The sequence below is a fragment of the Anguilla rostrata genome, chromosome 2 (genome assembly GCF_018555375.3).
Source record: "Anguilla rostrata isolate EN2019 chromosome 2, ASM1855537v3, whole genome shotgun sequence".
Classification (NCBI taxonomy): domain Eukaryota; kingdom Metazoa; phylum Chordata; class Actinopteri; order Anguilliformes; family Anguillidae; genus Anguilla; species Anguilla rostrata.
The window spans coordinates 43,308,416-43,380,504 of record NC_057934.1 but is presented as its reverse complement, the minus strand read 5'-3'; the positions used below and the strand labels follow the sequence as shown (position 1 = coordinate 43,380,504).

The 72,089-nt window shown below is 38.0% G+C and overlaps 2 long non-coding RNA genes across 2 annotated transcripts; both read right to left on the bottom strand.

Annotated features, from left to right (window-relative positions):
* Positions 1-21,195: 21,195 nt before the first annotated feature.
* Positions 21,196-47,548, bottom strand: LOC135248133 (uncharacterized). Its single transcript, XR_010328369.1, has 4 exons — positions 43,557-47,548; positions 41,371-41,413; positions 23,191-23,275; positions 21,196-21,722 (listed from the first exon to the last, which is right to left on the bottom strand). It is a non-coding gene; the product is annotated as an uncharacterized LOC135248133 (long non-coding RNA).
* A 2,603-nt stretch (positions 47,549-50,151) lies between these two features.
* On the bottom strand, positions 50,152-52,046 carry LOC135248132 (uncharacterized). Its single transcript, XR_010328368.1, has 3 exons — positions 51,989-52,046; positions 51,547-51,623; positions 50,152-51,248 (listed from the first exon to the last, which is right to left on the bottom strand). It is a non-coding gene; the product is annotated as an uncharacterized LOC135248132 (long non-coding RNA).
* Between the last annotated feature and the right edge of the window lie 20,043 nt (positions 52,047-72,089).

Here is a 72,089-nt window from a genome sequence, read left to right as displayed (position 1 = left end):
CCTGTGCTCAATGACAGTTTGAACCCTGTATGTTCACCTGAGCTGATGTTTAAAATGAAAAGTTATCAAGCTGAACAAATCTATCCCATGTGTTGCTAATAATCCAAAAAGAAAAAAAATCGCAAATGATATAAAATTCATTTGACGTCCATTTTTTTGATTCCTTAAAGGGATAGTTTGTTGCCTGGAGCTTAAAATTATATTTCAGCTGTAGTGCATTTTTTCAATTATCCCAGACAGTTTTAGATATTCACAATGATATTGTGAATGAAAATGATAAACATAAACTTCAGAAAGTGAACTATTCAGAAATGTTTTTGTTTCCTACAGCTTGGAAATATTTACATATTAATTATGCCAAATAAAGAAAACAAACCATTCAGCGCATTCTGAGTCTACATTTTTCCCTTTAAAGACTCATTTTATGGGATCCATAATGCACACCTAATCCCATAAGTGTGTGTTAGCAGTCAATGAAGAGGCTGGGGACAAACCTGACATCAAATACAGGACACAATTTGCATAATGGCATTATTAAACCAAATAAAATTAGACAGATGCTGTCAAATTAAAAGTCCCTTGAAAAACAAACCACAGAGCATTTTGCTGATCCTATAGCCTGTACTGTCTAAAAGTGTAAAAGGTACTGTCAATGCCTAGGTGAAATGATAGATACCAGCCTAATATCTAATCAATACCACCGTTTCGTCCATGTTGATCAGTCTGCCATTCTGTGAACTAATTAGATGATAAAATGTGATGAATGTGTATTAAATTCAGTTGGCCCATACCAACTCCGTAAGGCTTTCCACCATTCTCCTGCTGACCTTTTAGATCCCAGCTTTATTGTATGTGAATGCAATTAAATCAATTTGTTAGATATTTGCAATGCAGCAGTTGGCCCAGTCTTCAATTAATCAGTGTTGTTTTCACTGTGCAGAGAAAGCCCCAGCTCAGCAAGGTTGAATATCTAAAGAAATATTACATTCATTTAAGGTATTGATTGAAGGAAGGAAGATTGAAAGCAATTAAAGAGCACATGCACACAAACACCCCTGCAAAGATATACACAACATACTGCAGAAGCCTAAACTGAAAGCAAGAGCAGATATCCTAAAAAAAAAATTTTTTTAAACCTAAAAAACACTGGAACCATGGATATTGTTTGTTTCATTTTTCTACTTAAGAGTTATATTAGTTACAAGTCATAATACTGAAAGTAGAAAAAAGTACAGAAAAAAAGAAACTTACTAAAAAAAAGTATTTTTCATATATGAATTGCATGCATCATCACACATACATACTAGAATGTAGTGTCTGAATATAGTTAGCAGAGCTGCTACACATACATTTCTTGCATCAGATTAACCATAAATTGAAAATCACAACAATGCCGCAACCTACAGGACAGTAGCATAGTACTCTTCAGCTCAAAATATAATGTAGAGTGAACAGTGAAGTACATGTTCCCTTTCAAGACAAAATGTAGGTTGTGCCATTATGAAATAAGCATTGCACATTGTGTCCTGTGTACCTGTGGTTTTTTCCACTATAATTATCACAGCAGCTAGCTTTCTTAAGGCACTTGTCACCCAGTACTGGCATGTTTTTTTTTCTCTTCACATATTATTTATTTATTTTTTTACATTTCAGGGATAATTAATTTATCACAATCACTTATATTAATGCCAATTGAATGAAATTGTCCCAAGTGAATTCTGGAACATGAGCTTGCAGTACTTACAGACTGATAGGCTGGTGCATCTATATAATAATCAAGTATCTTTAATTAAACAGCAATTGGGTAGATTGCACCAAGCACATTATGATTAGTCTCAATTTAATGTAATTAATTGAATCATGAATTTATGTGTAGTTACCCTGATATTCATTTAAAAAAGAGAAGCTAGAGTGACATTTGCTGAATTTCAACCATTTTGAGAACAGCTGAATATGACTTCAGAAAAATAAGTTCCTTCTAAATTACAATCTCTGATGAACTTCAGTATGTCATGGGGCACCCAGGGCATTGCATTGAGTGAGAAGGGAAACTAAAACTCACAGTGTGTATATATAGACCAGGTTAGGTGTTCCAATTGTCAAGTTACCTTTGGTCATATATATTATCCTACAGGAACTGAAGTCCCCTTAATCTGACCAGTGAGCTAGGATACCCCTTTTAAAGGCAAGAAAGAAAGCGTTGACTACTCTCTCTTATTTCATAAATTTAATCATACTGGCTCATAATGAAAAAAATTTACTTTGAAAATGTCAAAAAGAAATAATGTGCAATTACCTGACTGTAATATTGTGGAGTCTCCCACTGTATGTATGCATTGTATGTATATTGCAGACAACTGCAGGTATATAGATTAATTCTCATCAATCACGCCATTCATGTCATTTTGTCTCCCCTCTGGGTTACAGAAATGGAATTTGGTTATACTGTTCAGTAGCTGTTCCTCTCTGCGGATATGTACGATACGTACATTTAAAAAAAATATTATTACAAGGTAAAAAGAGGATTTTAATAAGCCATAAAGAAGTATAAATAGCATAAAAATCATCTTTATCCTGTTCATAGGAAATAGCCGCTTTTCTATATGTGTTGGATGCACATTTGATTTCACCAGTTATCTGCCAGAAAATGTAATTACTAGTTACATTAATTTGTAATGAGTAAAATCACTTTGTTTCCTATGCATTATTTATTCAATTTGAATTTGTCTCTTTTTGTTTATGAACCAAAGGATTAATTTGGCGCATCCCCGGTAAAATACTGTATTTTCTCACAGTTCCAATGTACTTGTAAACATATTCCATTGAAGAATCACTGAGTCAATTAGAAATGAAACTTTTTTTGTCGGCAAGCAGCTATGTTCGGTATAGGAACTAATAATCCACCATGGGATTTGTTATGATGTGAAAAGAATCACAATACAGTTTGGACAGGTAATTTTACTAGTTGCCTCAGTGGCCACCATATTATCATCTAAGCCAGGAGGGTTTGCAGCAAGCCAGACTCATATTACAGAGGCAATTTACAAGAGTCTGAGAACAACTGTTAATTTTCCCCTGAGGCCCAGTTCAGAGCACCTACACAGTACCGAAGGTCAGTTATGCTTATATTTTTAGCCAGTCCTACCCTCTCACACCAGCAATTCAGAATACCATGTCTGTCTACAACTAAGACTGAATGAAAAAGTCATCAAGACCTGTGTCAAGTCATCAGGAGATTCCATCAGGGATTGAATATACTCCATTATGATATGCTATCCATCCAGACACAATGTGTACGTTGAGTTGAAAGAGACCTCCTTTCTTAAATGTATAAGGTGGAATGTCTGCCATATGCCAAGGTTATGATCCTCCATTTACAACTATAATGCAAGCAAGATCTGTATAAGAAGTAGAAGAAAATCTCTGGCAAATTAAATATACTCAGTAAAGCAACTAGAAATTACCTTTAAATTTCAGTTCTGTTTTTGAGCCTTCCCAGTGACTTACAGAAGTATGCTATTCAGACACTTTGTCAGTGCATTATTGTGCAGTGCATGTTGCTCCAAATATTTTTTTTTTTCGGCAGATGAGCAGGTGTGGTCTTACTAAATGAGTGTTGATATAAAAGCATTTTCATTTTCTGGGAAATTCCTGTCCCCTGAATTATATAGTCTGGTAGCCATACTTTTTGCACCATTTACCAGTATTGTTTATTTATTTTAACTAGATGATAATCAGTTCCCATTGTAAAGCTCAATTATAAATATCTAAGTAATGAATAAAGAGAAAACAGCACTGTTTCTGATCTTACCTTTGATGGGTTCATTAATTCTGATAAATCATTTTAAAGGCAATAAAGAGGAAAAAGTGTTTAACCTGTGGGAAATAAATCAAGAAAGGAAAAAATAAGGTGTACCCTAAGGCCTTCCCAAGAATCCCAAAAGAGTTAATCGGGCTGTGTTCTAAAGTGATACCATACTTTTAATGACTACTCCATAGAACGTTCCGTAAATTTATGGTTTTTGTTTCCACAGAAACGATCCTTTGTCAAGCAAGTGTCATGTGAACCCCCTTCCCGAGGGTGCCATCTTCAGACAGAGCTCCATTCATCATCCTTGCCTGGCTAGGGAAACAGAAAGTCACCGCTCACAGGGCAAAAGCAAGTTAACTGTAGCTGCATGGTGAATCACCTGTGAGCGGTGGCTTCCTTCTGTGGAGCCTGTGAGCTCTGAAAGCCCCCCCCCCCCCCCTTTCCCTCCCACCTTTCCATTACCAACATCCACCCTTCTTCCCTTATGCCGCACGCACTCCCAGGCATGCTACCTTCAGCATAATTAGTACAAGACCCGCCAGAGCTTTTGGTCCAGGGTCGTTCATCTACTAGTTCACGGAAAAGATTAATCTGCCCTCGCCACTCTGCCGCAATGGATTGCTGCCACTTGCTGAGATCATTAGTGCTCACTGGTGCTGCAGAGGGCTTTGTTCACTGGAGAGGGAGATTTACAGCTTTGCATACTAAAGAAATAGTTGGGTATCGCCTAATTACGGGATTATTGAAGGCACTTGTAGTCAGTCCCAAGTACAGTATAGCACAGCTGAAAGAAATACCACAATATTCTACCAGCTAGGATTCGACTTAAGATAAAGACTGAGTGAGAGCTGAAAGCTTCCCCTGGTCAATATGACAAAAATAAAACTGTTTGAAAAGGTAACAGCATTTCCACCCTGCTTGAGGTAGTGCACGGAAACAGTGGCAGCCTGCAGAGCGTAAATCTTAAAGCATTCGATCAAACTCTTCAGGGAATACTCCATAAGAGGAAACCAAGGAACACTGAACAGTGGAGATGCTAGGTGGCTGAGGCTGTGTCATTATAGCTCCAAGGTGGCCTAATCTCAGCAGCATGGTTCAACCATGATCTTATTAATAGTAAACAGATCGTCGGAGTGGTGGACGAAATACTAGAAAGAAGTCAAAGAATTTTTAAAGGATAAAAGTTAAATCATGGTACATAACAATTAAGAGAATCAGGAGACACCGTACTTATTGCAGGCTTAAATGTAACTCCTTATTTGTTATATGGGACAAGCATGTTTTGTTCTTTTAATTATTAGCCTTGCACTTCCTGTGGCTTGTTCTTTGCTGTCTGTGTCAGGAATCAAGCAGGCTAATCCCTCAGAAATTTAAGATGAAAGTGAACGTTTTTCAAAAGAAGGAATGAAAGGCTTTGAGCCGGAGGGCACATCCGAGGTTGAACATACTGAGTGTGTGAGGTATCATGGGAGCGAATGGTAAGGCTGTATGTAGAAAACACGCAGCAAAGAAGAATTCTGTGCTCAAGACTGGCTTAGCTTAGTGCTGCGATGAAAGCCCTTTACGCCTACCAGGCCATCTAAAAATATACACAATATTTTTTTCTTAGACACAGACATTTTTGCAAAGACTAAAAACATATACACTGTAAAAACCAAAAAATAAGTCTCAATCTGTTTTAGCTTTTTAGTCTTGTAATAAGACATAAAATATTTCTCATGACATTTTCTCCCAAGTACAAAACATTACCTACATACATTTATGTTTTTAAGTGAGGTTTTTGCTTGACAAGTGAAATTGTCTTACCACATTGGTAAATCTTGAAATTAGTCAAACTCTCTCACCTCATTGGGAATATTTTGGCTTATTTATCAAAAAAGTCATGCAAATTAAGTCTAAATAGAACACTGAAATACTTGATAAGATTGACTCTTTTGTTTTTGACTGACACGTAAAATGAAATATGCCCCCTTTGTTTTTCCATCTTTGTGTTCTGTACTGACCAGTCTGTACACTTGATCTGTTTGTGCTTGCACACTGAACATCAAATGCATCCCCCTATCCTTAGTTTGTAGGAACAAAGCATTCCATGTTCAACCTCAGACTACAGATGAGAAGAGAGCGAGAGTAAAGCACAAGATCTCCTTTGACAATCATAGCAGATCAATCCAAAAATAAAATTACTGCATTTAAAACCTAAGGCAAAGATGGTACAGTAAGTCAAAAATCACCTTTACCTTCATATATGCAGTAGAATACATAATATAGAGCATGTTATTCAACAGATAATAAAAGAACACCAGCTATTCCATTTTAAATAGCTTACAGCAGTGGTACCCAGACCTGTTTCTGGAGATCTACCACTCAGTAATTTTTCACTCCAACCCTAACAAAGCACAGCTCATTCAACCGCTAGAGATCTCGTTGAGCTGCTAATTAGAAGAATTTTGTGTGACTAATTAGGGTTGATCTGAAACCCTACAGGATGCTTCATCTCCAAGAACAGGATTGTCGCTAGCATACAGCTTTCTACATAGCAAGTTAATCATAAAGGATGATGATGTAAGTATGAAACTATAGTGAATGGGAACTTTTTTTAATTTATGCCCCCCCGATAATCTTCTCAATGGCACCATGAAAATAATCACACAAGACTGTCTTTTGACAAAGTGTTTGAAGAGCAAATATGCAGTCTGGGTAAGAGCCTTGTGGGTTCAAACTTTTAAGTGAAACCAGTTTTTTTGGCAAATGGCAGATTTGGAGATTTTGATTTCAATTTTTATGTTTGTATGGTTTCATGGACAAAATTGAATTACTGTAGGTGACATACCTCTACTTCTCATATGGGGCAAATGTATAAGATAGACATCTATATTCTCACACGCGGCACCAGAATGTAGTAATCAGTCTCTCAAAATCTCTTGGTAATCAGTCTCATAAAATGGCTTAATTGATGATGAAGTGATCATAACAGACAACCAAATGTAAATAAAAGGGGCTTATTATTTACAGGGGAAGTGAAGGTAAGCAATAAAGCGATATATACAGAAGGGAATATGGATGTGCGTAGTGGAGATGGTCAGAGAGTGTGAGCGTATGGGTGCATGTGCGTGCACACATGGGGAAGAAAAGAACAAAGGACTGAATGAACGGAGGGAAGTACAAACAGAACTTTAACAGACCCACGTGCACTATGCCATGGACTTCCATAAATAATGCGCATAGAGAATTAATCAAATGTCAATACCGGATTACGATGTTGGATTTAGATTCGATAGTATTAAAGACAAACCACATAGATATGGATCTGTCCTGTTATAAGAAAAGAGATTAGTAAGAAGGAATTAATGAGCATGAGGTTAGATGGCCTCCTGTCGTCTACGTAGCTAGTACACACCGTCTAAACACATTTGTTTACTTTCAGCTCATTAACAAAGAAAACGCATAAAATCATACTAATTGAAAAAAATGTATTCATTGATGATTAAACAGCTATGCCCAGATGTCACAGTCTTATGTTGGTATTTGCTATCTGCCGACAGCAAAACGTCTGTGGAGAAAAAGTATGTGTGTCCACTTATGTTGGCAAGGAAGGTTCACTTCGTGTTGGTAGTGTGGAAAAACAGGGCCAAGGACGTGTTGCGTCATCCAGGTTCTCCACTGGGTCACTGGTGTCTCTGGTCTTTGTCCAGGGATGGGTACCGTTGAGGCTGCGTTTGTTTTAGCAGCCTCAAACTTTTAATGTAATGAGCGACATTGGCACGAAAGGTGATGGGTGAGAACCGAAAGTCAGCCGAAAAAGAAAGGATGGAAAATTGGTTGTCCCAAAGTTTGTAAGTTTTATCACTCATTGTGTGTTTCCGGGGTTACAGAATTGGTTTACTATAATGCTGGGCATGGTGCTGTAAACGTCACTTGCGTTTCCTGCGTAACGTATGGTAATGTAGTTCCGTTGTCCCCGCATTACTGAGACATGCACTGATCTAGAACAGAGAGTGCTTGTCTGCAATTTATTTGTATGAAAAAGACAGATTATATTCTCAAAATGTTTCAACCTAGGCCCATTTATAATAAAGTTTTTTTGTGTGAAAGCACTTTAATATCTACTATCACAGCATGGCTTCCAGCTGTCTGATGCTGATCCACCTTGACCAGTTGTCCAATGAATCAAAAATAGTTTATTTATGTATGCCCCACCTCCGGTTCCCTTAAAGCGGAGGAATGCTGTTATTGGCACTTATCTTTCCTCTCTGTGGTGTGAGGATGGCCGCTGCCATGCCATTATAGATTTCTCTCTCCGTGTCATCAGGCTGGTTATACATGCCATGCTGCAGCCTATTTTTTACCAGTAGAAAAACAAAGGAGGCAAAGCGATATGAAAAGCTAATTGAACAATGAATGCAATGCCTACTGAGCAGTGGAGAGAATTCCACACATGCAAAACTAAAATACAACACATTTCAATTCAAATAATTAATTGGGAATGTTACCTACTGCATTATGCAAGACATATAGTTACAGAATGAGACCCTATTTAAAAAAGACGTTTGCTTTCCAGAAGATGCTGCATATTCAGACAAAGTGCTATAATAACCTGTCTGTGGTTCATAACCATTAGTCAGAAAAAGCTACGTTTAAGGACTCTGTTTTGCGGAATCAATGGCACACGGCGCATGGGCACAGTAAATGGTGTAGTGGAAGGGTGTGGGGACCAAAATAAAAAGAGCACTAACTGGAGACTCTAGACTGACCCAAAATTTCAATGCACTTCACCAAAATTGCAGTGCACTGCTTTATCTTCACTAACACACCCCCAACAGTGCTTCTCTACCCACGGTGCACGGTAACAATATTTTAAAATGTTTTAAAAGAAACTCAATATCTTTTTTTATTCACTCAATGTGGAACATTGCTAGTATGCCTGTTTATCAGATCTTTTTATGATGGCCAATTATATGATTAGACACCTGATTGTGCTATTCTAGTACTTATGGGGAGCCCGCAAAAAAATAATCAAAGTTTAAATCCCTGTTGGTAATGTGCTTTACAAAAAATTGGGACACTAGACATAATAACTAGAATCACCTATGGTAACACCTCTTGTCACACTGACCAAAGAATGATAATACTCATATTTTTACGATTACCGCGAGACCTATACACATTTAAATTGAGGAACAGTTACATGTACCTTTACACTTCGATTCAGCCCAAAATATTTCATAAATTGTAGTTAATTTACTACATCATTTATCACAATGAAAATCAAATAATAAAAGCAAATAATTTTATTTTAGATTGTTTTTTAGAAATAATTGCAAAATTAATATTGAGTAAATATTTTTAATATTTAAAAACGTTTTACTGCCTTCTCATATTTTGACGTCACCGTAATGTAATCTAATTTTAACAGTATAATATAGCAAATATTAACATTAAATATCAAATATGTTTTCTGCAATGACCAGTTGAGACAAGGCCCTAGGAGAAGATGGCTGCTACACATAGGGGCTGTTGTGGTTTATGTATTGCATGTATGCATCATGATTTGTAACATTTTCTCTATGTGCCAGAGGAACATTAATCATTCAAGTATGTTTCTCCACATTTCCTCATTTCATCTGGAGACAATAAACGTCATGGGAAACATACAGACAGGCATTTCCAAGGAATATCTCCCTGGTGTAAGAATAGTGGCTGCCATAACTGTCAATGTACATGCACATTCTATCCTCACTGAATTATTTGCAACATGTTAATTAAGTGTGAATTTATAGGAATATGTATGCTGACAGGGAGTGTATAACAAATAAATACAGGCTTATCCAAAAATGGGGGAAAAAATGACCCACAGCATGCTGAATTACCACGAACCATATTGTTCCAGCATAAGTCAGCAATTACAAGGAGACTTTAGTCACTTTACAAGAGCTGCCGAATGAAATTTGACTATATATCATGCTGCGGATACAATGAAATATTCTGTCAGTACAGTTTATGCTTGCATTACTGCCTTGGGCATACCTAAAAAAATAACTGATGTATGAGTCAAACATGAGGATGCATGGTGCATCAGGAACGTGTCTCCAACTGTAATAATAAATAAGCTCCTATCATAAGAAGCGTGGCATGATTAACAACACAGCTATCAGTGTTTTACACATAAACTCAGTACAAGAGACTAATACAATATTGCCATATTGAATTTAACATCAATCTGATGTAATGCAAACACTAAGTACACAATTTTAAATGTCTATAATTTAGAAATGTTGTTTTTTAAATCAGCAGTTATGAATCATGCATTAAAACTCTCCAATAGTTGGCATAAGAGTTTAAAATGTAGTCTGAAAATACACCTAAACTATCAATCATCAATTAAACATGAATATAATTATTATAGTGATGTGTCATTGATCCAAAATATTACTATATAATGTCAACTGATAAATGCTATGTAAACAATTAGGTTAAAGGTCTGAAATAATTAATTGACTGTATAACTGAATGGTAATCGAGATTAAACAATTGATATATACTTGGTCCTGTTTTACAGAACAGTATAATGGCAGGTTCCTTTTTAGTTTTAAAAACAGATGATGGATACCAGGTGCTTTGCCCTGTGCAAGAAGGCACTTAACAAAAAATGGCAGGATGTCATTACACAGATACATCGAGAAATAAATAGATTATTTTATTGTTAAATCTTGTCATGCATCTGCTTAATTGTGCAGTCATAATGACTGTGACTATACTTTTATGTACATTATACCTGCTTTTTGAGTACTAAATTGTGGTAAATAAACATACTGGATGTTCTGGATTCAGACAATATTAATTATTTAATCCAGAATCCACAACATTAATGCATTGAGAGAAATTATTTTCATTCTCCTATTGAACTGTCAATTCTGCCTATAGAGTTACTATGCTGCTTGCACTCATGCAAGGAGAATTGCAGCTGCAGTGACATATCATTTATTGTGCCCAATGGGTCATGTTAAACATACCTACCATACCATGCTAAAATTGCACTGTTTGGGTCAAATGTATCATGTTAAATTTAGATCAATGTTTAGGTCTCCATAATGCAGTATTAGAAAGATATCCCACCATAAGGAAACCAGTTAAGACACTGCTCCAGTGTGTGGATGGACTTCAGGGTCTGGTATAGAATCAGGACTGTGACGGTGCCAACCGTGGCTGGCAGCCCTGAGTGGCTATGCGTAATTGGCCATAGTGGCACCGAGGGAGGAAGGGTGGGTTTCCGTAGGCTGAGATAGCCCTGTCTCATCACTCATGGGCAAGCCCCTCTGGCCAATCAGGAGTCTGCTGGCTAAAACTGCACATGAAGTATATTTCTCTGACTTGTGTCTCTCCAAACTCTACTTATGGACAGCAGTGTGACAAAAATCACCGGCATGACATCACTTGTTTTGAGGAGAACGTGCTTGTCCGCATTATGATAACTGGTAGCCAGTGGGAAACAGCTAGTGCAGCAATTACCAGAGGATCACTGGCCAATTCAAACCCATCCTACCCCTGGTGGGAGAAAGACAACTGCATCCCACTGCTGCATACTACTGTTTATAGTTGGTTCATAACAGCCAACACTATAACCTGTCATGTTTAAATAATAAGGCCCAGTTTTTACTCAGAGTGAATGCTTTTACCAAGGTTTAGGTAAATAAAAATAAAATAAAAAAATGTTATGCAATGTACCAGGGGGTGAATACTAAATGTAGGGTATTAATTATAGATATGAATTGTGCAGACTTTTTTCCAAGCTTCACTTAACAACCTACAGTAATACCCTGCCAACGCAGAACAGTGTCTCTATTTGATAGTCCTGTGCAGTTTGATATTGCTGTTGGTAATATAAAATTCATGTTTTGTTTTCTCAGAGAACAGTATTGTCTTTGAAACAATGAATAGTGTTTAAATATTGATAATGCTTTGACATTGTATGGTTCTACAGCAAACCTTATAACCATTTACCCTTGGTGGAATTTAAAAATCCAACTGTATATGCACATAACATCTTCAAATGCTGAGTAACATTCAGTTCGATTACAGTTGAGCACTTTCCTTACTAATGAATACCGAAGTCAGTTTCACAACCACTTTCTTTTCACCTTGCTCACAGATCTTGCCTGGTTTTGAAGCCTGTTGAATTGTAATTAGGCTGGAGAGGATGGTAATTCCATCACTGGACTCCTGTGGCCATTCCAGGACCCCACGGCAGGAAATGATGTAAGAGCAACACACGACCAAGCCATTTTTTCTCTCTTCATTGTTATATAAGAACTATACGGTTAAAAAAAGCTTTCTGGAGGGCAAGATTTATAATATTGCACCACCCAAAGCATTGGCAGCTAAGATTATCAACTTCATCAATGTCAAGGACTGATCATTTAGTGCCCCACTTTGCTTCTTTTTTTTTTCTTTTTTTTTTCAATAAACATATATGTTTGTGTGCTGTAAAGGCTCAGAAATGGATTGCCCTACTCAAAATTATGTGTCCACTTTAGTGAGGCTTCTCTATGGCACTGGAATTTAAGTGTGACTGCTGTGCCGTGCATTCACAATTTAAAATGAGACATTTGAGCGTTTCCAAACTCATTTATTGTACAAGAAAAACATGAACAAGTATGTCAGGAATAAACCACAATGGGAAATGACTGGAAAATAATGTACGACGAGGGTGGTGATACGGCCGAGCTGAAGCCACCCCCGAAGTACATTATTTTCCAATAATGGGACAGCCCATTGTGATTTATTCCTGTTCTTATATAACAGTTAACAACAATTACTATATATTGGTTGCTTTTGCCTTTATTGATTTTTATCGACTTAAATAGCTAAAATTTAAATATTCTTCCATGGCCTTTTGAGCGTATTGTTTTACCACTGTCAAGCAAAACACTGGTTGATAGTTCCATTTGTACCCTTGTTAAAGGGCACATTTTAGGTTGGCATACCCAGTGAATTAATATGTTAAAAAATGATATAGCAATGGGGTTTTAAAATTTTTAAAATGCACTTAGAATTACACCTGTGCTTATTTTTGTAACGTTGTCAGCCACGCCCACCTCAAATCTGGGGAAATCGAATGTGATGTCACATAAGGGAGTTGGAACAGAGTGAGAACTACAGTCAATGGCAAAATAGGGGCGACATAGCTCAGGAGGTTAGACCGATTGTCTGGCAGTCGGAGGGTTGCCGGTTCAAACCCCGCCCTGGGCATGTCGAAGTGTCCTTGAGCAAGACACCTAACCCCTAACCCCTAACTGCTCTGGCGAATGAGAGGCATCAATTGTAAAGCGCTTTGGATAAAAGCGCTATATAAATGCAGTCCATTTACCATTTACCATAAAATAAGCGACATTAACAGGAAGACAAATCCCAATCTCGACATTGTGGAGACCGATGAGGTAGAAAATCCCCTTGCCAATACTTATGATGGGCCACAGCCTTATAATTTCAAGCTTGTAAGACACCCAATGGAGTGCGAACAACCAACTGGGTACAAAAATAAAAACAACAACACAGCACCCACAAGAGATTATGGTCATGGTGTGTGGAGAACCTGTGGCGAATTGAACAGGTGTCTTGGTGAGTGCTAGTACTGAGAGCTACTAGCACTCACCAATTACTAAAGTTAACATGGTTTGTTAATACATATCTAGCAGTAGTTAAGACGAACAGTTATTAGCTAGAGGCTGCATTTAAAAGTTTGTTCAGTTAGCAACATCCCAATTATCTAGTTGGAGAGATAGCTAATGTTAGTTAAGGTAACAAAGACAATAGGCTAACTAACCCTGGTTTTATAATTAGGCTATTTGTGCAGATGTGGTCCACACCAGACAATAATGTCTGGTCTGGGTTTAATTGACAGAAAAAAATGTACCATTAATTTTTAATGAACTTGTGTCAGTTACCCGGTGTCAGTGATACTACCAATCAACTGGTTATTCTGCAAAGTGGTACGGTAATTGTGTGGCTATCATCAACACCGTTTGCTATAGAACAATTATCATGAGATGACAAGACAGATAGGCTACCTGGCGCACGATGTAAAGGCTTCAGGTTACACTGAGAGCCACAGTGCAGCACAGACGGTGCAAGATGAGTGACAAACTCTTGCCCTGGCTCTGTAACCACGGGGCTGCTAGGCGCATATGTCCCTGAACAGCTCGCATTATCTCCCAGGACATGCCGTTGCATGAAAACAACAGTCACAAATCCCCAAAACATTTGTAATTATGAAGTTACACATTAGCTAAGTAGCAAGCTAGCTTGCTAAGTTACCTTTCTTACAATGTCTTGACCTCTGGCTAACAGTAGTTGATGCCTGATCGATCGGTCAGTTTAGCTAGTTGCCTAGCCTAACAGCAAGCTAAACATTATTCACTAAACATTACTCTTTTATCTTGTAGTTATTTAGCTAGTAGCAATAGCTTGCCATATACATTTCACGTGTCCTTCGAGCCAAATGTGTGTTGACTTTGCAATAAAATTTTAACACTGGCGCCTGTGGCAAAGGCTGCTGATGTCCATACTACTGAAGGAGCTGAGCGAACAGATGGGACCGCACCAGTTATCAGTCTCACACAATGCTTTCTTCAAAATCCCACCCTGAACTCCATCATATTCCCAGGGACAGCAGAAAAAAGTTGCTGCATTACTTTTCATATTACATGTACACAGCGCAGTCTGCAAGTATTTGGAAAGTGACACAATGTTTGCTATTTTGGCTCTGTACACCGGCACAATGGATAAATTTGAAATGAAACAATGAATAAGAGGTTAAACGGTCAGCTTTAATTTAAGGGTGTTTACATCCATATTGGGAGATCCTTTTAGGCATTACAGCATTTTTATACAGAGTTCCCTTCATTTTGGGGGGGGCAAAAGTAATTGGACATTTGGCTGCTCAGCGGATTCTTGGCCTGCTGTGTGTTATTATATCATTAGGTCATGCACAAGAAAGCTAATAGGTCTGACAATTGCCCCCACACTTAAATGGCATCACACTGAAATGTGGCCGAATTAGAATAAGAAATGAACCAAATTGACAAAATACTTACATTTCTGGTTTCATATGGTTAACTTTATTTTTTTTTTTTTAAAGCAAATGGATTTTACTTCCTCCCGTTTATATGGCCAAAGAAAATAGGTTGAAGTGAAGGGATTTTTGAGGCTGTGATGCATGATTGCTTTCTACATTATTGAAAGGGACTTTATGGATTGCCCTGATGTATAATTTCTTGCTATGATACAAGCTTGGAGAAAATAATAAATATTTTATCCTTGCCAGGCATATGGTCAGTGTAGACTGACTCGCTGGTTCATAAATTAAACTATATTTACATATCTGGGTTACATGGATGAGACATAATGAAAGTTTCCACTAGGTTGATATTTGTGTGCACGAAAATGTGTTAGAGGATATTTATCACTGCTAACAGAACACTGAAAGAAGGGATTACCATAGAATAGTCATTAAGAGTATTACATTCATTAGTTATGATTACATTTGGAATTAATAAGCTTCATTTGTCATTAATACACTTTAGCATGCTAGCATCCAAATGCAGAGCTCTGATGGGCACACTGCATATTGGAAAACTACATGCAAGCGCATTTCCCAAGGAACCAACCAAGGGGAAATTACAATAATTCCCCTGCAAGCACGTACAAGGACATTGTGAACTTGCAAGCCTGTAAGGACTCAAAAGATCAGAAAAATCAAGAAATACAGCACATTTTGGAATATTTTGATTATCCAATGAACACACCTTTTTCATAAAGAAACACTTGCACTGTTCGAGTGATTTTCTTCCTACTGGGAAATTATTTATTTATTTACTTCATTTGCTTGATTTTTGGGTGATCAGGCCTGGTTTTGTTTTCTCAGTAAAGTATCTTGTGGCAGCCTCTCTGTAAAATGTGCTATACAATTAAATTGAATTTGGAAAAAATGGTTAAAAGATATAACCTATTATAACATCATCTGGGGTACCATGTACAAAACACATGTCATGGAGTGTGTTGTGCACGGAGCAGTGTTAAAAAGGTTACATACTGTATGCCTGTCTATGTGCTTTGATTAACTGTAAACTTAATAAGGAGAGAGAATAAGACACAGAACTTATACTGTGATGCTAAGAACTGGCTACACAGCAGGGTGCACTAGTTTGCTATTTAAAAAGGAGCATATTTGAACAAGGATAGTGCACACAATTGTAAAGCACATAGACAACAACTCCTACTGTGATACTAGTGCAACATATCCAAGCAAAGGCACTTGAGGGAAGATGGTCTTAATTACAGATTCTCAGTCTTCGATAGTGTCTGGAATACATAGGTAACTTTTGTGGCATATGCTTGTCGTAAATTACTTGTGTGTGAGTGAGCTGACAACTCAGTTTTGGAAATGCTGGAGTATATGGGGAGTTTTGGGTGGTTGGCCAGTGAAAAGGGCATCTGTAATCTGAACGGGAGGAGTTTCAGCGGTGAGCAATGTTACAGAGATGGAAGTTCCTGTGTTTATTCTACTTGAAGGACAGTGTAGTATAAAAATAAAATGGGCTGATGAACTTTAGTAGATGAAACAACTAGGATGTCATCTATACCAAGACAGGAATTAGTGGTTTTAGAGAACCTGGACTTTGGTGCAAACCGGATTATTTCTGTATTGTCACAAGTGCTAGGCCAAAACAAGAGCCTGCACCCACATCGGCCATTTCGGATAAGATTGAACATAGAAAGGAAAGACGGGAGCCCGCACTCTTAATGAATAGATATAGATTATGAATGTCTACGCAACAATCATTTTTATTACTATTTGGACAAAGAGACAGACATGTTTCGGCCTAAGCCGTCGGCTTTTTTTTTTTGTTCTCTTCTCCTTAACACCTTTGTACAAATGCCAGGTCTGGCCAATCTCAGACCCCTTTATGATATGTTCTATATTATCTTTATAACTTATGTGAGCATTCCAGAGACTTGTAAAATAGCTTGAACGAAGCAAGACACATACAGTACTAGTTTATTTATACCTACATTATGAATATAAACTAAGTGCCACTAATGCAATCAATCTAGTTGCTATAATGGAGTACACGTTTTTGGTGATGAAAGAATATTTTTATGAACTCCCAGAACTCAGGTTCAGAGTAACAACGAAAGCCAGCTGATCCTGTGGATCTCCAGGATCAGAAGTGAGGACTACGGGCTCAAAGACATGCTTTTTATAGCATTTAAACTTCCATCCATGTTCACTTTCCATCCTGACTCAACCCCCCCCCACCCAAGTCAGAATGGTGCACAGCAGCAAGGCCATCACCCTTTCCCAGCAACCTGGCTTCAGATAAGATTAAACCACAGTAGCCAGCAGAGATAGAATTGCAACTGACCCAGCACATCTGACAAGCAAGGCAGCAGTCAATTACCTCACCAAACAGACCACCGACGGCCAACAGCTAAGTAGGAGAGCAAAAACCCACCCCCTAGAGCAGGGCTCATGCAGAAACAAAACCAACTAAGGTAGCACTCGATTCAGAATGGTGAAACTGTGAAATGGAGATGTGAAGCACGGGATCTTGATAGGGGCAGAAAGCCTGCAGTTTGCAGCAAATAGACAAGATATATTAGCAGACATGCCAAATCCATATGGGGGACACGCAGTGTAGAGCAGCAGGGAGCAGGTTGGGAATCTGTAATCCACGCTTCTGATTTACAGCGAAATGTATGTAAAGCATGTCGGCAATCAATAATCCATGCAGTGGACTTACAGCAAGGGGAGGCAAAGCAAGTCAGATAACATGCAGGCAGTAGCAGCAGCAGGAGTTAGGATAGAAGACTGGGAATGCAAGTAATCCTAAACCACAGGTTTGGGGCTTTTCAAGAGTGTAATTGGTAGTGCCTCATCAAATAAGTGAGAAAACCTGGAGGAAAACAGCTCAAATCTTTGTTAACCCTCTAGAACCCATAACAGTTGCCTTTAAGAATCCCATAACAGCTGCTAATGGCCATAGCCTTTTTTTCAAGCCCAGCAAAACAGTTTTGTGACTTAAATCATATTGGGATGGCAGGTATGCCATCAGGGTTGTTATTTCAGGGTTTCCCATAGAAATAACCACAATGACCACAGACTCTCAGGCCTTAAATATTAATTTATGTACCCTCTGACCTCTGAGGACAGAATTCACAAACAACTTCACATGTCCCCACAATAAAGATCCAAACTTTAATTATTTAATTATAAATAAAATAATTTAGGAAACATTGGGTAGCATTGCTTTGGAATACAGCTTGTTGAACCCCTTTGCGCACATGCCAGATTTGGCCAATCCTTGCCATTTGGGGGGGGGGGGGGGGGTACCCTATTAAAAACTTTATAACTCCAGATGTGAGCATCAGAGACTTGAAAAAATGGCTTAAATGAAGCAAGACGTGTGTAGTTAAATAAATTAATTTGATTTAATTATATTTAACTATTAATACTGTTAATTTTAACTATTAATTGAAATTCCAAATTTATGGTTAGATATTTCAGATGGTAATTTTTTGCTAAACCTAAATAATAGGTGCCATGTGTGAAGATCGTTAAAACAGACATGTTTTAACAATCAATTATCTATCCTATTATATAACTCCCTGTGTAATTACCCGCTATCTTTAAAGCAAACCATTTTTGTTTTTTCCCTTTTTCATATCATAACCTTTTGTCTTTCACACATTGTAAGCATTCACATAAATATTAATGAGTACTGAAGACATGCCCTTTGTCTTAATCTTTCTTAAATCAATCGGAAGTTGGACTCTTCTGTATTTAAGGTTCATATATTTGCAGAGAGGATTTCTACATTTAACAGGAATAACAATTATCACAAGATGCAACTGCATAGATTATTTGTGTGTCATACCTGTTCAGTTGATTAGTCAGTTTGAAACTCTGGGGTTAGTGTCTCTGTCATTATATTGTAGTCCCATGACAACCATCTCCCAACCACCCAAACTGATTGCCAAAATCACTTCAGGCTAACCCTTCAAACTTCAAGGACGTATATGAAACTGTTTTGGCACACTGAACAAACAAGGTAAGCACATTCCTTATAGCAGGGAACTGGCTCTGGAGGAAATGTGTAAATCACACACTAGTAATGCTGTCAGTGCAGATGACACTGTCTATAAACAGTGCTGATTGGTGGTCTTCCGTGTGTATTGCTTCATCAGCATCCTGGTTCTAGTCATAATGAGGCATGAAGAAGCAACAACACTAGGCCCACTCCACAGCACTGATGCAAATGACTCACTTTTAAAGGGGAATCTGAACATAGAATAAGGTCATTTCACTTTACACAAAACCTGTCAGAATTCACAAACCACCATTTAGAGGATACTAGCTAATATAATTGTTATTTTGACCTCGATGTCTGATGTGCATAGACATAATGGATGATCACAGCTAATATTCAACATTCCGTCATTGAATATTTTGCCACTTATGAACACATTTATATTCACAACAGGCTGCTGTATCCTTTACTAAAAAAAATCACTTAACATGTGAAGAGTACACATGTGATCTAAAAGAATAATCCCACTTATAAGTTAAGAGCAGAAAAGGGTAGGCTGGCCTAAGCTACTTATTTAATGTCATATGTATTGTTTTCACATGTGAAAACTGTAGTTCACATTTGAAAAAGTCTCAAGTGAAAATGTGGAATTCGCACATGAAAATGCAATTTCATGTTATTTCATGTCACGTTTTGTTTTCACATGTGTAAATTGTAGTTCACAAGCCAGTCACAAATGGTATTCACGCGTGAGGATGAAAATTTCACGACTTAATATGACCTATTCTCTTTACACATAGAAATCTTCATTCACATGTGAAAAAAAGGCAATCACATGTGAACATGTCCAGTTCATGTGTGACATTTTCTTTTCTGAATATTTTGAAATGTTACATTCACGTGTGAAATTTTTTTTAATGAGGATGATGAGAAGAAACTGAGAAGTAACATTGGAAAAATTGGACTCATCGTAGTTATGTGTGCTACCATCTTATCACACTCATTAATGCCTTTATAGTAAATTAGTAAAGTAAGTATGAAAAGCTTGATGTTTATCTATGTGAACTTTTGAATCTTCCCAAGATTGCTTGTTAAAAGCTGCACATACTCAAGCCTTAGCAATGGTGGTCATTATTTTTGTATTTTCTCTTGCGCTAAATATTTGAACTCAAGTGTACACTTTAATACCTATTCCCTTAAATAAATTAGTCAGGGACTGTGGTTGCAGTTCTTTCTTTTCCCAAAGGAATTGGGAGCAAAATTTGATCCCCCAAGCAATCAAAAAATATTTCCATCCACTTTTCTCCCTTAGGTCCAAAAATTACCATCATCTCTCTGAAAACCTTTTGCCGTCTAGCAAATTAAAACATTAATTAAATTGCTTTCTGTCTCACCATATTGCTATGTATTTATAACCACGTACCAATGATCAAAAAACAATAAGAAGTGCTAGCCTCAAGAGGCTGAAGTGCGGCATTTGCCTCAGGAACATTATTATCAGGAAAATACTCCTCTTCTCAGAAGTTATATGAGGGAACTGCCTTTGCATAATAACAGCAAAGCCAAGCAGGTTTCTGCACTTATCCGCTACACTCTGGGGGAAGACTCTCCTTCACTCAACTCAAGGAGCCATGATCCTGGACCCAGGATGTTCAGCTAAATAGAATTCAGAATGGAAAACACAATTATCAGACAAATGTAATCTACATTAAAGTACATTTTTGCCTCTGTCTGTTTTCTCTCAAGGGGGAAAAGATGCAAAAGTGCATTGAAATGCTCTTTCAGGCATCAGTCTGTCGCTCTTCAAAAAGTTGTATTTTGCCCAAGTAAAATTAGCAAGTTTTAAAATTCAGTGCATACACTGTAATTAACAGTAGCTTAAAAAGAAATAAATGCACATTAGATAATTTCACAATGATATTGGTTCTTATAAAATGTTTTAAAGACGGTAGGTGTGAATTATACAGGTTTCCTCAAAATCTTGTATGGAGGAAAGGCTTCGTTTTTATCTGAGCACCTGACATGAATTCCTGCAGGTAACCAGGTTGACAGCCTGATGGTAATGAGCTCTCAATCATTTTAATACAGAACATTTTCATGATGAGAATCTGACACTCCATTTTTGTCAAAAGGCATAATAGGAGAAATGATGTGCATTTGGTAAGTAGTGTAACTAGCTATTCTATGGCTGGCTTTTCCCTGGTCTGTAGGAGGGCATGTTTGAGGCATTGTCAATGGATAAACATTTATGCTGAAATTCTGTAACCTTGGGAGAAATGGCAAAACACAACACGGTGCTTAAAGCTGGAACAAGCACATCCAAGTTTGGTTTAATTGGCTCAAGCTGTCTTTTCCATTATAATTTGTTTGCATAACGGTCCACCTACCACAAAGCCTAGATGGGAGACAAGCCTTCTGTGTCACTACAATACGTATTTGTACATTCTCAGAGCCTAGAAAACTACTGCCTCCAAAAAACAATAACTTGTAATACTCTATTACACAAATAATTATGAAATGATGGTGCATCAGATTGCCCCAGGTTCCTATTTGTTTGCGTTTGGCATCCACTCACAGTCAAAATGCTTTTTTTTCCCCACACACAAATATACACAGTGCACACTCGTGGCAATCTAATCATGACAGTGCTAATGGTGCATGCCCTCATTAGATGTGCTCTGGCCTTTTTCCATACAGATGGCAGATGAGGATCCACTGCTCCTCAGTGTTCATTTTTTATATTTTACATCTTTCAAATACGATGAGAAAATAAAACAGTTTTGTAACTGAGATCCAGTGGATTTCTTCAATCCCCCAGTTTTATCCTAAACAGAACAACAGTTTGAGTCAGCAAGAAGGTGAGATGAAAGAATGCATGAGGCAGATCCAGATCAGTCAAACAGAGCCCATAAGGGACTCTAAATGTTCCTGTCCTGGGGCCTCATTTATAAAAATGGTTCTACATTAAAAGGTAGGCACATAAGAGGAGTGTCTACGGTCAAAACATCCTGATTTATAAAACCATATGGGCACTTGCCTGCACGCCATCTTCTCTATGTAAATCACAGTCTTGAAACTTTGCATGCATGACCCTAGTATCCCTCCCTGGTAACTCCGACATTTAACCATAAATGGTTAATGAAACACCCACTGTGAATATTGAAATGCATATGTTGTCAGGGGAATGGAGGAGTCGGACCACAAAAACAAAGAAGAGAAACTCCATAGTGTGTGAAATCAAAACGCTCATTATGGAAGAAGAGGCCAGACAGACTATATATTGTTTGGTGGAAATAGCTCAGGCATACCCAATAAAAGAACATCGGTGGAGTGGCAGCATGTCTCAACAGCCAAACCATTTCAGAAATTTGAAAGAAGTGGTCAGACATCAAAGTGGATGCAAAGAAGTGCATAGTGAGCACAGCAAAGTCTAAATGCCCACAGTACTGGCGCCATATGGGGATAATGCCCCCGTGCCCCCGCAACCCCCCCCCCCCCCCCCCCCACCACCACCACAAATTTCAAAGGTTATACTACAATAGTCAGAAATGAATAATAATTGCTGCAATCAATTGAGTCACAGCACTTATAAGCCTGTGACAAGACAATATTTAAAATACATAATACAATATTGTCTGATTAAAATTCAAGATAAATGTATGTGTAAAGTGGCAGTTTCACATAGTTAGAGACATTAAAAACTGATACATCCACATAATTGGCTCTTCATATTAGAGCTGAAATGGGCCCAAACATTTCTGCATGACCCGACATGAGTCTACATTCTTTTGCCCAAGCCCGAGCCCGACCAGAGCCAACGTGTTGCAGCCCAGACCCGGTTTGACCCCGACTTTAATAAGTGCGTCAGTACAGTAGACTCACCCAGTCAGGCTGATACAGTTTACCATACATTGTAACGTTGATGTTTTACAGCTACCATATACCTACTTAAACAGGTCTATGGTAAAAAGTATCAGTGACATAGCGAACACTCATTGTACACAAATACTTATTATACACATGTGAGTTCAAGATCATGACCAGACATACAAAACAACAGGCTGTTGTATACATTTCATAAATTTACACTGAGGTGTCAAAAGTTACACCAGATGATAACAGTCTACTGGTCATCTTTTGTAAAAATAAATAATATGTGTTTATGTATGTGTGTGTCCTGAACATAAGACTCTTTTTAAGATGAAAGGGGTGGTCTGTGTCTGTTTTATATCAGTAAGGCACTCTTACGAGAGTGTCTTTCTAACAAGAAGCAGTTAAGGCGGAGATTGATACCTGAGTGGGGAGAGCACTGAAAGCATATGCCCCCAAACACAAAGGGTCAGCGACTGAACTGGTATAGCAAGGTCTGATTTGTTACCTGAAAAAAATCAAATAATGAACTTTCAAACCCCTGGATTTCCCACCTCTGTCCCACATCTCTCTCTTGTTCATGAACAAGAATCAGTTAACAAGCTTAAAGAACTGAAGTAATGAATCAGTGAATGAACTAAAATAACTGAAGGAAGTGGTTGATTCATTTGTGAATGATGACTAGTTGCTTGCTAAGTAGCCTACTTATATATTTCAAAGTGCAACTTTTATAATGTGTAGACATTTCTTTTTATTTGCAAATTGTTCAGATGCAAAATGTATAGGTGCCCCACAAAAATATATTTGTTAAACTTGGCAGCATTTTGATCCATGTGAACTAATCATGAAGTGAAACCAACAGAATTGTCATTGCTAATGTGTAGAGCAGGCTCGCTAGCATGTGGAAAAAAAAAAAAAAAATGTCATCCAGTCTTCACTGACAGTGTCAGCAGAGTTTAGTAACAGCATAATAGAACAATGTAGCAAATATAGTGCTGGATAGACAAAAGTACCAGTGAAATGTCTGGAACATGTTGTACTAGTGGCTTGCAAACAGTATAAAAATACACAGTTGATAGAAAATGTTCATGAATCATTTGGAATCATTAAATGTGGACTGATTTTTATTTAAGTCAAAATAATAGACAGACACGATCTGCTTAAATGAATTACAACAAATCATTTCTGGTCAGTACTGAATGCATCATTTAAACTTTCACGGTCTAGGCTGGGAAAGGTATGTGAACCTCTTGACTAATGACTTCTCCAAAAGCTAATTCAAGTCAGGTATTCCAATCAATGACATGACAAAGATTTTAGGTGTGGGTTGGAGGTGCCCTGCCCAAAAAAAGGCACACAAAGTTTGGTTACTTTGAGTCTGCTCTTCTCAAGAAACGTCTGTTCATGTGAACCATGCACTGCTCAGAACAATTTTGTACAGATTTAGAGATGCATACAGCTGGAAAAAGGCTACAAATGTATTTCTAAAGGCCTGTGTGTACATCAATCCACAATAAGACAAGTTATCTACAAATGGAGGAAATTCTGTACTGCTGCTATTCTCCCTAGAGATGAGCATCTGGCAAAGATCATGGCAAGAGCGCAGCGTGCAATGCTGAAGGAGGTCAAAAAGAACCCTAGGGTAACAGCAAAGGTCATTGCAGAAATCTCTTGAACTTGCTAAAGTCTCTGTTTGTGTGTCCACTATAAGAAAAAGACTGAACAAAAATGGTTTTCATGGGAGAACCCCATGGAGTCCTCCCATGAATACCCTGGAGATTGCTGCAGCATCTCACGTTTGCAAAAGACCATCTGGATGTTCCCAACACTTCTGGGAAGATGTTCTATGGATGGATGAGACTTTTTAGCAGAAATGCACAACACTATGTTTTGAGGGAAAAGGCGCTGCTCACCAACACCAAAACATGTTGTGGTCCCAAAATAAATAGTAGGCACAGCATCCAGATTCAAAATCAATGTCTTTGTGAAACCCATCAACGTCTGCATGAGGTTCTGGAAGCAGTCATCTGTAAAATGTGCACTACAAGCACAGATTCCCACCATGCTATCAGGTGCTATACATCCACATGATCTTTATAAACAAATTCCACCAATTTTTGTTTTAGAATGGGCTTCACTGGTAACAAGTGGAAGGAAGTTCCTACCTTGGGATTGCATCCTACAACTGCCATGTTCCACATACCAACTGTCATAATGTCATTAACTAGTCAGCTTTCTGTGCGCTAAGCTTTCAGTTTACCACATTGCTCTCCTGCAATTTGCATATATTTGCAAAGCAGACCATAACACGTTTAATACATCTGTAATATCACAGATTTCGCTCATGCGTTTCCAACTCTGAATTCAGAGAAGTACATGAACGTGGAAGAATGTAGAAAAAGTCACTGTGGTTGTGTACAAAAATCTATCTGTATAGTGAAAGCCATGCTTCTAAGAGGAGTTAACCATTTAAAAAAAAACATTGTTGAGTGGAGGGGGTCATTAAGAAAGCAATGTTGAAGACACTGTATAAAACATCCTGACGACACTGTATAGAACAACATTGCTCATTTTAAGGACTGAAAAAAAATTGAAATCATTTTTAATGCATTTAATGCATAAACAGCATTTATTCATTGAGCACCAATAGCTAAGAAAATACAAGAAGCAAAATGTAAAATACTTAGATTTAACTGGCAGATTTAAAGGTTAAATGGGTGGGTTGGATTTGCCTACAGGCTGTGATAACTATAGCTGGTAAGAAACACTGGATTCCTTTGTTTATCACAGCTAAATCATGGGGAAAATGATGGGGTCATTATTTTTTCCCTTGGTAAGACTGGAAATATGCATGTTTTATGATTCATTTTCACAGTCAGAATATGAGTATGCATTCTAGGGTCATGTAATTGGCTCTGTGCCCCCAGGGCCCAGAAGCTCATGTAAGAAGTAGTCATAAACCTTCACCCTTTGTAAGTAGTCATTCTAATTAGAGAAAATGTTATAAACAGAGGATCAGCACCCTTACTTTTAGCTTGCTCTTGGGCAAATGAACCTATAATGTTAATAGCAAATGAGTTCATTAGCAGAATCCAAGCAACCATATAACTGTGTTTACAGTGACAACCGTATAGCCATTTTTTTCCACATTTGTTTAGTTATCATTTATTATATGCTCCAAAAGTCTTATTTAAAGGTTAAAAAGCTCTCCATGTTATTTGAAACAGGGCATCTACTTAAAATTAAAATAAAAAAAAAATCAATTTTTATTATCTCCCCACTCCAAGTTTCAGTCGGCACAAACAAAATAAACACAGCTGCAGCTTGATTAACATTGAAACCTCATGTAATTGTCTCACTCTCTCTCAAACAGCATCACAGATTCCCCTTGACCCTACCCCATGTTAGGGATTTACCCCAGTGTGAGACTCCAAAGCACTTAATCTTCAACCTGCGTAATTGTGTCTTCGAAGCACAAAAGGCTACGAGAACTAAACTAAAATTGCAGGGAGATCTGTCAAAGCACGGCTGTGGTAGACAATGCTGATCTATGTCCTGGCCAAAGTCTCAATATTAATTCAAAGGGGATTGAGTGCTGGGGAAAGGGTCCAGTAGAGACTACTCTGACTGCACTGGATAGGAGGTGACATGCACCTTTATCACACAGTGTACATTGAAGTCCCGTTGAGACTGGTTCCTGAGACGGATGGGCTGCGGACAGAGCCTCTCTCATTCCAAGACAGAGTTGCTGTAATCTGTTACAGGACAGCCACAATGCTCTCCATTAATCTTTGATATAGGCAGCTGCATCCACCGCCACTGACCCCATGATGCCTCCCTGTATTTATCCTATTAAATCTTGAAAGCGAAACAGGCTATTACATGAACAAATGTCAACATATTACAAATGTCAACAGACAATGCTATATTTTAATTTAGGCTGGACAAAAGGAGATGCAAGCCCTCACTAACTTCTATCCTTCTGTGAGTAAATATGTTTGAAACAAACAGGTGTTTTAAAATTATTTTGTTGTTAAATAATCAAAAAAAATGTTATTATCACTATTGCTATATTTCATTGTACAACATAATAGAACTGGTTGTAAAACAAGTGTTTTTTCTTGTTAACCATTGTATGTTCGCTAGATTGTAAGTGGTTCACTAGTTAGCTTTATCTAGAGTAGTTTTGTGTTTTCTGTTGAAGCAAGTTGTGAAATACATCTTCATTTCAGCTAGTATGAATCAAACTGTCACTCATAGTGGTGACAGAAAGACCATACATTCCAATTGTTTCTGGATAAAAATAGTAGCTATAGTTAAGTTGTAGCTTCTGAGCCAGTCACCTGGTTTGCATTCTCAATTCCTTTTGTGATGGTTGACAGTGTAGCAGAGTTCTTGCAATTCCAAGGTTGTGGGTTCAATTTCTAGGCAGGGCACTGCTTTTGTACCCTTGAACATGGTACTTGGCCTAAATTGTGTCGGTAAAGATAAATGATCACATGAAAAATAGTAAGCTGTTCTGAATAAGAGCATCTGTTAGATGCTTAAAATGTAAAACGGTAGATTTAAAAAAATTAGTAATGCTGCTACTTTGCCTTTAAAAGGTATATCAAAAATGCCACTACTGCCAAATGAACTATTGAAATAGATGAATTGTTTCCCTCCTTTTCAACAGCATTCAGTTCCAAACAAGAATGTCCTTCATTAACAGATGTATAATGCTAAAAAGGAAGACTTAAACAAATGTGCATGGCTGTAACAACTGTGAATTCTACAAGTATTTATTGTTTTAGCTGAGCCAAACATCATTCCTAGAAACAAAGTACTTCATTATACATATGGAGTATTTTAACAGTTTTTTAATAGAAATCATTCCATGCTATGGTTTTTCATCACTAGATTTGACTTGACATCCTACATGCCTATGAGTGAGTTGCACTGAATTATGTTCTTACAGATATGTTTCTTATGCTAAATGTATTTCACAAATATGTGCATGCATGTGTATGTGAATGCGTGTGTGTTTCTGTGTTTGTGTGCCCACATGTTCTTGCCCTTGACCTTAGTCTTGTCTTTGATTACATACAATAATTTCCAACTAAATTGCTTCATGGAATGTCAAATCACATAAAAATGGGTTCGGCAACCAGTAATAATGAAAGAAATCATTCACTGTTATATCAGCTGACATTTTACATTAATGTAACTCTTCACCCTGAATTGCCGTGAGAGCCCACTGCAATTTCCATGTATTTTGGCAGCACACAACATGCAACTGGTTCAGCCAGCTGCCATTTAAAGCATTCAGTTTGTGTTGAGCATCAAACTAATGACACAGAAGGGGAAATAAATGGAGTGTCTCCATTTGCTTCAATTTTGACAATCTGATCTTAATTATTTCTGACATAAATAAGTGAGAATGAGCATATTTCGGGGAAATTGAGATATCTTTGCTTGAGCTGGCTATATTAGCTGCAGGTGGGTGGGGATGGCAGCAGTAATAACAGCGTGTTGTTTCATCTAATCTCTCGACCCATTTGCTTATGATTTAGTTTTAAAGAGAATATTGCAGGGTTTTTTAAATTATAATAGTAGATCCTTCTACGGACGGTGCCAAGACATAATGTGAGATTTTAAACTAGGAAATATGAGTTTTTAAATTTGGTAGCTGGCAAGCTGCAGGATTTTATGTAAGAAGTGAGTCATTGTTACAAGGACATTTCTAACATTATTGCAAGTTAAAGTAATAAATGAGGCAGTCAATATTTTTATAGAAGCATTGGGATAGTCTACACTTGACAGCAACATTGAAGCAACAAGTTGTGATTCGGTAGCTAACAAAATAACCATTATGCTTGAAAAGCTGGCTAACTAACTATTCTAAAGAATACAACCATTCGGTGGCACTTGACTGTAACATAAGTAATTGTACCTAGCTAGCAGGCTAGCCACATCTTCTGGCTGACTGAGATCCTTCAGTCAAGAATCATGCACTGTCAGCCATTCTGTGTTATCATAGACATTTAACAAGCCTACTATTGTTTTTAAGGAGACAAATGACTTCTAAATTAAATAGAAAAGTGTTTGGTAACTGAATAATGTCATTGTAGTCTAACATAAACAGGTGCTTTCTGAAGCCATAAATTACTTTGCTATGGTTTTTAGCCATTGCTAGCCTGTGGTGAAATCTGACATCTGTGACAATGTGACATTATTGATCACACAGCTGTTGTTCAATGTCAATGTTATTTGGCTGACAAAGCTAACAGCAGACAGAGTGAGCAGTGCATACCCAAATTTATTACATAGAGTGTTACAGAGATGACGTCTTTTTGTAGGCTAACTCGGTTGTTTCTTCCGCCATGGGTTCCCCTGGCAGATTTCCAAAGCTTTTTTCTCAAAAGCCTGACCTCATCCCCATCCAATACCTTTTGTATCAATTTAAAAATCCAACTGCAAGCCAGGCCTAATCAGCCAATCAGTGCCCAACTTCACTAATACTCTGGCTGAATGGAAGCAAATCCCTGCAGCAATGCTCCAACATCTAGTATAAAGCCTTCCCAGAAGAGTGGAGGTTGTCATAGCAGCAAAGGGTGGACCAACTCCATATTAATGCCCATAATTTTGGATGAGATGTTAGATGCTAGGTGCCCACATACTCTTGACCATGTCGTGAATATATTCTTTATTCCTAAAACATTGTTGTGTTCATGCTATTTCACAAGTTTGGGCTCCACAGACGTACAGAATTCAGACTGGTTGTAGAACTTGGTTGTTTTGGATAAACCAGACTGAAACCTCACTACATTAATTACGTATAAGTTAAATCCAATAGAATTGCTATACCGACACGATTTTTGTTGTGTTGGCACTGCACTTGAGCACATTGGATACGAAATAAAACAATGAATATGAAGTGCCGACTGTAATTTGGGGGAATTTACATCCTTTTCAGTTGATTTGTGTAACAAATTATATATACAGTGGTCCCACAATTTTAGAGGAGGAAAAGTAATTTGAAAAATGGTTGCTCAGCTTTTTCTTGGTCCGGTGTGTCTTTGCATCATTAGTTCATGCACAAGAAAGCTGTGTGTTTAACAAAGATATAAAGATTTTCAACACTAAACAGAGAGAGAGATTAAGTGTGTGTATGTGTGTGTGTGTCCATCTCCTTGTGAGAGTGACATTTTAGGTTGAATTATGTTTTTATAGGTTGACCAAGTCATAGACAATGCATCCATTTATCCATTTAAAAAATGGTTCTGTGATAATAATCAGAATAGCTTCATCAATAAACAGAGAGGAGGGCTGCTAACAGATGTAGCAATCTTAATTATGTTGTTCTCACCAAGGGCTCAAACACCCATGGTCAATAATTAAACCGATTAGGTCTGCTTGATCCCCAAAGCCCATATTTGAAGTCCAGCCATGGCCTGTGGTGGCAATGAGCCAGGTATGTGAAGGTCGCAACCTGCATTTATCCAAAGACTCAAACTCAATTAGCCTAAAGATTACCCTGAGCTCTTAAAGACTTACATAGTGTGATATTCATGGATGCACAGCATATTTAATCAGACCATAAATAGAAGTCTATCATAAACCAATGCCTGCAATATAGTATGCTGTACATAACACTGCCTGGGGCAGAGATTGTAGTGTTCCCATAAAACAGCAGTAAATTAATTTGAATTTAATTATGTTTAAATACAGTTTTGTCAGAGCAATTTTTTTTTTTTCTAATAAATTTGTAGTTTACTGCACTGTATTTGCTGTTGGTGGTTTCTAATTCCAAAAAAAAAAAAAAAAAAAAAAAAAGCTACCAAGTCCATGCTGCATAGTCTATCCATGTTGTTGACTTTTTGTAAAAGACTGATGTCTGGCCATCCACAGGCTTCAATTTCATAACATCCTGCTTTATTCTAATTTGGCTGAATCCAAGATCCATCCTGTCTTCCTTCCATTCTTCATACAAGGCTATTTTGTTTACTTTTTTTAAGAAGGCAGGATATTTGGGACAAAATCACTTATTCTTGTTTGGCTGTGTTATATGTATCTCTGTGAAGAGGCACTTAAGGCAGGTCAAAAAATACAACTGTACTGCAACTAGCTAAGCTAGCTAAATACAAACAAAATAGAATCAGCCATCCAGGTGATTTATCATGTCTGTCATTCATTGCAGAGAATGGGTGAGGTCTGTTATTGGCCATTTAAAAAATATTTTATCAATAGCTGAGTAGTATCCACATAGCTTCTGGCATAATGCAGTTTCTTTGCAAATTTGCAAAAAAAAAAAAAAAAAAAAAAAACCTGCAAAGCTGCACAGAAACAATGTTACACATTTTCTAAGAATATCCTTAAACAAACTATTCTGACAAGATTAAAGAATCAGCCAATAATACTAAATCCACATGGGAAATCGTAAATCAACTTTTGAAAAAAAATAATGCCTCAACCATTGTCATCACAATTGAACAATGGGAATATGTCCTCTGGTCCTTGTGAAATTTCTAATCAATTCAGTAACTTTGGTAAATGCAGGTACTCTCTCAGAAAAAAATGTGTGTCCGTATGAGATGGAAGTTGTTAATTAAATTCAGCATATGGGTATAAGAATTAGGTGTGTTTACATAACTCATGTCATAGTCAAAATAAATATTTGGGTTAACATCAGAAAACTTGTTTCCATGTAAACATGATTGTCCACATGATCTCTAGAACCTCTTGTGGCAACTCTGAAATAAACAACCTTTGTGCCAGATACAGTATGCTTTCATTTTAGTTCATATGTTTCTGCCTTAGGGCTGGATAACTCCGACAAAGCATTGCAGAGGTGCAGGACAAGGACAGACGTCAAAAATTCTCCCTACCTTGTGCGAATTGATTCCAAGTGCCCTTGCATCTTATTAATACTGCCTTTGTTTTTTTTGTTTTTTTTTTTTTCAAAAAAAAAGGGGGGGGAGGGCATACAAGGAGTCAAAAGATCTGAAAATGACCTTTTTGAGTCACATCCTTCAGAGCATCATGAACTGTAAGTTTCAGGTCATGAGTCATGCAGTTACTCATAAGATGGTTCTTTTTGATTCTCTCCAGCAGGATTGTCACTGCCATCCTGTATTGTTCCATCGTCACTCTGTGATCCTCTTCAGAGAAGCTATTCTCAGCAAGAGTGATCAGGAGTAAGTTGACTACAGCAGCAGCAGTACAAATAACTGCATTTTCAATCATGCCTAAGAAACTGTAGGAATTCTCTTCAAAGGAAATGTTGATGTACACAATCAGGCAGGTCTTGTTTGATATCATTGTGGTTTCATCGAAGAAAATATTTAACTTGTCGATTGAATTGACAAAGAATGTGCCAAGATGCTTCATCGTTTTCTCTACAGTAAACATGAAAATATTCCAGGAGACGTGATTGGAATGCACAATCTGAATGCACTGAATGCCAGATTATTGTAGCAAATCACACAGACTGCTCCCATGTAATTTGCTGTTGATTTCACTTGTCATGATTGGCTAATGTCTTGTTAAGCTTTATGGCTGTCTTTTCTGTGACTTAATTTATGAATGATGGGTCACTGTGCAAGCAGTATCCTGCCAATGGGCCCAGATCACTATCTGGTAGCCTACATGGTAGATCATAGATCCCCAGCTATCCATAGGTAGACAAGTCTGTGCAAACTGACATGGCTCTATGCAATCCTCCACTGACCAAGGTTGATTTACCATCATGGCTTGGCTGAAGAAGGAGGAAGGGTATCAACAGAACTGGCCTTTTTTTCCCAGAGCTGGCTTCCTCAGGCATTGCTAATGAAGTAGACCTAGACCAAGTAATGAGACTTTGACAAAAAAGGAGGTTATCTTTTTTTTAGATTCTTTTCACTTTCTTTCTTAGAAAGTGAGGGTTTAGGAGTATAATATAATCCTTAGGGAAATGCAATTACAACTTACCCCAGATAGGACACAGTCATTGGACCTTTGAGTACAATTCCCTGATCATTATCCTGATCATTCTTCACATCAGGTTTGAATCAGACATGGTGAACAAAATTAGGATAATTTGATGTTACACTATGGTAGCTTATTGAGGACAGAAAGAATTATAAACATTCAAACACCAATGATAATGAGCTAGTCAACTTGAATGCTTTTGATGTACAGTATCTGCATTGAGCTACACAGGTTGTAAAAATATGCTTACTACTGGATTAAAGTCTGCTCATGCATCTCATTTTGATACAGTAAACATCTAACTAGGCTTCAAGAGCAGTTTAATGATAACTGAGTTTATGACAGTAAAACAAAATAAAAAGGAAATAAAAAGAAATGTACATTAATAAATATAGGCTAGGCATGTTCTTTGAATTATGGCATGCAGGTAGTCGATGATTTCCCCCCCTCCCCCATCCCCTCTTTTCTTGAAGAAGCTGTGAAGCTGTGGCTATTTAAAAATGTGTTGATCTGTAATTGAACATGTAGCGTGTGGCACCGCTGCTACTCACACCATGTAAGTCACACTACTAAACAGGAATTATAAACAAAGAATTTCCACACAGGTAAACAATAAGCAAATTACTTAAATAAATAGTGACTTAAATAAATATTAAAAATATTCAAATGTAGGTAAGGTGGATTTCTGCTCATTTGCAATTTAGCTCTCAGCCGTAACTGTGCTTGGTAAATCCAGACTACGTATTACAGAAAATAGCAAGCCTAAATTCAACAAGTTCAACAATCAAAGCTTTACAGACCTACAATAATTAATAGCACAATGTGTACATACAGCAATATGACTTCAAGGCAAATTTATGGTGCTTGCATGCTCCAAATTACAAAAAATATGAGCTGTTTTCTATGTGACTCTATGTGAGGATGTTATCTCCAAAGAAACCAATATGTTAGGTGGCAGTCTTTGCTGACTAGAGCACCGTAGTCCTAAATATTTGCATTCAAAGCTTCATTTGATTACATCACAATGATTACATCAGTATGTTATTCAATTTCAATAGATGGACAGTCATCAATTACTTTCTTTTCATTGCGGTTTCATTTTTCCAGACTGCAGTGCATGGTTTTGAATTACCGTGGGTACAAAAATAAGGACCTCTGGTAATAAATTTCAGACAGCGGAAACGGTTAATAAACCATTAATTCCAACTTGCTCTAGCAAATAGCAAAAAATTAGCCTACTAAGGGATCTGAATGAGAAGCCAAAAAAAATGTCCATTGATGCAAATTGGAAGAAAGCGATTTAATTATTTCATATGAATTTATTTTCCACTGTAGTTGTAAATAGATCAAGGCTTGGCTGCTTGCCACTTCCATATCCCAGCAGAACATGATCAGTGATGAGTATTGAGTATAGTTAATACATAAAGAAAACAGTAAATATAAAACAGTTAAATAATTTTAATAGGGTTGAACTGTGCCGTGTGTTATAACGGCCACATTTGGATTCATATTTTGTCACAATTCTCATTTTGCCAGGGGACAGGTAAAATATGGCACACTTAACATACCAAAGTGCCCGTCTGCTCTTACAGCATTATTGGCATGGCAGTTAGATCATCCTCCAAGTTACAGGTTTGCGGGGCATAACCCAAACCTCTACAGCACTGGGAGTTTGGCACTTTTAAGGACTTCCCACAGAAATGACTACAATGACCATACAATGAATACACAGTACTTCAGAGTGGGATTTCTTGAGTTCAAATCGTTTTTATATTTTGATTTGGTAATCCAAACCTAACTCAAAATCCCAGTTATGGTCAATATTTTAGGAGTATCCATGTGAAAAGAGTTACTATATTTAGAGTTGGGGATCTAAATATTAATTGGGCTGAGAAGTCAAATAGGAAAAAGCTTAAGGACAAGTCAGTTTGACCTCAGCCAAGTAATTCAAGGCCCCGCTAGAATCACCCCATCTCTCAAACCCAGATTGATCTAATATTCAGCAATAGACCAGAAAGAATAACCAAATCATTCAATTTACTGGCTGGGCAATCAGATCATAATTTGACATTGGTAGCAAAGAAACTAACAAAACACAGGTTCATATACCGGCAGGAAAGTAAAAATGTGTCAAACATCATACCAAAGAGACTTATCAATGAATTTGAAAAGAAGTTTAAACAACCAGCCTGCAGTGAGATCTTGTCCACAGACGATCTAGAGACTGCTTCTAAGTGCTTAATGACCACAATTAATAAGGTTAAAGGTGAATTCAGTAAAAATGTCACACATTCCTGAAAGAAGCAGAACTTGCCCTGGTTAAATGAACAACTGTGGAATTTAATGAAACGGAGGGACCACGCCTTGAAAACCGCACTTAAGTCAGGGTTAGCCCATGATAGGAGGACTTTTCAGCATCTACGTAATAAAGTTGTAAACGAATTGAGAAAGGCAAAAGCAAATTCTTTATTGATTGTATAAATGATGCTAAAGGGAATAGCAGGCAAACACCAACAGAGTTCTAAAGAAAGATAGCAACAAAGGAGGTAAAGTGTTTGAATTACAAGTTCAGGAAATTTTAACTCAAGACAAAGACCAAATTTCTTCTGTGTTTAATAATTATTTTATAGATTCAGTTCAAGATCTGGCACTAGATTTTGGCTTAAGAAGTAAGGTCATTATACCACCAAATCACAATATCCCTGTTTTTAACATCTCTGAAGTGTCAGAGTCCTCCAAAACCAAAATTCTGAGCCAGTTTAAAAGCTCCAAGGCCAAAGATGTTTTTGACTGTGATCCTGAAAAAGTATCCTCTGTACTCCTATCATTCATCTTGTAAACTTGTCAATAAAATAATGCTATGTTTCCAATGCCTGGAAATCAGCAGTAATTACCCCTATTTTTAAGGCTGACGATCCAACCAATATAACCAATTACAGACCTATCAGTATTCTCCCAGTTATTTCTAAAGTAACTGAAAGAGTAATTTGTGACCAATTGATAGCCCATCTAAACGATGGCCATTTCCCACTACATCTGATGCAGATCGGATTCAGGAAACATCATTCCACAGAGACAGCAAATTGCTATTTTATTGAACAAATTAAATTCAGTCTTGATAGGGGAGGTGTTGTTGGTGCTGTTTTCCTTGATTTTAAAAAGGCTTTTGATACGGTCAATCATAATGTTCTTTTATCCAAACTGTCAAAGTTCAATTTCTCTACTAATGCATTAACATGGATGGAGTCATACCTAAACTCAAGAAAACAGTACAAAAGAATTAATAACACATGCTCATCTTTTTCTGACTGTACCATTGGAGTTCCACAGGGATCAATCCTTGGACCAATTCTATTTAGCTTATACATTAATGATCTGCCCTTGATTTGCCCAGAGGTCCACATCCAGATGTACGCAGACAACACAGTTATTTACACCCAGTCAGAGGTGACTGCTCGGCAAAATTTAGGAAAACTGCTTTTGGGCAATCAGCATTTTCAGTCAGAGCAGCAGATAAATGGAACTCAATTCCCACCCATATCAGAGAATACACAAGCTTCCATATTTTTAAAATAACACTTAAAACATGAATCAAGACAAACCAATCATGTGATCACTGATCTAAACCTTTGTATGGAACCAACTGTTTTCCAACATGGAGAGTATGTAATGTATATTCTGTTTGTAAATTTAGCTAATTGTATTGTTTTTAATTGTTTGTATTGTATTGTTGTATTGTTTTGAATATCTTCCTGCCCAGGGACCGCAGATGTAAATTAGCTATATAGCTAACTCTGGCCCAATGGTTGTGTTGTGCATGGCCCGTGTTAAATAAACAAATAAATAAATAATTTAAAAAATCAAAAGATCATGCAAGAGCTCTCATATGTGTATAACAGGCACATCATAGTGTTTAAATGCCGGATGACAACGATTTCCATTAAATCCTGATTTGACCTTTATAGTTATTCATGGTAAGTACATTCAAATGAAATGATTTGGGTTTCTGCATATCTGAAAAGGTCAGTTAGGGAGTGTGCAATTATAAAATTGTCCCACTTGCCATGAAATCTATATAGTACTTAATCTGTGACAACAGTAAGAGTGTACTACATGGAAATAATCAATTTCATGACACATTGCATTTCAACATAAATTACCTTTTTTAAAGATGAGTGCTACTACTTTAAAAAATTGTGTTACCCCCCACTGACGTTGAGCTGATAAGACATCATGCTGCACATATTAAAAATTGTGTGTGACAGAGAAAAAATATTTATATTTTTTTCTATTTAAGAACCTCTCTCTCACTTTCACATTCAAATGAACACTGAACATTTTTGTGGTGAAAAGTAAGTGAAACACTGTACGTGTTCAGGTAAAACTCGGCTACATTTGGTTGAATGTTTTCTAGCCAACTAGAATGTAGCCAGGCTATATATATGGATAAAACCTGAGCTATATCGGGGTCAACCTAATCTTTTTATGTCAAAAAATCTCTCAGCCTAAATTTCTACCCCTCTAGATGTCTATATTCCAGCGTTTGCTCAATGGGTAGCCATCAGCTTTAGTTAATTCCAAGGATAGGAACTAGTATAATCAAGAGGTTAGAAAACTGTAGATGCACTGTAGGTTACTACCATTTTAAAATCTATTCAATTACATTTATTTCTGGTACAGTAATATTTCTGAATGTAAAATATCTGACTGAAGGTGTGACTTATGGCTGGACCATGCTGCTGCTGTGATTTAAAAAAATTATACACCAAGAACATACCAAGATGTACAAAATATGTCAAACTTCATAAGAGGTGACTTTTTTTAGGTATATGCTGGTGACTTAGATAGCATGAACGCCAACAATACAGAACAAAAGACAAAACTTAAATAACTGAACTATACACATGGAAAATGTGCAGTTAAATATTGCGTTTTTCCTCCAAAACTTTAGTAAAATGTTAAAAAAGCAAAAAACAAACAAATCCTCAATTCATTCTTAAAATGTAATTGTTATCTAGAGATAAGTTGCTGTCGGGGAAGCTCCATAAGTGCACACACACGCACACACACACACACAAGCTAAGCTGTATTTTTCAAATTATTCCAAGAAGCAGCATTATGATAGTGACAGTCCAGTTTACTTCATTAAACAACCCTTGTTATCATGAATCTTGTATAACAGCACTATTTGCTGGAGGGGCCAGGCCCTGCATGCCTCAATTTAAAATCGCCACAGAAATTTCAATGGTGTCATGTACACACATTGTATTAATTGTTGTGCAAAGTCAAGGATTTGCTCCCACTTCTCCACCTTTTCAACAAATTGAAACTAAGAACAGTTTATGAACAACAGAATCTGTCATAGGCCAACCTTTCCTCAAAAGGGACGAGTAGTTGAGGTTGAGTCTCGACTCTTAACTCCTTTACTCGTGAAGGAAGATTGTGAAAAATCAAATGAACAGGCCTTTGCAGTAGAAGCCAGGAGGAAAGACAGACCTGCAGCCTAAAGACACAGCCTTTCCACACTAGAGAAAGGGCATCACCACAAACAAGCTCAAATCTTCACCAACAACCAGACAGACATGAGTATAATATCCTAACATCTTGAGAGACTTGAGAGTAATAGACCCATTGTATGAGCAAAATACATATTTTTTATCTATGTCTTTTGTTAATTTGTAAATAATTGTTTTGTCTTAGATATTGTGTTGTCTGTTCATTCTAATTAGTGGGCTCTACTGAGTAAACAAACTCAAACTTAAGGTATTGCTAGGTCCCTCCTAAATTATTAATTATCTACTGTTAATGTGAAATTCATTGCTGGTGCCCTGTGAAAGGAGGAAAACCTTGATCCACCTCTGAGGGAGATAATTTGAGAAATACCAACACCACTACATAACTGGTGCTCCATGTGAAGTTAGTCAACATTGAAATGGCCTGGTTTGTCAATAAGTCAGGTTCTACTGACTGACAATGATTTAAAGGTGTATTGAATAAATGTTTTATTTCCTCCATCCTACATCATCAAACTACATTACAATGGTCTACATTCCCTTTGTAAATTCTATATAGACCCCAATGGGTTCCACCTTAAATTTGAGTATTTAAAGGCCTGCTATGCATAATTTTTTTTTTCTTTGCTGTGGTCCTGTGTTTACAATCAAGGAAGTCTTCTCCGCCATCTTCAACCCTACCCACTCACCTAAAGTACTAGACTTCGGTCATCTGGCTACCTGACACAGCTAGCTAGATGGCTAGAGGTAACCTTACTAACAGGTCCAACAGAAAACAACCCAGCTTTGTGTTGCATTTCATCCCCTGGGCAAACTTCAGCTGACGCCACAGAGGAAAAGCAGTCTGCTGAAATCTGATCCTAAAACTCAGGCTCTGTAGCCACACCCACCCCTCCCTATACAGAAAAAATGTGCACCACGGCCAGAAGCATCCCAAAGAATACAGGTAAAGGTGCATTAATTCGGCAAAAGTGCATAAAAAGAGATTGCCAGTGTATCATAGATATGCCTTAGCGTGGTTATTTTATATGTCAGATAAAGGTCCTGGATAGTATGATTTTAAGAGCAACCTTTTTATCATTAATTTTCAAGATATGTTGTTAATGTCTGTGTGGCTAAAGTCACATTGTTGTAATAACAATAAAAAACATTTTTTATATGTTTGTCAAAGTGAATGACATATCTGAATTGGAGAGTTGAATAAGGCTTGTTGAGGTGGACTGAAAAATCTGCTTCAACTGGCCCAGAGTAATGCTGCTATACAGTATACACTCCTATCATACTGCATTGCCTCCAGTGATGCATTGTTGTCACTAACAATGCTTGCTACTTCTGCTAATGCTGCAGAGGAGAGGGTTTTCATGAGGTGTGGCAAGGCGAAGCAGAAGATAAATTGCAGGCGTGTGTGCCAGTGGTTTTTGGTTGAATTGTTATTAAGGCCCCTGTCGTGCCGGATTCAGCCCCAGAGGTTTTTGAGTACTGGTGTCAGGTGCATGGGAGTGGAGACCAGGGCCTGTCCACACAACAGCATTTAAGTTGCAGCATGCAGATTATGATATAATCAAATCCTCATACAATTTACCAGAAATTTAAAGATCCATCATGCCCCGCATAATTACAGTCTGGGGAAACTGCAAGGCAATTTATCACAGTCCACTATAAACTGAGCACGTTCATAACAAGAGCCAGCCCAACCTGTACCTATGAGATTAAAATGGGAAATAAGAGAAAATTATCTTTGTACTCCCAGCTACAGTACTATGTGCTGAGGGCAGAAACATTACCCTTGGATTAATCTCTTTGGTTGTTGAAGGAAGAAACCAGTGCTTGTGCCACAGGTCACCTATTTCCATAATTGATTTAATTTATTTGAAATAAACAATTACTAGTCACAGTAAAAAAGTCAATTGTCTTAACATCTTGAGAAAATAGGAATCAATAAAATAACAGAAGCTAAGGGCATACGGCAAACAAATAGACACTGCGTGTAACATTTATTTAAAAAATAAACAATACTGGTGACAACCATTGGCTACCAGTATTGTTTACTATTCAGGGTCATTTCACTGGCATTCTAGATAATGATATGGTACGTCTATCACTACTGATCCAAAACATATTAGAATTAATTAATGTAGCATTTGACAGGAGCTGAATGTGAAAATTATTGTTCCTAAAAGGACATGTTAATATGTAATGTTCACACAGCTGCTTGTTAAACAACAAAACTAACTGAACCTAAAAATAAAATCTATTTGCAAAATAGTGCTTAGAGGGTCCTTACTTTGGTTTTGTACTTGATATGTTCATCACAAGTTCATGCACATACACAATTTGTGTGCAACACAATTCTGGGCTTGACAAAATAAAGTATATCATCCATTCCTTGAAACATTGTGATAATCTGCGTGTTCTCTAACACATTTTGTATTAATTCTCTCTGTTGTTATGATAGCAGAGGTTGTTTATGTAAATTATAAACCATGCCAGAGGGAAACCAGGAGGCCCTGGCTAGGATTCGTTCATACAGTATTTGCTCTTCATTAGCTTCCCCCCTCTTCTTTTACTTGCCAATTTCATATTTCCTTACCTTCTCTGTTTTCTCCTTTCATCTATTTGAGTTGCTCCCTTTTAAGCTCCACTTTCCATTTCATTCCTGTCTGATGTGCCACTTGGTTTTATGTTCATATCAACCCTCACCTCATTTTCCTACACTTCTGAAAGACTGTGGGATGACTCATGGGAACTTCCAGTTCAATAAATAAGAGGCAGAGGCTTTCTCTCTCCTTCTAGGAGATCCCCTATTTCAGCCAGTGTCTACAAGCAGGCAATGCATTTTGCCAAACACATCCAGGGAGCGGAGTGCTTTTCATGTTATTGCTGCTATAAATTTCTGAACACTGTTTTAAGAAGCCATCTCTTACATACAGCTTTAGACAAAGCCCAGATGGGTACATGTGTCTCTGTGTTTCCACATCCCTCAGGATAATAATTTAATACTGTAACAAAGTTTGTTATTGTTCAATGCAGATGACGTATGACACACTGCAGAGGATTATTAACAGGAGTTAAATACAAATGGTCCAGTTACACACATTGTGTGCGGTTCATGTATTAGGCCAACAACGAAACACACACTAACCTCTGCAGCCACATGCATGGCTCACTCCTCTGTCCTGGTTTCACTGTAGGCAGAACAGATAAAGGTTAAATGTGATTATCTAGTTGCCTACAGCTACAGCTGCATGCCAACTTAACCTAGGGTGGCCAATTGTGGCTCTGGTGTGGGAGGGGGTTAAATTGGGATAGCGGGGGGAGGGGTGGAGATTGCAGTCTGTTTTGTTGGCATGAGAAAAGGTTGGGTAGAGCGAGAGCATGTGAGCGTGTGTCTCACACTAAAACGTCAGAGTCAGCAACCCTTCTTAACCACTCCCCCCCACTCTCCACATGCAATTGGCACTATAACCATGCCCCTCCTCCACATATCCCCACCTATGTTCCCAGGGTCCTATGTTCCCCAGATTTATATGGCAACTAATGGGAACATGACAAAGGGTCCTATGTTCCCCAGCTCTACAGATGTGAACATAGGACCCTGGGAGAGCACAAGGTTTTATGTTCCCAGGGTCCTATGTTCCCCAGCTCTATATTACACATAATGGGAACCTGAAAAAGATGTTCCCCAGCTCTGTCTTCGCTTAATATGACATGGGCTATTTTAACTTGAAATGGGTCAAATTTGACCCAAACACAATAGGAGGGTTAATGTGTGTTAACAAAATATTGAACTGGGGAACATAGGACCCTGGGAACTTAGGACCCTGGGAACATAAATCCCTGGGAACATAGATATGCTCCCGGTCAGACTCAGCCTTCATAAGAGGGCAGGCTAATGTGCAGCCAGCTAATAACTAGCATGGCTAACCGGTGGAAAAAAAATTTGCCTGGTTATAATGTTGTCATATATAATTATTTTTTTCTCCCCCACAGAACATAGCACTGTCATAGGATGCGACCTTTCCAACAAGTCGGTTTGTAAAATGTCTGCCCTGCTACAGCTGCTCCAGTCAACTGTAAGTGGAAGCGGTAGGCCACACAAGCTCACAGAATGAGACCGTTGAGCTCTGAAGCATGTAGTGCGTAGAAATCATCTGTCCTTGGTTGTAACACTCACTACAGAGTTCCAAACTACCTCTGGAAACAAAGTCAGCACAACAACTGTTCGTCAAGAGCTTCATGAAATGGGTTTCCATGACCGAGCAGCCATACACAAGCCTAAGATCACCATTAGCAATGCCAAGCTGGAGTTATGTAAAGCACACTGCCATTGGACTCTGGAGCAGAGGAAACACGTGATTAATCATGCTTCACTAACTGGCAGTCTAACGGACAAATCTGAGTCTGGTGGAATGCATAGTGCCAACTCTACTGGCCTGAATAGTGCCAACTGCAAAGTCTGGTGGAGGAGGAATGACGGTCTGGATCAAATTGTCAGATGTCATTCGCCTCACCGTAATCAACACAGAAGCAAACATCCACATAAAGAACCAGCATGAATGGGCTGCTCCATGCCCCATCTGACTCCTCTATAACCCCAATCTTTAGCGTAGCCTGTGATTGTGCTCTGGCAATCGATAGGGCCAGGAATGCAGGGATGCCCCCAGAGAAGTTTAAATATTGTGGTGAATGAGGTTTGTGTGCCCTGGCAGAATGGATAACATATAAACCAAGTTCTTTTACAACTGGACAACATCTGGCCTCTGGCCTGGCGAGGCAGGACTGACGTAGAATCAGCCCATTCTGTTGCCTCCGGACCCTACTCGCTTGATTACCATGGTAACCAGATGATCAACAAGGACCATCTTCGTCTATGCTTAAAGGAGGTTGAGGTGGTATATCTGCATTGTCCCACCCCTATCAGGACACACAACCTAATAATAAACATCCCTGAATCACTGTGACCATAAAAAGCCTGTGTGACTTGGTGAGCAATTCTGAGCTGGAAAAAGGCTGGAATAGAAGTACTTGATCTCCCAGTGTAATTTGTTTCAGTTCAGCTCACTTATTGTATGTACGCTGTTGTTGTTCCTGCGCCTGTAGCAAATCATCCTGTGACAATTGTTCTGGTGTGTGCAGTTTCTCACAGGTCAAGGACATGCTGCATCTCGTTTTTGAGTGCATGGACCTTCCTCCCAGCTTTCTTTAACGAGGTCCAGCATGCAGCAAGGCTGCCTGCCAAAAAGCAATTCAAAGTGTGATGCAGTGCTGGGGTGGCCACAGTAACAGATGGTGAACATATGAAAAGTTTTAGGAGAAGGGTTAACTTACTGCTTTTTATTGGACCCAAAAACTGAAGAAGAAAAAAACAACAAAAAACCTTCATAAAACAAGATGAGGTATCAGTAGCCAAACTCTCCACTAAGGCTATGGCAGGGCAAAAGAGTCTGCAACACAAAACCAAGAGCAAATGCAACAAAAACCATACAGAAAAGCCTCTTTAGGTATTGAAGCAAGGCTCTTTTATAAGGCTTAATGATTAGGCAATGGGCAGCAGCTACAGTAATTGCAATGGGACACAACTGCTGCACTTGGTGAGTAGGGCTGGCGCTAACCCCAGGTGGATAGCAGAGCATCTCCCTTCCTGGCACGACAAAAGGGAGAAAATCTCATGGAACTTGGGGAACCTCCCGCACTGCAAACAGTGGGTTCAACCACTTGTTGGCTATCTTCGTGAACATATCTATGAATCATTGTTTTGAGCGTTTTATTAAAATGGTCTATGAAGCGGTCAGTTTGGGGATAGTAGACAGAGGTCCGAATTGATTTAATGCCTAACAACCCTGCTAACATCACAGTCTTTACTCAAAGCGTTTTCCCCTTGTGATGAATTTCCACAGGTACCACAGGGTAATTGTGAATATCCCCATGCATACACCATGGACACCCACAATATTTTCACCAATTCCTCAGGCTGAACTAGACATTGCACCCAGAATCCAAAAAAAAGCCTGACACATACCCCTTTATGGGTAGCCTAATGGCGCTTCTCCATTGACCAGCACGGTACGGTACAGGACGGCAAGCATTCGTATCCTACCCGTGCCGTGTTGCCTGTTGCACTTCTCCATTACACAACAGACCCGTGAAGGTAGGAGGAGTCATGGGAGGAGTCAAGCAGAGTAAATGTGTAATAATTAACTTTTGTATGTATTCCTATACTCTGTACTCTCGTATGTTTTCTTGTTTGGGGATGGGACGATATGAAAACAATTTTCACCGTCCACCACATTTTGGCAATGTTCAAACACTCATCTTCACTGTTGCATGTATCACAAAAACTATTACACTACTAACGCTAACATTACAGTGTGAAATATCCACATTATATAATACCACTAACCTATTTAAAGACACTCAATTTTAAAAATAACGTACATAACTGAAATATTTGAGCAGTAATACTTACATAGCAATGATGACATTTTATCTGTGTTCAGTAGATAGAGACAGAGACAGTAAATCAAGTTCTATCCACTTATGTTTTGCTCCAGAAAACGATGTCAGATAGGTCTATCAGCAAACATTTCACTTAGCTATGCCCAGAAGTCCTCAATAATAATAGTATTTTCCAAGACGTTATGAGAAATCGTTGACAACATTTAGTTATGTGCAGTGTCTTTTCTGCAAACACGGAGTGAATGCGTAAGTGAATGCGATGATACCAAAATTTACGGTTACGCTGACCTATAAAACGCTATCCAAAAGCAAAATCATACATGTTATACATCGTTAGAAAGCTTATACTCTCACCTACTTAATAAATGAATTGTCAATCAAGCCAAACTGTACTAAAAAGGGCGACAACGCCATAAACAACAGGTGTGGTATTATGCACAGCTATTTTGGAAGGTACCCAAGCATCACAAATACACGTATATTTCACAAACGGATTGTCCAAGACAATATATGACCACTCAGTCTCAAAAGGGACATCTCTACGCGTAAAACCAATGGTAAGGTTGTATATTTATTTAGTCCCAGATATTGACTGTAGTATTCACTAGTTAACGTTACTCTCTCTTGCTGTTGTGGTATTTGCTGTTGTGGTATTTAAAAATAGCGGTTGCTGCCGGTGAACAAACATGAACATGGGATGACGTATTTGTGATGATTTCCACTGACCAATCAACGGTCTGCAGTATCAAATTGCAGCATGGATAGTACCTTTGGTACCTACCCCAGAGCAGGAGCTAAAATCGGCACGGATACTGGTGCCCGGCACAGGTCAGTTGGTAGTGGAGAAAGCAAAACAAAGCGGGAGCACGGATTCCAGCACGGCACGGTAGTGGAGAAGCGCCGTTACAGGTATCCAGTACAACCCCTCTTGAGGGGAGGATGCTGGGAAGCTGTGGTTGTTGCCCCAGAGGCCAGCATCAGTCTCTCCTACAATGCTGCGAGGTGCCTTAGTGCTTGCCACAGCTGAGATTTCCCCACTCACAGTTGCTCCCCACTTGGCCATCTGTAATTTCCTCACTGAACCACTGTAACAGAGTTTGTTATTGTCTGGTGCAGATGGAGGATTCACACCAAGTGCTTTATTGACTGGAGTCAAATGCAAATAGTCCGGTTACATAAATCACACGCAGTGTCTATATTAGGTCAACAATAGAACACACGCTGTTCTCTGCAATCACATGCATGGCTCATTCCTCTGCCCTGATGTTACTGTAGGCAGAACAGATAAAGGTTAGGCATGATTATATACTGTAGTTCCCTACGGCTGCAGCTGCAGGATGACATATCCACTCCCCCCGATCTTCGCCTGCAGCTGGCATTGTAACAACTCCCCTCCTCCACAAATACATGTTATCCAAAAGTGTATTAAGTATGTGTTTTCCTTTAAAGTCAGCCTTACTTTAAAACAGTTTTGAAAAGACCATTATAGACTATAAAACAAAGCAATACATTCTGCAAAACCCACTTAAACTCTGTTTGCTATTCTTGTATAGTTTCCCATTTAGTTTTGCTAATTAGCAAATTAGAAACTTGCATTTATGTTCCATACAAAGCAGAATATTGAAACTCTAATTACAGCAATTTGAGTTTTATTGCTAGGTATATTGCCTTTATCAGCTGCCACATATTTATAAATAATGCAGCATGATGATGAACAGAAACATTAGCTTCAATTACTGAAAAGCATGCATAATGTGAATGAAGAGCATACACTAAATAATTAATGGAAATCTTTCAGATACATTTGTTTCATTTTACATCAATCTTGTTTACACCATCTTCAATGCAACCATTGCAATGCAAACTGATCTGTGGTGTTCGTCACCAACAAGAACAATTTTTGTTTAGACACTGCCATCTGCTGCTTTAAACTTGAATATCCATATCTAAACACAGTTCATAATAATGCTCCACATATAAGACCTACCCCAGTAATCATTCTAAACAGTGCTGTCTATGATTTATGATTATGATTATTATGGCCATGGTGACAAAACAGGTGTGCAATACATTATTAAAGTAAATCCCAACTGAATGCAAAATACATGAATCTGTAGATATGGTGTGCTGTACATTCCAATGATAAAGAAGATCCAATATCACCTAGTAATGACAGTCAAACAAAATGCAGTTACACAACATAACATATACCACAAACAAAACATAATGGGGCCACAATTTTTTCAGTCAAAGTGCAACTGTCAAGCTCTAGCAGCAGTGGACAGTGCTGGTGAATTAAGAGGTGTCCAACTTAACTTCAGCAATTTCCTGACTAAAGACAGTAGAGAGCCTGCAGTGCGGATGTAGAACAGGTTCGTTTAAGGGGAATTAATTATCTGTGTGTATGGTCAAAGTTTAGTTTCATTAAGGCCAATCAGATTGGTCACGTTCCTTCCCTTTAATACCACTGCATCAAGGCCATATTCCATTTGGCAGTTTCAGATGTCCAATATACCTCTCTGGAAGATGCAAAGTAATCACACGTAAACCTCAGAAAAAGCATTCATGAGTAAATGATGTTGTCAAGCTAGCCTGGGAACTAGGAGTCTTGAGGTTAGCGAAGATATAATAGTTTATGTTTTAAGACTATTACTTTTCGAGTTTACTAGACTTTAATTATGTTCAAAAAGCATGATACTGAAAAACATTAGGTCTATACAAAACGAGAGTTAAAAGGTAGTCTGGGTTGTTTAAAACACATTATTCAACACAAAACTTGCACAGTGTCCATTGTTTTTATTGATACACCCCAATTGTCCCACCAAACCTAAATGGGTTTACTGCAGACCAGGAAACTATCAAACTGGGTGCACCATGGGTACACATATCTGCCAAATATCTTAGAGGGCACCTTCATTTGTCTCTTTCCCTTTGGGTTCTGTATTTGCTATGCTACTGCAACACATACTCTATCCCTTCTGAAAAATCACATCTATCAATCCATCCATTATCTATACCCGCTAATTTCTGGGCAGGGTAGTGAGGGGGGGTAGGGGGTTGCTGGAGCCTATCACAGCATGCATTGGGGGAGAGGCAGGAATACACCCTGGACAGGTCGCCAATCTTTCGCAGGGGACACACACCATTCACTCACACACTCATGCCTATGGGTAATTTAGATTCTTCGATTTAGCCTGCATGCATCTCTTTGGACTGCGAAAAGAAACCAGCACACCCAGAGGAAACCCGTATGGACACGGGTGAACATGCATACTCCAAACAGAAAGGCCCAGAGAAGTCTGGACTTCTTGCCATGAGGGAACACCACCGGGTGAAAATCACAATTTCACATCTGAATATAGCATTTTAACCTGTGAATTAAAATATTCACGTGAAAAGAAAATGTCATATGCGAACTGGACATTTTCACATGGAGGAAAATTCCCAGATGCAAAAAAGTGACATGAAATAAAATGTAATTCCATGTTTTCACGTGTGCCTTTTTCAAATGTGAACTACAATTGTCACGTGAAAACAAAACATGACTTGAAATAAGATAGGGTACCATTTCCAATTTATAAGTGGGATTATTCTTATAGATCCCATGCATACTCTTCATGTTTGGCATTCACATGTGTTTTTTAACATGATTTTTTTTAGTAAGGGATGTACTGTAATAACTGCCATTAAACCGACTTTTTGCATGTGATGTTATTGTAAAATTACCTGTAGTCACTTTTCGGTTGAAATGCCTGTGTTTGAGCATGACTTGTTGCCCCACGCTGGTTAGCACCAAACTCATTGATGTCTGTTAGTCTCTGATTCTTTTGTCTTGAATGGAAACTACGTCCTAACATTTAAGCCACTTACTTGGGCTGGTCTGCTGTTGGTTGTCATTGCCAAGAGAATTCTTCAAACCATACTGTAGTAACACACTTCTTACAGGAAGAAAGAACAGATTGTGTAACTGCATCTATACTCTATGTGGGGATGTGGTTTTCAACCAGTGCTAGCTAATTAAAAGACAAAGAACCCCCATCCCCTCCTCAGCCTTCTGCCTCAGCCTGCATGCTCATGTGCGTGCGTGCGTGTGTGTGTGTGTATGTTTGCGTGCCTGCGTGTGTGTAAGTACTTTGCAGGAACCTTGTTGTGCAGCCAAGCTTGTGTCATCTTTTGTACAGCCAGCTGGATTGAATTGATCAGTTGGGACCAGAGCAGTGGGAGGTCCAGGGTAAGTTTTAGTGCGTATTGATCTTGCAGTGCAGGTTGAAGGTCTTATTGAGTACAATTATGCTTGTTGCCCAATGAAACCATTTATAAGGATGTGGGGAGAACTTTAATCTGTATTGTAGGAGTGCAGTGCACGGTGAATACGTTTGCACGTGTTCAAAGGATATACAGACGTTAAGATTGATTGTTGAGGTTGAACTTCCCATGTAAAAATTGAGTCTTGAAAGAAGCCAACTTAGCTAAAATAACAATTTTAAAAGAATATTAAAAACAAAGAACAGCAGGAATTCACGTGTTTACCACAGAAGACATTACTTTCGCAGAAAAAATTGTTGAGAAATCATTTTGGGTCCAGAACACTATGTACTGAAGTCAATATGGGTCAAATAAATGAATCTGGTCTCACAATCCATTTAGCCTATAGTTATTCAACAAATTTCCAGCACCCTAAAATTAGTACTTACATGCTTTGAATGAGGGACTCCTCACATCACATTTTTGGTCTTGATTACATTGAAAATCCATCATTTCTCGTTCACCAGTGAAACAAACGTAAGCCAACAATATTGTATTTCCAACATGCATTTATAATTGCAATTTAATCCAATATGAAGTACCATTCTCTAATTTAGTCATTTCTCCTTTACCTGTGTGGGTGGCTATCTATATGCTGTGTCCCAATTGTTTTATATTATTGCTTAGCAAGCTACCTAGCTGTATCATGAATAGCTAGCTATATAGCTAGCTAGCTAGGTCCAGTCCCATCAGTACACACATAGGCTGCAGTTTGTATAATTACTTATAGATTTAGCCTGTGAGCTTTTTTTTTTTTTTTTTTTTTTTTTGTTAGTTTAAGCCAAATCAATCCACCAAATTAAGCCACATCAAACTGATTTGATGTAAACCAAAATGGTCCTAAATAGCTTCAGGAAGTTCAAATCAGCAGATAATGGGGCATTGTATAGCAAGGACCCTTGTAAAACCCAATTTTGTGTTGTTATATTTTCTATATATTTGCTTTTATAATGTAATACAATGGACGACTACAAAAAGGTGACCACCTGAACAGCCCTCCTCCTTCACCCCATTTTAGCTGTCAGTTTGATGCAATTTGATAGATACAATAGGCTATAAATCTGACAACTGGATTTTTAAAAAAACAACTTTAGACTCATTATGACATCTACAAACAGGGGCTTAGCACTTACAACCAGGAAATAAGTAAGGCTAGACACTCTTATTCCTCAAACAGGAACATCAACAATACTCACACTTTATTTGCCACAGTTGACAGGTTAACAAATTCCCCAACACAGTCAGCCCCTGAACTCATTTCTGCCAAAAATGTAATGAGTTTGCATCTTTCTTCAATGATGAAGTAAAAAACATTAGAATGGCCATAAATACCTCTGTCAATCAATGAAGCTATGCCATCTCCATCACTGCATAGGAGTTACTATGTCACAATTTAGTGCTTTGGACTGCAAAAATCTTGAAGAAACAGTGCGGCATTTTAAACAGTCTACCTGCTGTCTTGATACTCTGCTCACTGGGTTTTTTAAAATGTTTTCAACTGCCTGGCAACAGATTTACAATAAATGGTGAATGGCTCACTCCTATCAAGAATTTTCCCAAAGTCATTAAAAACTGCATTTTTAAGTCCCTTCTAAAAAAAAAAAAAAAAAAAAAAAAAAAAAAGAGCGCTTTGGGATCCTTCCATACCCTCCTGAGACCCAGATCATGTTTTTGTGTGCATTTTTAATTTCTTCTTGCTATTTATAACTAGTAGGGCTTGATAACTGTGGAAACTAAGCAATGTCTTTGAAAAGGAAGATGTCTTTGAAAAAAATGATGTCCTCGTATCAGGACAACTAGTCATATAAAATTTTATTATTTAAATTTTAGATAATATAATTAATATAATTAAAATATTAGAATTTGAATTATAATTTGAAGTATATATTATATGGTAGCTTTTTTAGTGCCTCGGTGACACGGTTCTTAACTGTACCAGTCAGGTACATCTGGTTCTCCAACATGTAATCTACAATCTTCATGTTCGTAAAGTAGCGATTACAGTAACCTATATCTTTGCACCAGGAAACAGGGTTTCAGCCAGACATGCTACAACCAAAACTCAATTTCTCATTTGCAGGCCACGTGAATGGAGTCCTCCTCAACTTGATAGATAAGATAACTCGATAACTTGATATTAAGCAAGCAGCCCTGGCAAATGCAAACTGTCTTATCTTCCAGAATAAATCTTTCTTCTTCATGTCTTCTGTAACGTCATTGTCAATGACCACTTTTAGGCTGGTTCTCAGTTTGAAGAAACTGTGATGAGTGACATGGTTGCAAATGTAAGGAGTTTGAAAAGCATTGGACCAGAACATTCCATTCCATGGCACACATGACAGCAAAATAGATGCTCCAAAAATGATACATTTCATTAGTGTAGACACAATCAGTGACATAACATTTGTACAATTAGAAATTAGTTTCAACAACTCAATAAATCAATGTACTGTTCAACACAGTCCAGTCCAGCCAATCATGTCGATCACCAAAGTATCATCTGCAGTCTAGAACTGAAGTAAATCCGGAGTAAATGACGGGAAATTCCCACACGCACCAAGCCCTGGGCATGTTCACTGGGACTTGTCTCATTGTGAGTCGTATCACTGCTCTGATGCTCGGTTTATGGTGGATCTAGTGGACAGTTAGACATAATCCAACCTAATTAGACTGCCGAGAACTAATTCGGTTTTTAATTCTCCGCCCCAAAGTTCGCTTAGAGTAAGCGAGGGAAACGCGCATCTTTTTAAAAAGCGTATGTACTGTAAATGCGCCATATCCTGTCCGTTTCATGTTTGTTAAAATTGTTTGGGAGATCCCTGCAGGATTTGATTTTTTAAAATGGAAACCTTACATTTTACCGTGTTAGCGAGCTGTTAAATATGTATTTTAACTGGTGCACACGTTAATTTGTATTTCCAGGACGGTTAATGTCCAGTTATATCATACCACATTTCATTTCAAACTTTCTGTAGTAAGGAAATCCCAGTTATACTTACGGTGAATCGTTTCTGTAGCATTTGGGCAAATGAGTGCGTTGCAGTGATCATGGTCTTTTTATGCCTTGTGGGAAGTGTAGTTCACAGTGGTTTATTTCAGAGGGGGAATTGGTTTTAATGTTCTATGTAATTGTGATGTATTGGTAGTGGGGTAAAACGTATTTTTTAAACGTGTCTTTGTGTATTTTTAGGTCTTATATGTGGGATCACAAATTACACCTTTTAATATTTCTTATTAGTTAATTGATTTTAATGGTAAGAATGGTTCGGTCTGAGAGGGGTAAACTTATTTTAGGCCTCCATTTGGATCAGTAGGGAGAGCTTGTGATTGAGTGAAGAGCCTACGCAATCCTACCGAAGGAAACATTTGTGTGATTGCCTGGTTTCTTTATTTTCTTATTTAGTTTTGTTATTGTTTTGTTTGTTGTGGTTTTTGTTTTGCACTTTAATAAAATAATTTTCATCTTTCACCCTATTTCTGTTGTTGGCCTCCTGTTTGACTGCTTGCCATCCTCACAAGTGGTGTCAGAAGTGGGATGAGCCTGCAGGGTGTACTAAGACACAGAAAGGTTTTTAGTAGGGTTGAGCAGAGGATCACATTATGTTATTGGGGGTGACATTGAGCATTTTCCTGCCACCTTTGAACGAACACTAGGGTATACAGGTGGCCAAAGACAGATTGCAATACGGCTTATACCCTTGCTAACTGGGAAAGCTCGTAGTGCCTATGTAGCTATGGACTATCATGCTTTGGAGAACAGCCATCTTGTCAAAGTACAAGATAAACACAGAGACGTACAGGCAGCGGTTCAGAGCCACAGATGTTCGACCTGGGGAAACTCCCAGAGAGGTCTACATCAGACTGAAGCTGCATTACAAGAAGTGGATCCAGCGAGACAAGCATTCCAAGGAGGAGATCAGTGAACTGATTATCCTAGAGCAGTACCTATATATGCTTAACCCTGAGCTGCAAGTATGGATCTGCCAGAACAACCCAGGCAGTGTTTTGGATGCATCACAGCTGGCTGAAGCATTAGTGGCTGCTAGAAAAAGTACAACTTCACCTGGAAGAACAACAGCGGAGGTAAATCTGTGGAGGAAAAGGGGGGAGTGGTCTAAGTATTTTAATTCTTCCAGAGACTCTTCACCCTCACATAGTCACAAGCCATCACTTTGAGAGTACCCACAGTCACATAAGCCTAGCTTCAAGCCATCACTCAGAGATATTCCACCATCACATAGGTCTGGCTTTAAGGTAGTGCAGTGCTACAATTGTGGAGAGGAAGGTCATTCACATTCTTCCCCAGCAAACTCAGACCATTTCTATACAGATATATGGACGTAAGTATGTGGACACCTGACATCCAATATCTCATCCAAAATTATGGGCATTAGTATATACCACCCATTGTTGCTATAACAACCTCTACTTTTCTGGGAAGGCTTTATACTAGATGTTGGAGCATTGCTGCAAGGATTTGCTTCCACTCAGCCAGAAAAGCATTTGTAAGGTCATGCACTGATTGGGCAATTAGGCCTGGCTCACAGCTTTATAATTGATCCCAAAGGTGTTGGATGGGGTTGAGGTCAGGGCTCTGTGCAAGCCAGTCAAGTTCTTCCTCACCATTCTCAGAAAACTTTCCCCAAACTGAATTTTATTAATTCATTCATTCATTCATTCATTTAGACAGTTGAGGAAGCACAGAATCGTCTAGAATTGTATGCTGTAGCATTAAGATTTGCCTTCACTGGTACTAAGGGTTCTAGCCCAAACCATGAAAAACAGCCCCAAACCAAGGGGTGTTCAGATACTTTTGGTCATATAGTGTAATATGCTATGGCTGGTTAAATATTATTCTAACAAAGTTCAAACATCTTTGTAAACCATGCATATACCTGCATAAATCAAAATTGTAAACAATAGTGGGAAGAAAAAATTGTTTGTAACCTCTCCATCAGCCAGATGCTGTTTTGGCAGATGGCTAATGCAAGAATGAACACTGTGTACAGATATTTTTTCATCACTATCTAATGTTGACACATTGGTTTAAGTGCTGAATTACATATGTCAATAATAACCACAGGTGTAGAATTGCAGGAAATTAAATGTAAACAAGTAGCTTTAACTAAGATAAATATCTGTGATTTTAGTATTTGCAATTTGATGTTACTGTGTCTGGCTCAGTAGGGCTACAGTACAGGATGAGGAGGTGAGGTTGGACATGCAAATTTCATAGTTTACAAATGACTGGGAGTCTCTGTTGGCAGGGTTTGTGAATGTCCATGGTATGGTGGTGGATACTGAGGTTATTGTCTAGTGTAAGGCCAAGGTAGTCTGGTATATTTTCTTGGGGTGTCAAGGTGTTGTAGCAGTGGAGTGGAGGTGGCAAGCCACTACATCGTCCGTACCTCTGTTTTGCCTGTAAGCAAATTTAAGAATATCTAGGAGTGGTGCAACAAGTGGCAAAATGATTTTTAGTACCAGGTTCCCCAGACACTTCATGATGACAGAAGTGAGGGCTGCGGGCCAATACGGATTCAGTTCTGATGGATGATGTTTCTTTGGAACAGGAATGATGATTGAAGTCTTCCATATGTTCGGAATTGTGGCAATGCAGAGAGATTCAAGGAAGAGGGAGTGGAGGATGGGTGAAAGTTCCAGCGGACATGATTTGAGGACCCATCATTCCATCCGGTCCTGCCCATCCGGAGCTGATAAGTCAGAGGTGTTGAAATGAACATAAAGGTTATTGAGGCCACAGGCAAATGAGATGGGGTCTGGCGTACTTGTGTTCTGCTTTCTGCCTTGTCCAGTCAGTGTTTTTATTCTCTTAAAAGTTTGTTTGGTGTTCATATTTACAAATTCCTGTTCAAGTTTATTTTTGCAGTACAGTTTGGCTTTTAGAATGGCATTCTTGATTGTTCTAATTATGATCCTGTCCACCCTGAAAATCCTGAAGTTATCAAGACTAACCGTTGAGTCCGGTACAGACTCGCCGAACCAGGTCACAACCCAAGTAATGACACTCGCCTCCCTGAAAAAACTTTCCACCAAGTGTTGGGCATGGAGGAGGTCCAGTTTGTTTAAGGGAATGAAGAATTAGGGAGAATAATTGAGGGGAGAGGAGGTTTGAAGGGGCGCCATCTGAGATTGGATTGTACCCCGCCCCCCCCTCAACTGTTTGGCTAGAGCTTGAGAAATAGTTTACTATTGATATTGATAATGTTTTAATCAAATCTAGTTTGTTTATCAACATACTGTACACTATATGTCCAAAAGTATGTGGTCTGGGGCATTTATCCTTGTTTGGGCTAGGCCCCTTAATTTCAGTGAAGGCAAATCTTATTTGATGATATTCTAGATGATTCTGTACGTCCAACTTGTGGCAACCATCTGGGGAAGACCCTTTCCTGTTTCAGCATGACAATGCCCCCGTGGCACACAGTGAGGCCCATACAGAAATAGTTTTGTCAAGATCGGTGTGGAAAAATCTGACTGGCCTACACAGAGCCCTGACCTCAACCCCATCAAACACCTTTGGGATCAATTGGAAAGCCAACAGCAAGCCAGGCCTAATCGCTCGATCAGTGCCCAAGCTCACTAATGTTCTGCTGGCTGACTGGAAGCAACTCCCTGCAGCAATGCTCCAACATCTAGTATAAAGCCTTCCCAGAAGAGTTGAGGTTGTTATAGCAGCAAAGGGTGGACCAACTCCATATTAATGCCCATTATTTTGGATGAGATGTTGGATAATTTTGGATGAGATGTCAGGTGTCCACATACTTTTGGCCATGTAGTGTAAGTACTCTCAAATGAAAAACTGAAGCAAATACACCAGTCACTTCACTTTCTGTAGGTGAAAGTGAAAACCAGTTGTGAGTTCTGAGAAATAAATAAATCTCTCTGGAAGATGGAGGGCATTTTGTAGGAAGGAAGCCAATTACCTGAATGGGCTTCAGGTGTTCCTCTGGCTTTCAGATAACTGGCTGTCTGATTCAATAATTAGTCCTTCTGGTGCTGTCCAGGCTTGAGTGTGGACCAGGAGTGCTAAGATTTCCCCTGGTCTCTCCAACGCTGGACATGGTGCTAAATCCCCCGGCTATGGAAAGGGACAGAAGGAGTCTGCATTGTCTTTATGCAGGCAGTGGCCTGGGTTCCAATCCCGCACTGCAATGGGTATACTGCACCAAAAATGAAAAGTCTTGTTTGCTAATAACCAACAGCCATTTAAACCAAGGTTTTATTTTTACAGTAATGTTCTAACAGGTTTGCAGAAATACTACTGGCGACTATAAAACTCTAAAAATGACCTGACCTGATTAAAAATGACCAGATGCTACCACAGAAGCGCATGTTATGAGAAGACAAGCATTTAGACACACTAAAAGCCCAACTAAGTTATTCAATAAAGGTTTGCGTGTCCTAAAATAATATAATTTTAATGTAATCATTATCTTGATAAAATCCTTAAAAAAAATTTAAGAAACCTAATATTTAATCCTAGATACTGAATTATTGCCGACACAAGACTTCATTCTCTAGTGTCACCACTAGATGGGGAAAATGCTTTAGAAATGGAAGTCTGAAAAACAGTTCACAAACTGTTGTATGTTACCATTTTTTACACGCAAACCTGCATCATTTTTTCCAATTCCTCTCAACAGCATTTAAGCAATGTACCACAGTTAAACAGAATCAAAAGACTACATTTCTGAAGAACAGCAGACCTGACGGGTCTCATGCATTTCTAAAAGGAATTTCAATCAGGAATATTGCCTTGTCAGTTTCATGCATTTAAATAAATACATTTCTGCTGGTTAATGCATTCATGTGTGGTGCAGTGAAGCATTCCACAGCCTGGATCAAATCGAGACCAAGTGAAAGCAGCGTGTGCTAGTGCGCACCCTCCCAAATTGACAGAACCTTTTCTTGTCAGTAGGAGGGGAACACAATCTGCGGTTATTATTCCAAATGGGTGACAATTGTGGAAATCTATAATATAATAATGAAGTAAAATAAGTTACAAATCTGTCCTTGCATTTCAGGAAGCAAGGAGACCGGTGTAACATAAATTCACATCTAGTTCACTTGTTAATATCAACAAATAAAGATTATTTGAAAAAATACTAATCTGAACTAAATAATTCCATTGGCCCAGGTTTATTATTGCATCTACTTTTAAATGAAATACACTAGAATTCAGAAATGCATGAGCTGTGATGTCTATTGAGATGAAAAACAATAGGTATATTTCAGTTCTGGTCATGCATCATTGTACAACTTCATGGTAGAGCACTTTCATTTCTTAAAGTTATTCATTGATTCAGTCTTTGAGGTTATGGAAGGCTCCAAATCTTCTCTTAATTCTGTTTTAGCTCCCAACCAGAATCCATTGTTATAACATCAACCTGGTTCCCTATACAGAAAATATGTTCCTTCACAGGCAGGGATTTCTGGCAATCCAAATTGAAAACAAAAAATCAGTCTGAAATACAAAATCTCTTTTTCTCTGCAATGCTCTCAGCCCAGAAAAAGGAGAATGTAGCTCATTCTTGCAATATGTTTATATTCATATATTCGCGTAGAAGCAACTGATATGGCCTTTTTCCAGAATAGCTTTGGATGGAGAGTTAAGCTCTTATGTGATTAGCATCTAAGATCGCCACCCTTGACCCTGTTGCGACAACAGGGTAGCTAAGGTGGTCATGGATATTGTCCCCCGATTGCATATACAAACCAGTCTCACCAAATTCTATGTAAGTAAAATACGTGTTGGTCAAAATTCTGACTTTTTCAAAAAATAATGAACTGAGGGTAAGTGGACCATAAAAGCTGGTTATGATTGCAGTCTTCTGAAATCAACTCCTAGATTTCATTTTGAGCATATGCTTTAATAAACAGTAACTCTTAAACATTGTGTTGTCAGGTTAAAGGTTTAATCATTATATTAATCATTAATATATCATTTCCATGCCGGGAAGCTTCGGAAAATGCATATTACATGCTCAAACAAAAGTAGCTTTTCCACACTGCTAAATTCCTTTCACGAACTCAAAAGCCATCGCCAATTAATTCTTATATATTTTATTCATCTTAAGGCCATATGTGCAGAACAATGAGAGAGGCTGCTGTCATTACCATGGAGCATTTTTTTCCAGTTCCATTTTGGTTTGCAAGTTCATGCCATTGTAATTGCCCAGCTACCAGGCTAGCAACTAGTTCCAGCACAGTGATAACATTTGTAAGAAATTGAATAGCCGACTCATTATAGGTTACCCAAACTAGCAAAGTTCTCCTTAAGTATGATTATATAAAGTGTGAGCTGGTGCAGGTTATATTTAATTACGTATAAATTACTTTTCATTAAACTAAAATATTTAGTGAATAATGATGATTAATGGATTATTTATAATGTACTCCTTACTGCAGTCAGCTCGGTTTATGTCCCCCCAATGATTGATCACAAGCTCAGAGGGAGGCAGCCAGTGACCTAATGTAATCATGATGAGACTGACCATTACAAATCATGGGTTAAAGGTTCTATTGCTCTTGTACTGCATAATTCATTTAATCAAAGTAAGCACATGAATACTTTTCCATATTTTTTATTTTTTATGGCTGCCAAAGCACTGGATTGTGAAATTCTGTTCACTTTGTATTCATAGATAAGGACTGGTATGGTTGTTTTCATGATGCTTATCAGTAGCTCACCAAAACTGTAGATGTAAAATTGGCAAGTCTGTTAGCACTGTGGGGGGGAGGGGGGGTCCGGGTGACACCATCAAAGGGGGGTGACACAGAAAGGACTGGCAATAAATTTTTTGTGCAGTGCTTTGTGTAGCGATGGTTTGAAACTGCTAATTTCTTCGATGCAGTTTACTGCCGGTTGATTCAGTTAGCGGTATTAATGTGACGAGAAGCGCTTTGTCATTTGAATTCCGTTCAGACCTCAAGATTTCTCAATGAGGGCGACTTGAGGAGCCAAAGTCCCACAAGCCCACAAGAAGGACATTTGACTCCAGGAGTCATTGATTAGTGGAGGGGGAAATCTGCCATCTCAAAGTATTGTGTGGGATGTGTTCCCGGCTGAATGTGCTATGTTACACGTATGATGAAATTACACAAACTAAGTAATCAATCTGCACCACTGTTCCTCCTCCAGCTAACAGTACCCTGACAGAATCACTTGCTGCAGGCGACTTGGTTACTGCATCTCCTGGATAGGTATATGAAACATCACAAAACTGCCAGTTCACTATGTCTTTGATATAATGGTATTACAGGGAAAGAAAGTGGCCAAAATGATTAGCCATAATTGAACCATCCAACTACCATAGGCAATTTATTCCTCTAAAACCGACTGTGCCACAGTTGTGCGTTAGTCTCTAGTCGTGCAGTATTTGCATATATAAAGCATTTTTGTCCCTAGTGAATAGTTGCAAGAAAAGTATGCCATCACAATTTTTGAATTTGTAGTCTTCAATGTTAAAATAAATTTGGGGTAAAGCTTAATCCTGTTTTTAATTGCAGAGGTTGTCTGACACTGATTTAAATGAGTTTCTTCCGGTGGAACAAGGGACTGCAAATCTGGACAAGGAAAGTCATAAGCCTACTGGGTTTTGTTGTAGCTCAGCACTTAATTGCTCAGTTAAAGCTGGTGATTACACACTTAACTCATCTCACCTGGTTTCTTGGGTCTGAATTAGTTTCTGATTTTATGGCAAGAGAAAAACCAGCAAAAGCCCATTGCTCTCCAGCACACAGGTTGCTGGTCCTTGTTGTAGAAACACTGTAGAATAATCAGGAAAATGTTTTTGCGCATATTTCCCCTTTAAGAGATTGTGGTATTTTGTCCATCCAAGAAGCGGATTTGTTTTGGCCATCGCCTTCTGATGGAGAGAATACATACCTGGGTTGTGTTCTGCTATCAGCCCAGGTGCTTAAAGGTGTGTTCCTCTCCATGGTATGGGGCTGAGACTGGGAGCACTCAGAGAGAGAGCAAGCAAATCAGTCTATTTTGGAGTTTTTGTTTTACTTTCTTTTCTCTTTTAGTTTGTTGTTTTAGTTTATTGTTTTTGCCCAGAACCTGTGAGGGCGAAGGGTGGAGGTGTTTGTTTGTTTTTGGGTTGGTGCGTGCTCTCTCTCTCTGGAGTGAGTGCGTGCGGGTGAGGGTGGTTCTGCTGAGAGAGCTGTGTTTTCAGGTTCTGCTTTGTTTTCTCTTTTTTCCCCTCTATTTTTCTTTCCCTCTTTCATATACTTGTCTTTTACCTTTTCTCCCTCATTACGCTGCTTTTATGGTTTTATTATAGTAGATCGAAAGATAGGGACTGCCCAGTGCGGATCACATCCCCTTTCCCTTCGCAATGGTTTTAGGGGCGTCTCTGAGGTGGGTGCTACTCATGGTATTTGGACATAAATAGTATTTATTCGGCATCAAGGATGAATAAGGCTGTTGTGTTTCTGAAAAATCTTGTTAGTCAGTTGATGGAAGGCAATGGAAGTAACCATTTCAAATGTTCATTAAGAATGAGGCGATTGAGAGGGAACTGAGTTTATTTGGCAAGTTTGTAAGTGCAATAAAAATGATTCCACTTGGGTTAAAAAATTATGCGTTAAAACATGTCTTTCTGGAGACAACTATTTATGTTTCGAAGTTCACCCACAGAAACATTGGAGGTTTCGTTTCGTGTAATTCTTGGAGAAAGCTCATATATGGTATCACTGACAGTTTACGCTATTTTGAGTGTGGTGATGTAGGCCATAAAAGGTTTGCGTGTCTTAATGAGAAAAAAGAGGGAGAAAATGGCCAATCGACTGGAGAACAAATCCAGTGAAAATGGGTAGAATACCCGAGTGCAGGCCTATAGTAGTTATGGAGAAACCTCATTCTGGAGACTCTGTTGAGATGGTAGACCCATGCGAGGGACCCTCCTCAGTACTGGAGGTCAGTGCAGAATTATTGGGCTTGGAGGATGTAAAACAAGGTGATGACGAGAGGCAAAAAATATCGTGTTAAACACAGAAGAGTTTAAAAACATAACTTAATTGAAGGCATCGTTACACATTTTTGTTAAAGAACAACTCGCTGTGAAATGTTTTGCATGTCATTCGGTTATTATGTATAACTATTATTTTCTAAAACAGTGGCATGTAGCCTTCAAGAATTTAACAGTTAACAGTAAACAGTAGCTATTATCACCACTGCAGTTAAGTAAAGTTTACATATTCGGTGAGAAATAGATATACTTGATGTATATCTATTTCATATATATAATGTCATAGATTTTTAAAACCCTTTGAAGAGTAGGTATGTTAAAATGTTTTTTCCCCACAATTTAAATTCTGTTCTAGAACTCCTTGTTTTTCAATTACCAGTAGTTATTTTTTACACCAGCATTACAATTTTTAGTAAAGAATATTCTATAGTAATCACATATTTGTGATATTACACCTTAAAGTCAATGAAGGAGTGTTTGCTAAAGTACTTGGGATTTCTTTCTTTTTTTTACCACGGTATTGAATTACGTATCAATAATCTTTGAATTTCACTGGTATTTCTGTCGATGATTTTGGCATTGTGACATCCAAATTTCAGAGAGAGAGATATAAACATTATCTTAGTGTCTATGCCAGATTTGGTGCATGCATTACTAGTAACACACAAGATACAGAACTAATTGAAAATTGATTTGATGAGATTGACCCATAAGTGACCAGAATCAGGCTATTACTATATTTAAAGGTTATACAGTATCAGTATATCGTGATTACAGATGCATTTATTTTATTCAGACAATTTCTGCCCTTTTGTCCTTTGTTGGTCAGTATGTACATAAATCCCTGCATAAAGCTGTTAAGTGAATGTGTGCTGGTTTGTTTATCCTGGTAGACAGCCATCGTGTCAGCCCCCGTGTTTCTATGTCTTAAGGCATTGTATAAATGTTCTGATTGTTGCCAGGGCTGATTCTCAGAGCACAATCTGATCTGATTTCCACAGATGTCAGTGCATAACTGCTAGAGCACAGCAAATAGTCCACACTGCATGATCACCAGCAGAACAGTGATCTTAATTCATGAGTCTCAGCGCTTTTGCAGTAGTTTGCAGAAGTATTATTTTACCATAAACCACTATATCACATATCTTACACTGATAAACACAGCAAGAATGATTTGATCCCAGAGTCATGGTTCTGAGATCAAATTTAATGATTCAGGTGTTCATTAAAAGGCCGTAAAAAGAAATTCTGCCAAATTTTTCCAGAGAAGCCTGGTCATCTCAACACTGCAGAGACCCTTAATCCCGCAAGTGGCACCCTGGGAAATCTCCTTGGTATTGGTCATTTTATCTCATACAGATCCAATTTTCTTTGGAATTGGAGGCTGTAAACTACAGGGTAGTACTGTATGTCTTGTTGCAATAAAAAGGTAATGTACATTCATCCCCAATCCATTATATTAAACTCTTTTTTCAATACCAACGACAGTGGCTTTCCATGTGTCTCGACAAGATACTGGTGAATTTAATGGGCTATGTAAATTCAGTGTAGATTCCACTTGTGCTTTGGCCTATATGGAGCAGCAGCATTTGAATAATACATGGTGTATTTAAAGTACATTGATTATGATGTTGAAGTGGTCAGATACATATATAAAGTAGTTAAATTACTTTCATGTAGTGTTTTATGTATTTTAGTATAGAGAAATGCTCTCTCACAGCAAATCTCCAATTTTAGGGTTAGGATTAAGTGACATCATGGTCGAACACCTTTGGGATCGTTTGGAAAGCCAACAGCGAGCTAGGCCTAATCACCAGATCTGCGCTCAACCTTGCTAATGCTCTTCTGGCTGAATGGAAGGAAATCCCAGCAGAAATGCTGCAACATGTAGCATAAAGCCTTCCCAGAAGAGAGAAGGTGGTTATAGCTGCAAAGGGTGGACCAACTCCATATTAATACCCATAAGTTTGGATGAGATGTTGGATGTCAGGTGTCCACATACTTTTGGCCATATAGTGCATAAAAGATACTGACACTAATTGATAAAAAAGTGGTTAAAGGGAAGATGAAGGAGAGAAGAGTGATCCGTAGGCTTGCATAACAATAAATCATAGATAGGTTGGCAGGGTGGTGCAATGGATAGCACTGTCGCTTCAGAGCAAGAAGGTCCTGGGCTCAAATCCTGACCAGGGGCCCATCTGTGCAGAGTTTGCATGCATTCCCTGTGCCTGCATGGGTTTCCCCCAGGTACTCTGGTTTCCTCCCACAATCAAAGACATGCAGTTTAGGCTGCATGAGAGTGAAGCATTCACAGTATGTTTCTGCAGAACAGCATGTTGTACTTTCCTTCATAAAACATCAGCTACTCATTTTAGCGGCATGTTACTGTACTATGCAGTGTCATGCATCTGGCGTGCCAGCTGCGTGGCACACTTGCAATACGAGGGATATTTACTGCCATTGTAGCAAGAGTCAAGGGGTCTAACTTCCTTCAGGTTGATTTGAATTGTTTCATGACATCAATTGACATTATGAGTTATGCTACAGTTAGCCTAGCATCCTACATAATACATTTAATGCCACCCTTTATAATACTTAGCCATTAGCCAGGTGACATTGTTGGTTGTGTCACATTTGGCTGAACATGTTGCGTAAGAAGGTGTAATGTCAGTCTTTATAAAGCATCACATTTGCTTGTGTGATTTATGAAGCCATTATGTCATTTTTATGAAAGCATTATATGTACTTTATAATGCCTTTACTAGAAGCACTTTATTTAAAGTGCGACTGGTCTCGTTATACAGTAAAAATTAATATGATATCCAAAGTTTCTCAATGGCCATCATTTATTGTTGTATTTTCATGAAACTCAAAACCATGGAAACATTAAGATTAGATTACTGTCTTACTATAAAGCTAATTTCATCACATAAATCATTATAATTTGCATACAAATATATTCTGAATGATGTTGTTTATATTTTTAGTGAAGTATATATTAATAATGAAAAAATAATTATTTAAAATAAAAATAAAAAATCCACCTGTAGGTGAAAGAGATTAAATGAGCTGGAGAGATTAAATCTATTTCAATGGATTGCAATTCAGCCACTTGTCAAAATGATGAAACAAATTATGTGATCAACTCTTGAAGTATAGTGAAAACTGAACAAATCCTATACAGTTCACAGGGGGAATGACTGCTTCCAGTTCTTTCATACAGCATTGCCCTCCACTCAAATAACAATTATACCTATGCTGCTCTTGTTCCCAAAATAAGCAGGCTCTAGATGGAGGACCTTTACAATGAAACAGGTTATTTAAACACTTAAACCAGGAGCTACAACAGATTATTAATTAAATGCAAATTCACAAAATAAATTACGGTGATCTGCTAAATAGTTAAATTAAGTGCCAATTCTAAATGAATAAGAAAATCATCTCCTGTGCAATCAAAGGCCAGACAACATAACTTTGCAGCCACTGCTTGGGGTTGGATACCCTCCAGCATTTGAATTAGTCATGAAAGACATTTCTGAAATGGGATAAAGGTACTTCAGTCTCATATCAGTAAGAAAATAATCCCACCTTTAACAGCAGGAACTTGGTGTTCTCAATTATGCATATTTCGCAGTAAAGTTATTTATATGCCAATACAATTTCAAGACTGGGAACAAATACGATACTTAAGCATTTACATCTGGTACTGCATTATTCCAAGGTACTGCCTGAGAGTGCCATAGAATTTAATCTCCTTCAACTGCACATAAAACAAAGTATCAGCATGTATATATTAAAAATTCAATATTTTTTTCAATTTACACCATTCTATGTTTGAGCCTGAGACAAAAGAAAAGGTCCTACACAGAGGATAAAATGATTGCCTGTATGACAAGTAAATTACATCATTTTAAGCAAAAATGTTTATGTGAGACATTTAGCCTGAATCTACCGCATATAATGGGAATTCGTCGTCATATACCTGCCACTATTCATAAAATTCAGTTAAAGAACCTTATGATATTTAGATGTATAAGAGCAACAGTTTGCATTATCATTTCAGCTATCATTATTTGTTCCATAACTGGGAATGGTATGTAGACAAAGTCACAATCTTTGGAGAAAAGAACACTTGTAACACTTTATGTGTATAGTTCATAGAATGACCTATGCAATGCTAAATGTACGCTAGGTCCGATGCTTTCCTATTCAGTTCCTGAAAATGTTGTCACTAAATAAATTATTGTAACCTCATCCAAATCCTTCAGAAATATATATAAGGGAAAATGTGTATGAGTTCAAAAGACATCATCTCTTTAATCACCAGCGTGTCATGGCATCCTTGATTGTCTTGTCATTTTGAGCACAAGGTGGGAACATACTTGTTAGATGACTGATATTTGTTGTTGCATGCATTTCATCAGTCTCTGTCTGTCATTTCTCTGCACAGTCTCAATCATGGTTTAAAATGTAAGGGGACAATTTTGGTAATAATTTGTGTACGCAGGCATTTCAATTCTACATTTGTATTAGTACAGGCAATGGCTATCTAGCTAGCTTGTTACCCACTGTTGTCCATCCACTCCTGGCACACTGCTGAAAATGACTCCCATGAGTACAGCTTTCAGTGTTTTGCATCCAGATTATTTATTCTCAAAGTAATATTTGACACAGAAATATCAATATGTCATTCCATTTATCAACATGGTCCTATTGATAGTCATCAATTTTCTATTGAGTGGTCCTTACCAATATTAAAGCTTTCCATCACACAATCCACTTACGATAATTTCATTTCCAAGGTTTTCCCATCATGCCAGGATTTATGTTGTTATGGCACAAAGGTGGTAGACTATTCCATGGAGTGCATTGTGTGGTACTGTTTGAGTGGCTCTCTGAAGTTTGTTGTAGCTATCCAACTGCAATGATATAGACAATAATATATGTTTGAAATCCGAGTTGACATCAAAATGTATTGTATCTTTAAAATGGACTCACTTTTCCTTTAGATTCCTTTAGAAGTGTGGTGTTCTATTTAACCCTTTGAGGTTGCGCTATTGTTTTCGTTCAGTGGCCGCCCAAAGCTTGCGTGAGACCAGACATTGTTGTGTCTGCTAGCCAGCTAATGTTACCTGCCTAAAACAAGTCAGACATGAATAAAAGTATAAATCTGGTACATAAAAGAGAAGAAAAAAGGGTAAAAAAAAAAAAAATAAAATAAAAACATTGAGTTGCAAGCTGTTTCAATTTTGTTTCTATGCAACGAGCCAGACCAACTCATACCAGCCTAATATCGATACATGTTCAAGGTTACACTGCAGTTTTGTTAAAAAATTATTTTCCTGTTGTTCACACATTTTCATTGTGACAATGATGATTATTAAATGTCTTATTTATTTATGTCTTATTCCTTTGTCCGCATGTGTTATTGCCAGAGTATGTCTAGATCCTGGTCAACCCACAGTTTCTTGAAGAACATTCATTGAGTGATCAACATTGTATTGTCACTGTACTGCAGCGATAAAAAAGAGTTGGTTACCTGCTGGTAGCCTAATGCAACTGATATGTATGGTATTCCTGTGAGATGGAGCAGTTGCCTATTAGCACATGATCATAATGTAGACATGCTTACAAAATGAACTATACAGTACATAGAACTTGTGATCATTCTCTAGCTACCAGTGTGCCCATTATTAAGCAATGTCCTTTAGACTTTAGGAGCGGGTTTCGGGGGGATTGGGGGGTTATCATACCATACCTATATGTCTGACTGGCTAGGTCCACTCCTAGCTGTGACCTTTATTTATTAAAAAACAGAGCAATGCACTATGGGTGTTATGACTCTCTGGGTTCAGTGTCCCTTTCTGGTATCCAGAGATTTGGTTTCTGTGGTTGTTCATTTGTGTTAATGAATGCATTGGATTCAAATCAAATTAGTGTCTGTGAAACCACACTCTTGGGTTGTGCTTATAAACAAAGGCCTGAGCCTTTTTATCTGCAAATAAAAAAGGATGCATTTTTGAACTGGGGACCAAATGAGAAATATTCTTAATTTACCACTTTCTGCATTTTTAGTTCATGTTTTTATAACAACATAACATAATGACGAGAACACGGCATCCTAAATAAATTGTACCGGAAAAGTTTTGATCAACCATTCTTGATCAACCATTCTCAACCAAGTCTTTTCCAAATTGATTGCATTTGTTACATTTAGCTATATTAAATTTCATTTGCCAGGTTTTCGCTCACTTCGGGATTTTGTTTAAATCTTCTTGGATTACTTTAGTAGATTCCTGACTATTAGTTTTGTATCACCTGCAAATTTAACTAATGTACTTTCATTATCCATGGTTTATTCTCTTAAAACTGTGCACTGATTATACACAGTAAGGTGAACAGGTGTGTCCGTGTCATAGCTGTTACTATAGTGTGTATTATAGCACGGCTGGAACACTGTGTTGACAAATCAGTATCCAGTATTAGAACTATCCATTTTATAAATTTAGTTAAGGCTGCATGATTTGATGTTTGGAGGAGCAGGCTAATTGTGTTAATGAGCACCTAATGAGTACCTAATAAAATGGCCGGTATATATACCACCATTAAGATTAAATGTAAATTTCAAATTATTATTTTTTCATTACACAAGCCCTCAGGATGCAGGTTAAATATTCAAATGCATCAAATTAATTACAGACTGTGATTTCTGAATTAGAAAAATATACATTTCAATACACAGTAAATTGAAAGAGCACCTATTTTGGAAATAAAATCTATATCATGCATCCATCACACCTCAACATCAATTTTATCAACACTCTTGAATGACAGCTATAGAAACTGAAAAATGTACCCCCTCAAGGTAATTTAAATTTAAATTTACTTGGTATTCATAAGCATAAGTCCTTGTACAGACTGAGGTTTTCTATTAAGAATGTTGATCTTTTGTTTTGCACTAGGTCTGTGTGCTATCAATCACATTCACCAGGGACACTTTGGCCCATTATGGAACGGTTGGATCAATGGTTATTCAATAGGAGGTCATTAAGCAGTCGCTGTAGTGTGTATTTGCTTCTGCTATGGAAGAAAGGCCAACTAAACACTTCTGAATATAAGATTAATTATTATCAGGGGAGTGTAATGGACACGGAGGCCTGAGCTGCCAATACGGAACTGTGGCCAAGGCCCTGATATGTATTAATGCATGTTCTATCGGGCTCTGTCACTGCCCCTGGACACTGTGTGGGCTCATTTATTAAAACTTCATTAATGCTGTCAATACTGCAAATTCCACAGAATTCCACATGCTGGCCTGCAGAGTTTCACTTTTGTTTGTGCTTTTCCAGAACGGTTATGTGGGGTTATGTTCTAGTAGTGACTACCCAGGCATTTCTAATTATAGACTAGAAAAATATGCATCTCTGGTCTTAAGTGTAATAGCACTAAATAAGAGAAATTAACAAAAACAAATTAATTAATTCAAACAGTGATTTACTTAAAGCTTCACAGCATGAAAACCACAGAAGCAATGGAAGAAAGGATTTTCTATCTTGGTCCAGGAATTTTTTTTTTGCGTGTGACATGCTTTAAGGCATGCTTCATGTGTACATATATCTTAGTCTTTCAAAATTCTTTGATCAAACAAACATTTTAATGGGGTCATAAATTCAAAGATATGCGTAAAAGCAACCAATCAGAACAGGAATGAGCCTGACGAGTCTCAGGTTCTCTCCAAACCAATACTTTTCATGAAGTTTACATGTAGGCAAAATCAGACTTTTATAGCAATTTCATTTAAAACCCAGTTAAAACACTATAGACATTTATAGCAATTTCATTTAAAACCCAGTTTGTTAAAGCCCCTTTGTTTACTGGGAGGCAGAGATTAATTCCCATGCCTACATTGCACGTAGGGTGGTGATGTCTGGCTTCATCACATCTGTTACCCAGAACTCTTTTTTGTGGAAAAAACTATCATTCACAGCACCCATCCTTTTGGCTCTTTTGCTGTGGGGAAATCCCTATACATCTCATAGGCGCCAGCTGCTCATATGCTCACTCCATCTCTCTCTTTCCACACCATGGAAGAGCTTTAAACTCTGAAGACTGGCTGGCTTGTGGCTGTCTAGCCTGTGTGTGTGTACACTGGAAATCACACACATTTGCTTGAAGGAAGTGGAACGGAGGTACATATTCAGTCCATGGTGCGGCTTTTTTGCACATATTTTCAATCCACAGGCATAATTCAGTTATGGATTGAGCAAATTTGGCAATATTCATTTTGAAAAGCTGAAGCATATCTTGTAATTAAATAAGGAGAAAATGTTATTTAGTTAAATGTTCTCTTCATGAACACCAGTTAATCTAAATGTGCTGCCTGGTGGAGAATCAGCAGAATACATCTTGAGACAATAGAGTAAAGAAAAACTCAGGGGCCTATGCATTATCAAAAATTACAAGGACCTTTTCTGAAAGGTGTTTATCAAGGCCCTGACTCAAAATGGGCCCTGAGTGTACATTGAAAATGTGTATTAAAATAAAAATTAATCAGTGTATTTCATCTGACCACCCCTTATTAGATGATCCCCAAAGAGAAATGTCCACAGTACTCTGGAATTATATGACAAATAAAACTTACTTCAAGCATGCATTTGTGCAAATATTGTCAATGGTAAATGGACTGCATTTATATAGCGCTTTTATCCAAAGTGCTTTACGATTGATGCCTCTCATTCACCAGAGCAGTTAGGGGTTAGGTGTCTTGCTCAGGGACACTTCCTCATGCCCAGGGTGGGGATTGAACCAGCAACCCTCCGACTGCCAGACAACCGCTCTTACCTCCTGAGCTATGTCGCCCCCTATACATTGTATATAGTGTATATGTACAGTATGTTTACCGTATGCTCATTAGAGTCTATCACCATTGTATCTTTCATGACCTTAGTAGTACTTTAACTTACACAGAATTACCAAATACCGAATACCAAAAAATGTGCACAGAAAAGCAGGTTCTGTGCACAGCTTTTCTGTGGGTTTTATTGTGCTATGAAATATATTCTGGACTTAAACAGCAGGCATTCAGTAGTCTGTAAAGATACAGAATAACAGTACATGAACTGAAAAAGAAAAACATGATGAAAATGGAAATCCAGTGTCATATGTCCAAGCTCTAAGTATGCTACTTTAATACTTGAATGCCAGGAATATGCGGGTTAGACGATGGATGGATGGTTTAGCTACAATACACCAAAACCAAAAATATACCAAAAGAATATCATTGTGACCTGACTGCTCTCTGCTCATCTTACCCTATTAAACTGTATTGTAGTATTGGTTAGATACTAGCACTATCTGGTCCAGCAGGGTATTTAAAAAATGTAAAATTTATGACAGAATATTGTTATGTCATTATCTGCCTTCTGGTACATTTTTTTAGGACAGTGAAATTAATTTACATGATTTATATTACATTGATATGTTATACATGTATACAAGTATGTTAATCGACCTTCCATGTGTGAGGTTTTGGGTAAAATATTCAAGTATACTTTTTGAGGATGGCTGAATGTAAATATTCAAATCTTATTATACAATATGCTATAAATCCCAAGAAAACTATAATCATTTATTATGCTATATTTCCTTGTTCATACTATGTTTTGGAATCTCTGTTTTGAACACATCTGCCCTCATACAGTAAGGCCTATATTGCAGTGAGCACAGTTATACATTATTTATTTATACAAATAATACAATATTGTTGTTGCTGAGGGCTATATAAGGTTATGAGGTCACATTATTTTTCATTAGGTTTAACATATTGAGCGATTCATCATTGGAATATTGCAGAGGGTATTTGTTTTAAATGCCACTGGAAATAGTACTCTTTTCTAATTAAAACCCACTTAACAGAGACTAATCCCTGAGATGAATGAGAGTAATATTCTAAATGTAATAAAGGAAAGATCAGTGTCTCGTCTCTTGAGACCAGAGATAGTTGTCAGAGGAAAAAAGGTAAAATTCTAATTGGCCAGTCCAGCAAACGTTCTGCACGTGTTTTATATTGATGATATGAAATGATCTAATGATTATGAAATAAATAATTCAATCTGAATTTTAATCCCATGGTCAACTATTGTGGATAAGAGTTTTAGCCTAGAATCAACTATAGTTAAATGTTTACAGAAATATAATTTAAGCTATGTACTGTGTACTGGAACATATATTGAGAATTTTGCTGAATAACTTTATTTATTAATTAATTTATTAATTAATTAACATTATTAATTAATTAATAATGGATTGCTTTTATCCTTGTTTTTTGTGATTTTACATCTATCTTATCTGTTTTTAATTTAAGAATTTTATGTAATTGTATTTACTAGATAAGGTTTGTTTTGAATGGTTTCAGTGTATTATTATTATTATTATTATTATTACTATTTTTATTATTATTATTATTACCACCTTAAACTTTCATTTAATGTTAATTCTAAGCCCCCTTTGGACATTTATTGAATAGTCCAGTACTTGCACTCTTCAGTGAAGATGAAAGATTCTTCAGAAAAGGTCATTTCATGTTGCACAATTCTCTCTGTACCAGTATTCCAAGTGTATACATATCAAAGTGGTATTCTTTTTATTTTATTTTTTAAACTGACTGATGTATCATGAATAAAGTTTTTCCATTGTGCAAGCCTCTCTGAATCTGGGAGAAAAACTAAGGAAGTTCAATCTGATTGCCAAACCTAAAAATTACAGGCAGTGTGAACTGTAAATAAAGCCAGTCCTCAGATATGTTTCCCTGAATGCCGTGGCAGTGCAAGTCTCCCAGTCCTTGAGAAGTGCCCGTTCAGTGTAATTTATGAAGTGTAAGGCTATCCCCAGCTCTGTAGCCAGCTGTACTGTATCTCTTCTTCAGGTCCAACCAACCTGCCAGCTCATCTATCAACACCCTCCCCTCCACCCTCCCCAAAAAAGGCTGTTCACTTTGCTGCAGTCCTCGCCGTCAGATGGTGACTAATCACACTTTAAAAAGTAATTCCTCACCATTGCTGTAAAAATGATAACACCACTATGCTCTGACTTCTTAGTTTTTAGC